Source organism: Neofelis nebulosa, chromosome 10 (genome assembly GCF_028018385.1).
Source record: "Neofelis nebulosa isolate mNeoNeb1 chromosome 10, mNeoNeb1.pri, whole genome shotgun sequence".
NCBI classification, from domain to species: Eukaryota; Metazoa; Chordata; class Mammalia; order Carnivora; family Felidae; genus Neofelis; species Neofelis nebulosa.
The window spans coordinates 100,658,965-100,731,053 of NC_080791.1; the positions used below are offsets into that span (position 1 = coordinate 100,658,965).

Genomic DNA, 72,089 nt, shown 5'->3' on the forward strand with positions numbered 1-72,089 from the left:
GTTGATCCAAGGCAGTTAGCTTCTGAATCAACAGATAGATCTGGGAGAAGCTTGGGCATCTGCATATTTACCAAGAGTCATAGAGGATTGAAGGCAGTCAGAGGTAACATAACATGGAACAAAAGCAAGGCATTCAGAGTTCAGCCCACCGATCTTCCCAAGCTGTCACTTCTTTTCTTCTCTTTGCAGATTCAGCCCTTGTCCTCCACTGCACCTTACTTTCAGCCAGTAGAATTGTGATGAATAGCAGTGTGACTGAATTCATTCTTCTTGGGTTGACACAGGATCCAGGAAAGCAGAAGGCAGTATTCGGGGTCTTCTTGATCTTTTACCTTGCGACACTGTTGGGGAACTTTCTCATTGTAGTGACTATTAAAACAAGCAGGACCCTTGGGACTCCCATGTACTTCTTCCTGTTCTATCTGTCTTTTGCTGACACTTGCTTCTCTACAACCACAGCCCCCAGATTGATTGTGGATGCCCTTTCTCACAAGAAGACCATTTCCTACAATGAGTGCATGATTCAGGTCTTTACATTCCATTTGTTTGGGTGCATGGAAATCTTGGTGCTCATCCTCATGGCTTTTGATCGCTATGTAGCCATTTGTAAGCCCTTGCGATACACAACCATCATGAGCCGGCACGTGTGCAGCGTTTTGGTGATTTTAGCCTGGGTGGGATCTTGTATCCACTCTTCGGCACAAATTTTCCTGGCTTTGAGATTGCCTTTCTGTGGCCCCAACGTGATTGACCACTATTTCTGTGACTTGCAGCCCTTGTTGAAACTTGCCTGCATGGACACTTATGTGACAAATTTGCTACTTGTTTCTAACAGTGGAACCATATGCACGGTGAGTTTCATAATCCTGCTTATGTCCTATGTTGTCATCTTGTACTCTCTGCGTAACCACAGTGCTGAAGGAAGGCGAAAAGCCCTTTCCACCTGCACCTCCCACTTTATTGTGGTTGTCTTATTTTTTGGTCCATGCATATTCATATACACACGCCCCCCAGCTACATTTCCAATAGACAAAATGGTGGCTGTGTTTTATACAATTGGGACCCCCTTGCTCAACCCTCTGATGTATACACTGAGGAATATGGAAGTGAAAAAAGCCATGAAGAAATTATGGTGTAGCAAAGTATGACTTCTTTGGATACAGGATATTCAGGGTTTCTAATGTATTTTTCCTTAACAGCCTGGTCTTCCTTCATGGACAGGCAAAGTGAATTTTTCTCATTGTGAGAAAAATCCATTGGAAAATTTTAATTTAACTATTATTTCATATATTTAATTGAATTATTATGCATAAGTACGGATAAATACACATCCCTTTTTCACAGAGGATGACATTAGAATAGGATTACTTAAAATCCGTAAACATTGTGAACAACCTGGAGTGGCTCTCAGTGGAAATCTTTTGACAGCTGGCCATATTCACATGATAATTTCTCTTCCTGTACAATTTGTCTTCAGAAAAAAATATACCGGCTATTGGCAGAATGATTGTGTGTGTGTGTGTGTGTGTGTGTGTGCGCACTAATTCTTTACAGATTTCATTCTAGTCCTTAAGAACTTGGATGTAGAGCTAATCTCTATGGAACAAGAACTTAGAAATGAAGCTTGTGGTCTTGACAATCTGGGAGTTGGAGAAGATGTTCTGAGAAAATTCTGTGGTGGAATGTGTGCCTGAGGCTGACTCACTGGGACATGAATGGACCCTCAAACTCCATTAAAAGCTGGAAACCTCAGTGAAAACCTGCACTGTCACTGGAAAACACTGTCAATGTTTGGTGAATGGTGGGAGAAGGAGAGTTTTACACTTGGCAGTGATGGGCGGTATCATCCAGGAACTGCTTTTTGGCAGGGTCCTTCTCTCTCATCTTCACAGATCAGGGTCAGTGAGGGGGTTTGGCAACAGGAATATGCAGAAGGTTAAGGGGTAGAAGCATGGCTAGAAAACAATGTACAGTGTAGAGCAAGCAAAGGTGAAAGGAAAGTGGTAACTGTATCCAGGTGGGATAGAAGAAGCTTTGCCTTTTTATATTGGAGAATCACTTTTTGGATATCTGAACGTTTGCAGGGAAACAAATGCAGTTCCTGGGTATCTGTATAAAATTGACCTAGATTAGCTTGACTTCCTTGGCTCTTACATTCGTTTGCATATCAGGAAAACACTTTATTTATTTATTTATTTATTTATTTATTTATGGTTCCCAATGGTGTCTGAAAATTCAAATTTTCTATTTCTCGGGAGAACCCAGGATTGAAGGTCCACATAGTGCTTTTCAATTCTGGTCTTCTGGTTTTGTAGAAGAAGAATGTTTAAATACATATTTTGATTTTTGAAGTTAACCAATTGAGATGTGTAATAAACACCCTACCACCATAACCACCACCACGTCTGCCATCACCACATCATAATCTCATAATTAAGTACCGTCATGTGATGCTGTTTCAGTATCTGAACGTATAGTTCCCATAAAATTTGCACCAAGAAGAATTACTGTAAGTGATACAGGCTAATGAGAAAAGAATCCAATGACCTACATAAGTATGTGAGATACCAACTGAAGACCAAATGTTATCGTGTCACATCAAAGACGGTGAAAGCTTTTTATTTGCCTTCCTTTGGGGGCTTTTTGTAGGCTCTCTAATTTTAGCATCATTGATGTGGAAAGATTTCTATTTCTTGTCATCACTGATGACCCCTTGTTAGCCCTTAGAAAGCCAGTGGTTAACTTCCAAATTCTGTACTCTTCCCAGTGAACTCTCTTGGGCTGGTCCCTAAAGGATCTCTTTATGGCTTCTGTGTGGTAGTTTCTGGGAAACGTCCAGGCATTTCTGCTCCCAAAATGTTCTATTAATGAAGAAACATTTCTAACATAGGCTGATGTCAAACAGTCACCCTCATCTGATACCAACCTGTCTCTCTTCCTTCCTTGACTTTACTTACCTCAGTCTGCTCAGTGCACCCATATGGAGGGTCCCATGCTAGGTTCTCAGAGTAGGGCTCCATCACACACGCACATGCACACACACACACACAGCACACACACCCCTGGGGTGAGGGACAGGCATACCTCTACAGTGAATTCTCTAAAGCTGTTTTCACAAATTACTCAGCCACTTTATAACCCGACCACGTTTATATCCTTTATCTAGTTGTAGGATACTTCTGTTGATCTTTTCCTTGGTTTGGAAGTAGGCATAAGATGATTTAGGCACAAGTTCACATCCATTGTGTCTATTCAACATTTCAGTTTTAACACCTTGCTACATAAGAAAGGTTACATTATAAACAATTTGTATGACCACTGGACCTGAAGAGAATTTATTTTCATTTGGAAAGTGATGGTAGACAGCACTGGAGGGGCCAAGATGGTGGAGCAGCCGGGTAGTTTTTCTTTTCTCTGTCTCTTCCCTGAAATACAGTTAGATCATCACCAAACCATCTTGCGCAACTAGAAAACAGATTTGAGGATTAACACAACAATCTGCAACTTGAGGCACAGAACTCAGCAGGTCCATGGTGCAGAAGGTGAACTGGGGGAGAGAGAAGCTGTGGATAGTGGGGAGCTGTTTTTGCTTGTGGACAGAGGACAGACACAGGGCGAGAGTACAGGAAATGCACTCCCTCTAACAGCAGCTGATGAGGAAGAGAGGGAGTAGAAAACCCACAAGGACTGAACAAGAAAGAGAGAAACAAAACTTAGAAAGAAAGTTTACGTTTACAAACTGGGGTTTTATCAAGAAAGGAGGCTGAATTTTGTCAAATGGTTTCTCCATATCTATTGACAGGTTCACGTCGTTCTTCTCCTTTCTCTTACTAATGTGTTGTATCACATTGATGATTTGTGGAAATTGAGTCATCCTTGCATCCCAGGTATAAACCCCACTTGATCGTGGTGAATAGTTCTTTTAGTGTATTGTTGGATCAGATTGGGTAGGATCTTGTTGAGAGATTTGCATCCATGTTCATCAGGGAAATTGGCTGTATTCTCCTTTTTAGTGGGGTGTTTGTCTGGTTTGGAATCAAGGTAAATGCTGGCCTCATAGAATGAGTTTGGAACTTTTCCGTCTATTTCTACTTTTTGGAACACCTTCAAAAGGATAGGCGTTAACTCTACTTTCAGTGTTTGGTAGAATTCCCCAGGAAAGCCATCCAGCCCTGGACTCTGGTTTTGGGGACATTTTTGATTACAGATTCATTTTCTTTACTGGTTATGGGGCTGCTCAAATTTTCTATTTCTTCCTATTTCAGGTTTTGTAGTTTATATGTCTCTAGGAATTTGTCCATTTCTTCGAGATTGCCCAATTTATTGGCATATAACTGCTCATAATACTGTTTAATATTGTTTGTGTTTCTGCAGTGTTGGTTGTGATCTCTCCTCTTTCTTTCTCAATTTGATTTATTCGGGTCCTTTCCTTTTCTTCTTTTTTTTTATTTTATTTTTTTATTTTTATTTTATTTTATTTTTTTTATTTTAAAAAAAAAATTTTTTTTTCAACGTTTTTTTTTTTTATTTATTTTTGGGACAGAGAGAGACAGAGCATGAACGGGGGAGGGGCAGAGAGAGAGGGAGACACAGAATCGGAAACAGGCTCCAGGCTCCGAGCCATCAGCCCAGAGCCTGACGCGGGGCTCGAACTCACGGACTGCGAGATCGTGACCTGGCTGAAGTCGGATGCTTAACCGACTGCGCCACCCAGGCGCCCCCCTTTTCTTCTTGATCTAACTTGTTATAGGTTTACCAATTTTGTTAATACTTTCAAAGAACCAACTCCTGGTTTCATTGATCTGTTCTACTTTTTTCTTTTCAATTTTGATACAATTGATTTCCACTCTAATGTTTATTATTTCCTGTCTAATGCTGATTTGGGGTTTTATTTGCTGTTCTTTTTCCGACTCTTTTAAGTATAATGCTAGGTTGTGTATCTGAGACCTTTCTTCCTTCTTTAAGAAGGCGTGCATGGCTACATACCTCCCTCTTATGAATGCCTTGGTTGTGCGCAGATTTTGTGCTATGGTGTTATCATTTTCTTTGGCCCGTATACTTTTTATGTACCTCTTTAACTTCTTGGTTAACTTATTCATTCTTTGGTAGGATGCTCCTTAGTATCCAAGTATTTGTTGACTTTCCAAATATTTTCTTGTGGTTGATTTTGTGTTTCAGTGTTGTGCTCTGAAAATATACAAGGTATGATCTCAATCTTTTTGTACTTATTCAAGGCTGATCTGTGTCCCAGTATGCGATATTTTCTGGAGAATGTTCCACGTGCACTGGAGAAGAATATGTATTGTGCTGCTTTAGAATGGATTGTTCTGAATATATCTGTTAAGTACATCCAGTCCAGTATATCATTAAAAGCCTTTGTTTCTTTGTTGATGTTCCATTCAGATGATCTGTCCATTGCTGTAATTTGGGTGAAGTCCCCTATTATTATCGTATTATTGTCAATTATTTCCTTTATGTTTGTGATTAATTGATTTGTAAATTTGTTGTATCAAAACTTGGGGGCATAAATGATTACAATTGTTAAATCTCCTTAGTAGATAGACACCTTAATTATGATCTAATGCCCTTCTTCATCTCTTGTTACACTCTTTATTTTAAAATCTAGATTTTCTGATATAAGACTGGCTACCCCAGCTTTCCTTTGGTAACCATTAGCATGATAGATGGCTCTCTATCTCCTTACTTTCAATCTGAATGTGTCTTAAGTCTGAAATGAGTCTCTTGTGAACAGCTTATAGATGGATCTTGTTTTTTTTTTTATCTATTCTGTTACTCTATGTCTTTGATTGCAGCATTTAGTCCGTTGACATTTAGAGTGAGTACTGAACGATATGTACTTATTGCCATTGTGTTGTGTGGAGTTGGAGTTTCTGGTGGTATTGTCTGGTCCTTTGTAGTCTTTGTTGCTTTTGATCTTTTTTGTTTTGTTTTGCCTTTTCTCCTCTCAGAGAGTTCCCCTTAAAATTTCTTACAGGGCTTGTTTAGTGTTCACCAACTCCATCAGTTTTGTTTGTCTGGGAAACTTTTTATCTCTCCTTCTGTTTTCAATGACAACCTTGCTGGGTAACAAATTCTTGGCTGCATATTTTTCTGATTCAGCACGTTGAACATATCTTACCACTACTTTCTGGCCTGTCAAGTTTCTGCGGATAGGTCTGCTGCGAACCTGATCTGTCTTCCCTTGTAGGTTAAGGACTTTTTTTTTCCCCTTACTGCTTTCATGATTCTTTCCTTGCGTGAGTATTTTGTGAACTTGACTATGATATGCTTTTTTGATGCCCGGTTTTTGTTGAATCTAATGGGAGTTTTCTGGGCTTCGTGGATTTTGAGGTCTACTTTTCCACTATTATTTGTTCCCATGACCCTTCTACCCCTTTTCCCTCTCTTTGTCTTCTGGGACCCATATGATTTGGATGTTACTCCTTTTTAATGAGTCACTGAGTTCTCTCATTCTTATATCGTGCTCTTTTGCCTTAGTTTTCCTCTTTTTTTTCTGCTTCATTATTCTCTATAATTTTGTCCTCTGTATCATGAATTTGCTGCTCTGCTTCATCCATCCTTGCCACCCTAGCACCATTCGAGATTGAAAGTCAGTAATAGCATTTTTAATTTCACCTTGACTGGAGCTTACTTATTTTATTGCCACAGAAAGGGATTCTTTGTGTTTTTTGTTTTTTTATGTTACTTTGGGTATTATTCTTATTATTGTGATTCTAAATTCGTGTTCTGTCATCTTGCTTGTAACTGTGTTAAGTCCCTGGTTGTCATTTCTTCCTTTTCTTTCTTTTGAGCTGAATTCCTTCATTTCATCATTTTGAAGGAAGAAAAAGAATTAACAAAATAAAGTAAATAAATAAAAATTAAAAAATTAAAATCAACACAACAAAATCAAATGAAGGATGCTGGTCATAGGTGTGTTTGGTCTGGTTGTGGAAAGAAGTTTGATTGAATAGAGAAAAAAAGGAAAGAAAAGAAGTGAAAAAAGGCAAACAGTTGAAAATTTAAAATAATGAATACAATAACATAGAATAAAAAGAATTGATGAAAGTGAAATCGATTTAAAAGTTCACAAAAATGGAAAAATACAGTAGTAAAAACTGAAGAAAAATCTTGTCATAAAAATGGGAACAAGTATCAATTTTTTCTCCTTATGTCTTCATGAACAAGAAAAGGAAATAAAATTACATATAGAAAACAAAAGGATGGGTGCTGGATTGGTTGTGAGTTGGTGGATGAATAAATGGGCAAAGGACATTGAGGGAGACACTTATTGTGATGAGCACTGGGTGTGAGATGTACGGGATGAATCACTGGGTTCTCCTCCTGAAATTATTAGTGAACTATATGCTCAATACCTTGGATGTAAATTAACAAATATAATTTGGTATGTACAATGCAGTCATAGCATTAAAATGAATGAAATCTTACCATTTACAAAAACATGGATGGACTTAGAGTGTCCATAAGCTAAATAAACAGTCAGAGGACATCAAATTGCACATGATTTCATTCATATGTGGAATTTAAGAAATAAGGCAAATGAACAAAGAAAGGAAAAAGAAAAAAAAAAAAACACCCAGGCTATAAAATACAGAGCAGAAAATGCTGGTTGCTGAAGGGAGGTGGGTGGCTGTGTGAAATAGTAAAGGAGATCAAGAGGAGTGAAGATACTCCACAGGTAGCCAGTCTGTGACACTTGTGATTAGCACTGAGTAATGTGTAGAATTGCTCAATAACAAAAATGCATTTCATTGTTAAGTATAACTTGAATTGATTTAAAAATAAAAACTACTTGAAAACATTTTCATTTCCATATTTTTTCTCTTCTCTTTTTACCTACTGACTTACTGACTTCAAAATATTTAGAAATTGTAGAAATTTTAATGAGTAGTTTTCACTGTAATTTTATATTTTATGAGTATTATTAAGATTTATAATATTATATCTAAGAGTGACATTTTCTAGAATAAGAAACAGGGAGAAGTTTAGAAACTAACTTAAAGTAAGAGACACAAATAGCAAGGCATGAATTCAATTACATCACATGTGGTTCAACCTGTACATGGGCTCAGAGTTTTGTGTGGTTTTGGAAAAGATTTGCCTTAAATATCAGAGCATTTGGTAGCTTTCAGGAATCTATACCTGCTTGCTTTTTCGATAGGGCAGGGACAGGAGTGGAGCACTTGGTAACTGAAATGAAAGGTGTCCCTTAGGACAGACTGGTAGGGGAGAAGGGCTCTGAGGACAGAATCTGCCCATTGACAGCCTTGTTCAGGAATCCTTGGCACTGTGGTTTGCTGTGGCCAAGGATTGACTGAGTTTATCCCTTTGGGTTGGGTGAGAAGGGGAAAGTCCTTGTCCCTCCAAAGGCTCAGCATTTGTGAACATTTATGAAATCTCTATAAATATCAGATGGAGGAGGAAGAAATGTTTAATTCGTGTGCTCTTCCAAGGAGTTGTTTTGGGGTTACAGAGTTGCTTTAAGAGACGTTTCTATAGCAGAATAGTGGGGATATTTCCTCTTTATTCTAGAAAATTATAAGAATAGAAGTGAGAAATTTTCTGCTGATATTACAGCTCTAACTCAGTCCTTTTAATAAAGACTGGCTGTCTGTGGAGTATCTCCTCTCCCCACAGACCCTGCACTGGAAAGCTGAGTAAATCTATTGGATGTACGGTTCACATGTTGCACACTTACTGCACATGATTCATCTTCAAAGTAAATCCAAATTGCGAGAGCAAATCTAGGAGCTCTCTATTGGATCTCATCTCCTTTACGAACAATAAGGTAACTATTCAAACCCAAGTAAACTATGTTCTTTTCCTTGCCTCCCACGAAGGACTGGGTTTTAGGGCAGTTGCCATGATTTAATTCTGTCTCCTGAGACACTTGAAACTCCAGGAACATATTTGTCTTAGTGATGAGAGGATCTGAATGTGTCAGGGCTCCCAGCTTTCACTGGCCTCTGCTTGAGGCAGGACATTCTCAGGACCAATGCTTATTGGAAAGGTGGGGGGTATATTTGAGGGGGCAGAGGTATAGTATCCTATACATATGGGTTTCTTTTTTTAATTGATTAAATAAGCAGCTGACCCTCAATTTATTTATTTTATTTAAATGTTTTTTATTTATTTTGAGAGAGAGAGAGGAGAGAGAGAGAAAGAGAGAATGAGTAAGGGAGAGTCAGGGAGACAGAGAGAATCCCAAGCAGGCTGTCAGCACAGAACCCTATGTGGGGCTTGATCCCACGAACCGTGAGATCATGACCTGAGCTGAAATGAAGAGTCTGACACATAACTGACTGACCCACCCAAGCACCCCTATTCATGTGGATTTCTTATTTACAAGGCTTAAGTTCTGGAAAAGGAACAGGTTGTATACTGACCACATGCAGTCTGTATGCATTAATACTGTTGATACCTCGATCTATGATATATTGATTGTTCTGCCAGTAATGATACTAAAGTTGGCTGTCCATACCTCCTGAAAAACCTGCTTACAGCTAAGAATTATATTCTCTTTCTGCTGTTGGGGTAAGGGGCATATATGGAGTGGAGGAATGAGAAGCAAACTCTCTATTGAAATCCGAGAGAAGTATTCTTTATCCCTAACAAGATTCTTTGCTCAACCTTACACTGTGGGTTTAAGTTATAAATATGAATATGAATATATATATATAAATAAATATAAATATAAATATAAATATAAATATAAATATAAATATAAATAAATTCTGATCTTATTTTGATCCCTCTTCAAGTTTGCATCCATTTGAGAGTCAGGGTATACATACTAGGCATGGAAGTGCTTTTCTTCTTTACTGATTCATGGTTTCTGGCTTTACGCTGACTGCACCCAAATGAATGGAGTCTGCTGCTTTGCATGGCACTGGTGGGTAAGGTGTGGAGTGTTAGAGTGGGAGAGATTACCATGGAGCACAAAAATTTGAGTTCTGGTACTGGTTTCTTTTAGACTGCTCTCTGCTAAGCTACTTCCCAGCCTAGTCGGAAGTGCACAAATTAGAACAATGTGAATTTGCCTAATGAGATGTGAATTCCAATGAGAAAAGATTTTAAAGAGAAAAGGAAAGAAGACTATAATCAAGGGTTGCATGATTCAAACACACACACACACACACACACACACACACACACACACACACATTTTAGCAGTGGAAGGCAAGTAGCAAGAAAGTTGTTTGGGAAAACCTGGAAGGCTGTGCTCAGGAGATGGACAGGGTACTCTGGACACAGGAAGTAAATGCGGAAGGTGGAGGTTATCAGACGAAGGTCATTTAGCCACTGAGAAATACTGAAAGTGTAGGGAATGAGATGGTCGGGACATATTGATGAGGGACAGCAAGTGTCAGGCATGGCTGGAACACACACGAGCGGAAGCCCTGGGAGGAAAGGTGGTAAGCAAGACTATGGCACAGCGTTTGAGGACTTTGAAAGTCATGGTGAGTATTTCAGCCTTTGCACTTGAAAACCGCAGTAACCCTTTAATCATAAGTTATGATTCATCATATTTTTAGAATGCCCACTTTTCCTTTTCAAGTTGTAGTTAGGAGGTAAAAAGAGGGAGAGGATGGAGCGAGAAGACGGAATTTCTGAAATTGTGTCCTTTCTTTCTGTATAGAAACATAGAGTGTCCATCTGAAGAATTGTAGGATTGACCATTTGTAAGACTGCTGTTTATGAGTAACTGATTTTGTACTATGTATGAGCTAATAATGCTCACAGTGAAAACTCACGTAGTTATCTCCCTCGACGTGTTATTTTCTCCAACAAGATGGCATGAGACATTTTATTTAGATTTTAATGAGTATTAGACACTGTGTGAAAGGAGTTTTTATGCCCCATGTTTTGAGAATCTAAAGTGATCCTGTTTTTAGATCAGTGAAAATACTTTGTATGATATTACGATGATGGATGTATGTTACTAATATTTACCAAAACCATAGAATGTACCACACCCAAGAGTGACCCTTGGGGTAAACTTTGGACTCTGGGTGATGAGGATGTGTCACGGTAGGCTCATCAGTTCTGGGAAATGTACCGTTTTGGCGGGCGATGTTGGTAATGGCAGGGGTGATATTTGGGTGGCTGCTAGGGACCATATGGGGAATCTCTGTACCTGTGTGTTGGCGTTGCTCTGAATGTAGCATTGCTCTAAAAAAATTAAGTCTTAGCAACGAGAACAAACTAAGAAGCAACAACGACCAAAAGATCTTATTAAAGCTGAGAAGAGGTGTGTGATTTTGCTGCCTCCTCCCCGCCCCCCACAGAGACAGCTGAGAGGGAGCCCATCTGCTCCTCCTCTGACAGGGGAAGGGACACGTCTGGAGTCACCACTGAACCATACTCGGGATGCCTGCTGGGTCAATCTTCATTCTGTTGGGGCCACAGTGAATTCCCCTGTATGCTCTCCATTGAGTTTCTAAGTGCAGGATGTACAAAGACTGATATCTTCAGGGCAACCCTGACATCATGAAGGGAGCAGGCACCTCAGTCCAGATAAGCTCAAATCCAACTGGACTATGTTTAGAAAACTAGATGACTAAATTTTGATAAACAGCTGAATGAGTTTGTCCTTCTGCGCTGAATATATCTTAATAAAATCAGCTGTCATATCTTGTATATCTCCAAATCTCATACTTGACTGCAAAAATATGTTCAAATTTCATAACCAGGCTTCCATGGCTTTTGGCAGAGACAAAACCTTGCTTTTCCAAGTTTTTCTGCTGACACTAGAGTCCGTCTAAACCAGCGGTTTCATATTGATCTTCTCTATTTGTCCCATCACCCCCATTAAAACGTTGGTTGGTTTCTTTCATGTCAAATGCTCTCACCCCTCTGATTTTCATATCTTTGCATCACAAACTCTTTACAAACCAGGGTATATTTTATTTCTACTTTCATGTCATCATGGGTCACATATAGGGAAGCTGTTTGCACTTTGTATTTGTTTTTTAGTATGTATTAACGATATTTGGAGTTGCCATTACCAGCTTCTGATCACCATGAGCAAATTAGTGCCAAGATGATTTCAGTCACTTGGGGGAAGGAAATTAGTGTGCAAAAGCGTTGTGCAGATGTAGTATGGGTAAATGAACAGGTAGATTAATATCTTGGTCATATTAATAATCATAGTGGAATATTGATACTAGTAATCATAATGAAAGAACCATTCCAATCACAGTTACTAAATACCTGCATCTCTTCTGCGTCGTACATACTGAATTATTTAGCCTTCATAGAAACACTAAAAAGTAGATTCTTTTACAGGTGAAGAAAATGAAGCACAGAGGTATGTAAGGACTTCTGCAACATGGCGCCATACTGTGCAGTGGGTGGGGTATGAATCCAGCTGTTCCGCTTCAGCCTCGATGCTTTCACTGTGCTAACTTACCTCTCCAGTGTGCTTTAGGATGTTTGCATCTCAGGGGACCTGGTTCAGATTCTGACTTTCTTCAGTCAAACTATAGTTCATCTCTTAACAGAATCTGGAGTTTTTCACTGACCATCTGTCTGTTAGGAATTTTTACTCTTCTCTCTGCAGATGGATTCTATTCTTCTAATACCAACCACATAGTCCCTTACATAATTAATGATTTCATCTACATGTATCTTAAAACTCAAAAATCATTAACAAGAAGTGAATATTTTGCCCATGTTTGCCATAAGTCCAGGTAATTGTGATTTGATATTGAAAATCAAAGATGATTATGGAAGTATGAGAGAAGGGAATGGCAGTACCATTATAAAATGTTTTGCAAAAAGACTAAATTAGAATGGGAAAATGGACAGCTTGTAATATAAGAAAAGGAAAAAAGGTCACAGAAAAAGGGAAAAAGTAAAATCATAATAGGGAAAGTAGCAGAGGCGGGGACTTACATAGCTCTCGCTTATTATAAGCTGGATCTTTTTCTCATTTTGTCTGCGGTATAACCATGTTATGTGTAAAGTAGCTTTCCCCAGCTAGTAAAGAGTGGAGCTGGGATTTGAACCCAAGACATCTGACTGCAGCAACTGTGCTCTTGACCAAGAAATGTAGTTATTTTCTTGATGAATAGCCATCCCAGGTAAAATATCAAGATTGCAAAATATGAACTGAACAAATACAAAAAATTCTCAAGAGAACAACATTTTCATTAAAAATGCAGTAACAATGTAAAATGTGGTTGCTGATAAAAATGTGTATGTATATAACAAAATTCAATTGTTTTCTACTAACCAAATGAGAGAATAAGATCGTCATAAAATAACCTTTTTTGTTTGTTTGCATGTTCATCAGCTTTTCTGCAAAATCATCAACCTTGAAATATTGACCATATGTGTATATAGTAAAAGGATGTAGAGATACATTCATATGTAAATATACTTAGAGAATGCTTCTTAAAAGATATTTCTAAAAGAAAACCAAAAATAGTTATTTCTGAGAGTGCGTTTATAAATTCAATAATTTGGAGACAGCTTTAAATTTTCTTTCATTTTTCTATGTACTTTGAAATATTAATGATAAACATGAATTATTTCATCATAAATATAGTTAATAAATGGACATACCATATTGAAAAACATTTTTACTAATTATCCACAGCAATGATAATCTCTAGCATTTGGGACAGCAGCATATTACTTGGGAAACTACTCTAAGTTGCTATTTATGTGAGTCAAAATTGGAAGCAATATAAATATCTCAAAGGACAAACAGTCAAAGAGATTCCATTTAAGACACTTACTACAATATCACATAATTAAATTAACAGTGAAACTAACGATAAGTATGATAAAATGGGAAGAAGGGCTATAATAATTCCAAGTCAAAATCAGGACACAAAATGATATTATATTAAGATTTCAATGACAAACTCAATATATTATGAACAAAAACTTGATGTAGAATAGTCATAACATAGTATGTTAGAATTATGGGATATGTTTCAGATGAAGTTTTTAGAAGTATGCTGGTGAAATCAGGGTAAAATGAATATCTCTGGGTTACAAAACTATTTAGATTATAGGCATCATTAGGAATTTTATGGCATGTTGAATTCAGAGGCAGAGAGGCTCAATATTCTGAGTTTAGTCCCAGAGTACAGTCAAGAGGGTAAACAGTTTTCCTCGATTATTCCAACCTCAAAGTTGCCTTGACCTTTGTTATATAATGACATCAGGGAAGCGGACATTGAACAGGAAAGGCGTAAGTAAAAGATGGTCAAAATAGATTTACGTAAAGCATATTGCATCCAAGAAACTGATGGGTTCAGAGACGAAGGGGTCAGAGACCAAAAAATAAGCGAACTGAACGGAGAGTATTTTCTTCCAGAGGGATTGTCCGACAATATGAGTGCTTAATCTTAGTGGAATAGTCTTTTTTAGATGTCAAAGCATATAGATAAAACGCAAAACACATGAGATATATGTGTGTATCTGTGTGCATAAACAATCTTTTAATTCTTAAGAAAACTCAGGATCAGGTAAGGCAAATATTTGCACTCCGTTTTTCATATGAAAGCTAAATTTTGAGATAGTTAAGGCACTTGCCAAAGGAGAAGTGAAGTTCTGCAGTTTTCAATCTTGGTAGAAATCATAATTTTTAAAGGATATTTAATTTTATCTCCCCAGATGCGAAGGCTTTGTTGATCCAATTCAGTTAGCTTCTGAATCAGCAGATAGATCTGGGAGAGGCTTGGGCATCTGCAGATTTACCAAGAGTCATAGGGGATTGAAGACAGTCAGAGGTAACATAACATGGAGCAAAAGCAAGGCATTCAGAGTTCAGCCCACCGATCTTCCCAAGCTGTCACTTCTTTTCTTCTCTTTGCAGATTCAGCCCTTGTCCTCCACTGCACCTTACTTTCAGCCAGTAGAATTGCAATGAATAGCAGTGTGACTGAATTCATTCTCCTTGGGCTGACACAGGATCCAGGAAAGCAGAGGGCAGTATTTGGGGTCTTCCTGATCTTTTACCTTGCAACACTGTTGGGGAACTTTCTCATTGTAGTGACTATTAAAACAAGCAGGAGCCTTGCGAGTCCTATGTACTTCTTCCTGTTCTATCTGTCTTTTGCTGACACTTGCTTCTCTACAACCACAGCCCCCAGATTGATTGTGGATGCCCTTGCTCAGAAGAAGACCATTTCCTACAATGAGTGCATGATTCAGGTCTTTACACTCCATTTCTTTGGGTGCATGGAAATCTTGGTGCTCATCCTCATGGCTTTTGATCGCTATGTAGCCATTTGTAAGCCCTTGCGATACACAACCATCATGAGCCGGCACGTGTGCAGCGTTTTGGTGATTTTAGCCTGGGTGGGATCTTGTATCCACTCTTCGGCACAAATTTTCCTGGCTTTGAGATTGCCTTTCTGTGGCCCCAACGTGATTGACCACTATTTCTGTGACTTGCAGCCCTTGTTGAAACTTGCCTGCATGGACACTTATGTGATAAATTTGCTAGTTGTTTCCAACAGTGGGGCCATATGCACGGTGAGTTTCATAATCCTGCTTATGTCCTATATTGTCATCTTGTACTCTCTGCGTAACCACAGTGCTGAAGGAAGGCGAAAAGCCCTTTCCACCTGCACCTCCCACTTTATTGTGGTTGTCTTATTTTTTGGTCCATGCATATTCATATACACACGTCCCCCAGCTACATTTCCAATTGACAAAATAATGGCTGTGTTTTATACAATTGGGACACCCCTGCTGAACCCTTTGATCTATACACTGAGGAATATGGAAGTGAAAAAAGCCATGAAGAAATTATGGTGTAGCAAAGTATGACTTCTTTGGATACACGATATTCAGGGATTTCAATGTATTTTTCCTTAACAGCTTGGTTTTCCTTCATGGACAGGCAAGGTGAATTATTCTCATTGTGGGAAAAATCCATTGGGAAATTTTAATTTCACTATTATTTTATATATTTAATTCAATTATTATGAATAAGTACTAATATATACACAACCCTTATTCAGAGAGAATGGCATTAGAATAGGATTACTTAATATCCATAAACATTGTGAACAACCTGGGCTGGCTCTCAGCTGAATTCTTTTGATACCTGGCTATATTTACATGATAATTTCTCTTCCTGTACGATTTGTCTTCAGAAAATAATGTATTGATTATTGACAGAATGATTGTGTGTGTGTGTGTGTGTGCGCGCGCACACTAATTCTCTACAGATTTTATTCTAGTCTTTAAGAACTTGGACATAGAGCTAATCCCTATGGAACCAGAACTTAGAAATGAAGGTTGTGGTCTTGACAACCTGGGAGTTGGAGAAGATGTTCTGAGAAAATTCTGTGGTGGAATCCTTGCCTGAGCCTGACTCACTGGGACATGGATGGACCCTCAAACTCCACGAAGAGCTGGAAACCTCAGTGAAAACCTGGACTGTCACTGGATAACACTCTCAGTGTTCAGTGAATGGTGGGAGAAGGAGAGTTTTACACTTGGCAGTGATGGGCGGCATCAGCCAGTGAACTGCTTTTTGGCAGGGTCCTTCTCTTTCATCGTCACAGATCAGGGTCAGTGAGGGGGTTTGGCAGCAGGAATATGCAGAAGGTTAAGGGGTAGAAGCATGGCTAGAAAACAATGTACAGTGTAGAGAAAGCAAAGGTGAAAGGAAAGTGGTAACTGTATCCAGGTGGGATAGAAGAAGCTTTGCCTTTTTATATTGGAGAATCACTCATTGGGTATCTGAACGTTTGCAGGGAAACAAATGCAGTTTCTTGGTATCTCTATAAAATTGACCTAGATTAGCTTGACTTCCTTGGCTCTTACATTCATTTGCATATCAGGAAAACACTTTATTTATTTATTTATTTATTTATTTATTTATGGTTCCCAATGGTGTCTGAAAATTCAAATTTCCTATTCCTTGAGAGAACCCAGGATTGAAGGTCCACATTACTGCTTTTTGATTATGGTCTTCTGGTTTTGAGAGGAATGTTTAAATACTCATTTTAATTTTTGAAGTTAAACTAATTGATATCTGTAATAAACACCCTACCACCATAACCACCAACATGTCCGCCTCCAATACATCATAATCCCATAATTAAGTACTGTCATGTGATGCTGTTTCAGTATCTGAACGTATAGTTCCCATCAAATTTGCACCAAGAATTACTTTATGTGATATAGGCTAATGAGAAAAGAATCCAATGACCTTCCTAAGTATGAGATCATTTCTAGCAACTGAAGACCAAATGTTATCATGTCTCATCTAAGATACCCAAGACTCCTACATAGAAAGAGGTGGCAGAATAAATAGTTAAATCCCAAAGAGAACATTTGTCAGAGCTCTCAGTGCCATATTTACAAGAGGCAATTATGTTTTATGTTCTAAGTGAAGACTCCTGATCTTCCTAGTTTTGTGTCTTGCAGTTTCATTTCTGAAGCATGAATCTGGTCATGTGAAGTTTATATTTAGAATAATCGATTCTTAAGTGACCAAGACATAATAAAAATAAACATTTAATTCTTATCATTTGTTGGTTTTTAAAATTTAATATAGTGGGAGAAAGAAAATATTCATTAGTATTCAGAAAGCTGTGGGAATTTTCTTCTCATGTTTAGATCATTTAAGTCCAGCTTCCCTTAGATTTTAGATAAAGTCAGTTCATAGGGGTGGAAGAAGTGGTCAGGGGACTAAAAAGTCTTACTTGACCTGGTACCTTAACAAACTCACTCACCCAGTCTGCTTCTGGCAAATGGTGAAAGATTTTTCTTTGCCTTCCTTTTGGGGGATTTTTGTAGGCTCTCTAATTTTAGTATCCTTGGTGTGGGAAGAAGATTTCTGTTTCTTAATATCACTGATGACCCCTTGTTAGCCCTCAGAAAGCCAGTGGTTTCCTTCCAAATTCTGTACCCTTCTCAGTGATCTCTTTTTAGCTAGTCCCTAGAAGTTCTCCTTATGGCTTCTCTGTGGGAGTGTGTGGGGAAACATCCAGGCATATCTGCTCCCAAAGAGTTATATTTATATGGAAAACTTCTAACATAGGCTAATGTCAACCAGTCACCCTCACCTGATACCAACCAGTCTCTCTTCCTTCCTTGACTTTTCTTATCTCTTTCTGCTGTGAGTACCCATATGGAGGGCCCCCATGCTAGGTTCTCCAAGCAGTGCTCCAGCACGCAAACACACACACGCACACACACACACACACACACACACACACACACACACACAGACACATGTGAATTCTGGGGTGAGGGACTGACATATGTCTACAGTGATTTACTTAAGGATTTTTTTCATAATTCTCTTGGCCACTTTATAACCTGACCACGTCTATATCCTTTTTCTAGTAGGATACTTTCCTTCATCTTTTCCTTTTGTTTGGAAATCGGCATAAGGTGATTTAGACACACAGTTCACATCCATTGTGTCTATACAACATTTCAGTTTTAACACCTTGCTACATAAGAAAAGTTACATTATAATTTGTATGAACACTGGGCTTCAACAGGATTTATTTTAATTTAGAAAGTGATGGGAGACAGCACTGGAGGGGCCAAGATGGTGGAGCAGCAGGGAAGTCTTTTTTTCCCATTCTCGTCCCTGAAACACAGCTAGATCAACACAAAACCACCTGCACACCTAGAGAAGAGATTTGAGGATTAACACAACAATCTGCCACTTGAGGCACAGAACTCAGCAGGTACATGGTGCAGAGAGGTAAACTGGGGGAGAGAGAAGCTGTGGATAGTAGGGAGCTGTTTTTGCTTGTGGACAGAGGACAGAGACAGGGCGAGAGTACAGGAAATGCACTCCCCCTAAAAGAGGCTAGTGAACAAGAAAAAAAGCGGAAACACCCACAAGAAAGGGAGGAAGAGAACTCAGAAAAGAGAGGGTTTAATTATGTCTCCATAAACAGGGGTGGGAAGAAGCTGAAACTCCACAGCTCAGTACCCAGTGAAGCTCTGTTTGGAAGGGTGAATTCCTCAGCAGCAGTGAGGTCCGAGGGGGTGCTAGGGCCACACGGGGAGAGGAAGTTTCCCTTCCAGGATAACATTTGGTAAACGCTGGGTGGCCTCCCCACAGGCATAGGTCCCAGCAGACCCTGGGTAACAGCCACGTTCACTGGAGTTGCCACCAGGATGTTAAGGGTGAAGCCTGGTGCCATATCTGTGTTGTGATTTACCATAATTCATAATCCCTGAATCACTGCTGCTACACGACTGCATGAACTTTTTCTAGCACAGGCTGGAGCCAGGCTTCACTCTCTGGGTATCTGCAACATCGCAGTCATGTGAACCTTCCTGGGGGCAGGCAGGCACCAGCCATTGCTCTTGAGACCTTCCCCCAGAGCATCTCGGTGGGTCATAGCTGTGAGGCCCTCAGAAATGAGGGGTTTGGATACACGGCCCCATCTGAGATAAAACATGGGGGGAAGGTGCTGCCTGGTGCACTGATGTCTTGGTCACAGGCAGTGTAGTTGTGAGGAATGGACAGAAGCCTGAGACAAAGGAAGAGTGCTTGATTGCTGGTGGGGGAGTTCACAGAGTTCTGATACTAGAGACTGGGTAGCTTGGTGTTTCCATTTTCAGCCCTCCTGAGCATATGATTACACACCCATGCTCGCCACAACCTTCCACTCTAACAAACTAAGCAGCGCCATCTCGTGGAGGATTGAGCCATTACACCAAGACCCTTCCAAGTGGGCCAATGGTGCTCTAGAGGAATGCCACAAGTGTCTGCCTGCTTAGTTTACAACCATAAAGTGCTTGATAGTTTGACTCCTGGGGGAAACTGGATTTCTTTCAACCATATCTCATTCTGTTCACTGGTCTGTCTATTCCATTTTTTTTCTTTTTCTTTTCTTTTTGTTTCTCATTCTTGAAAAGACAAAGAGAAAAGCATATTTATTTTCCAGTTTTATAAAAAGATTTCTCTTTAGGTTTTCTACTTTACTTTTTACTTTTTTGTAAATTTTTAAATCCTATTTCACTTTAATCATTTCATTTTATTCTATCTTATTGTATTTGTTATTTTAAATTTTCAAATGATTTTCTTTTTGTCCCCCTTTTTTCACTTGTTTTATTTCCTTTGTTCTCTATTCTATCAAGCTTCTTTCAACAACCAGACCAAAACACACCTACAATCCAGCATTCTTTATTTGATATTTTTTGTGTTGTTTTAAATTTTTATTTTTTTCTATTACTTTATTAATTCTTTTTCATCCCTCAAAATGATGAGACAGAAGAATTCACCCGAAAAGAAAGAAGAGGAAGTGACAACCAGAGACTTAATCAACTCAGTTACAAGCAAGATGTCACAACCAGAATTTAGAATCACAATATTAAGAATACTACTCAGCTTAAAACATACACACACACACACACACACACACACACAAAATCGTTTTCCGTGGCAATAAAAGAAGTAAACTCTTGTCAGAGTGAAATTAAAAAAGTTATAACTGACATTCAATCTCAAATGGTGCCATAGTGGCAAGGATGGATGAAGCAGAGCAGCAAGTCAATGATATAGAGGACAAAATTATGGAGAATAATAAAGTTGATAAAAACAGGAAAACTAAGGCAAAAGATCATGATATAAGAATGAGAGAACTCAGCGACTCATTAAAAGGGAATAATATCCAAATCATAGGGGTCCCAGAAGATGAAGAGAGAGAAAAAGGGGTAGAAGTGTCATGTGAGCAAATAAGAGTGGAAAAGTAGACCTCAGAATCCAGGAAGCCCAGAAAACTGCCATTAGAGCCAACAAAAACAGAGCATCAAAGAAGCATATCATATTCCAATTCACAAAATACTCAGGCAAGGAAAGAGTCATGAAAGCAGCAAGGGGAAAAAAAAAAAACCTTAACCTACAAGGGAAGACAGATCATGTTCACAGCAGACCTATCTGCAGAAACTTGGCAGGCCAGAAAGGAGTGGCAAGATATGTTCAATGTGTTGGATCAGAAAAGTATGCAGCCAAGATTCATTATCCAGCAAAGTTGTCATTGAAAATAGAAGGAGAGATAAAAAGTTTCCCAAACAAACCAGATGGAGTTGGTGAACCCTAACCCAGCCCTGCAAGAAATTTTAAGGGGAACTCCCTGGGAGGAAAAAAGACGAAACAAAACAAAAAAGATCTAAAGCAACAAAAACTAGAAAGGACCAGAGAATACCACCGGAAACTTCAACTCCATAACAATACAATGGCAATAAGTTCATATCTTTTAGGACTCATTCTAAATGTCAAAGGACTAAATGCTGCAATCAAAGACATTAGGTAACAGAATGGAAAAGAAAACAAGATCCATCTATATGCTGTTTACAAGGGACTCATTTTAGACATCAAGACACCTTCAGTGTTTATTTATTTTTGAGAGACAGAGAGAGATAGCATGAGCAGGAGAGGGCAGAGAGAGAGAGGGAGACACAGAATATGAAGCAGGCTCCAGGTTCCCAGCTGTCAGCCCAGAGCCCGATGCAGGGCTTGAACTCACAGACCGCGAGATCATGACCTGAGCTGAAGTCTGACGCTCAACCGACTGAGCCACCCAGGCACCCCGACATCAAGAATCCTTCAGATTGAAAGTAGAGATGGAGAACCACCTAACAGGCTCCCAGTTGCCAAAAGAGAGCTGGAGTAGCCAGTCTTATAACAGACAATGTAGATTTTAAAATAAAGTCTGTCACAAGAGATTAAGAAGGGCATTAGATCATTATTAAGGGGTTTATATACCTAGGATATCTAACAGTTGTAAACATTTATGCTGCAATGTGAAATAACCCAAATTTATAAATCAATTAATGACAAATATAAAGGAAATCATTGACAATAATACGATAATAGTAAGGGACTTCAACACCCAAATTAAAGCAAAGGACAGATCATGTGAGTGGAAAATCAACATAGAAGCAAAGGCTTTGAATGACACACTGGACTGGATGTACTTAACAGATATATTCAGAACATTTCATTCTAAAGCAGCACAATACATATTCTTCTCCAGTGCATGTGGAACATTCTCCAGAATAGATCACATACTGGGACACAAATCAGCCCTTAATAAGTACAAAAGGACTGAGATCATACCTTGCATATTTTCAGACCACAACACAGTGAAACGTGAAATCTCAAGAAAAAATTTGGACAGGCAACAAATACTTGGAGACTAAAGAATATCCTCCTAACAAATGAATAGGTTAACCAAGAAGTTAAAGTGGTACATAAAAGTATATGGGCCAATGAAAATGATAATACCACAGATAAAAACCTCTGGGACACAGCCAAGGCAGTCATAAGAGGGAAGTATGTTGCAATGCACACCTTCCTAAAGAAGGAAGAAAGGTCATAGATACACAACCTAACTTTACACTTAAAAGAGCTGGGAAAAGAAGAGCGAATCAGCAGAAGACAGGAAATAATAAAGATTAGAGCAGAAATCAATTCTGTCGAAATTGGAAAAAAAAAAGAAACAGTAGAAAAGATCAATGAAACCAGGAGTTGGTTCTTTGAAAGAATTAATAAAATTGATAAACCTTTAACAAGTTTGATCAAAAAAGCAAAAAGATAGGGCCCAAATAAATCAAATCAAGAATGAAAGAGGGGAAATCATAGCCAACACTGCAGAAATGCAAACAATATTAAGACAATATTATGAACAATTATATGCCAATAAATTGGGCGATCTGGAAGAAACGGACAAATTCCTAGAGACATATAAACTACAAAAACTGAAATAGGAAGAAATAGAAGATTTGAACAGCCCCATAACCAGTAAAGAAATTGAATCAAAAATCTCCCCAGAACCAGAGTCCAGGACTGGATGGCTTTCCAGGGGAATTCTACCAAACACTGAAACAAGAGTTAACACTTATTCTGTTCGAAAAAATAGAAAAGGAAGGAAAAGTTCCAAACACATTCTATGAGGCCAGCATTACCTTGATTCCAAAACCATATAAACACCCCACTGAAAACAACTACAGACCAATTTCCCTGATGAACATGGACGTAAAAGCTCTCAACAAGACCCTAGCCAACACTAAAAGAATTATTCACCATGATCAAGTGGGATTTATACCTGGGATGCAAGACTGACTCAATTTCCATAAACCAGTCAATGTCATACATCTTGCTTAGAAAAGAAAGGAGAAGAACCACATGAACCTGTCAATAGATGTGGACAAAGCATTTGACAAAATTCAGCATCCTTTCTTGATAAAACGCCTCAAAGAGTAGTGATAAAAGGATTATACCTCAAGATCATAAAAGCTATATATGAGAGATCCACCACTAATATCATCCTTGGTGGGGAAAAAACTGAGAGCTTTCCCACAAGGTCACAAAAACGACGAGGATGTCCACTCTCTCCACTGTTATTCAACATAGTATTGAAAGTCCTAGCCTCAGTAATCACACAACACAAAGGAATAAAATGCATCCAGTTGGCAAGGAGGAAGTCAAACTTTCACTCTTTGCAGATGACATGATACACCATATAGAAAACCCAAAGGTTCCGCCAAAAAGCTGCCAGAACTGATCTGTGAATTCAGCAAGGTCGCAGGATATAAATTCAATGCACAAAATCGGATGCATTTCTATATACCAATTATGAAGCAACAGAAAGATACATCGAGGAATCGATCCCATTGGCAAGTGCACCAAGAACCATAAGACACCTAGGAATAAACCTAAACAAAGGGGTGAGAAATCTATACACTGAAAACAATAGGAAGCTACTGAAAGAAATGGAAGAAGACACACAACAAGATGGAAAAATATTCCCTGGTCATGGATTAGAAGAACAAATATTGCTAAAATGTCAATACTACCCAAGGAAATCTATGTATGTAATGCAATCTGTATGAAAATAAGACCAACATGCTTCACAGAGCTAGAACAAACAATCCTAAAGTTTGTGTTGAACCAGAAAATACCCTGAAGAGCCAAAGCAATCCTGAAAAAGAAAACCGAAGCTCGAGCATCACATTCTGGACTTCAAGGTGGATTCCAAGGCTGTAATCATCAGGACAGTATGGTACTGCCACAAAAACAGACACGTAGATCAAGGGAACAGAATATAGAGCCCAGAAATGGATCCACAAACATATGGGAAACTAATCTTTCACAAAGAAAGAAAGAAAATAGAATGGAATAAAGACACTCTTCAGCAAATGGTATTGGGAAAACTGGACAGCAACATGCCGAAGAATGAACCTGGAACACTTTCTTACACTGTACACAAAAACAAACTCAAAATGGATGAAAGACTTAAGTGTAAGGCAAGAAGCTCTCAAAATCCTAGAAGAGAAAACAGGCAAAAACCTCTTTGACCTCGGCTGCAGCAACTTCTTGCTCAACATGTCTCTGGATGCAAGGGAAGAAAGCAAAAATGAACTATTGGGACCTCATCAAGATAAAAAGCTTTTGCGTGGTGAAAGAAACAATCAGCAAAAACAAAAGGCAAATGATGGAATGGGAGAAGATGTGTTCAAATTACGTATCAGATAAAGGGTTCGTATCCAAAACCTATAAAGAATTTGTCAAACTCAACACCTGAGAAAGAAATAATCCAGTGAGGAAATGGACAGAAGACCTGAACAGACACTTTTCAAAAGAAGACATCCAGATGGGTGACAGACACATGGAAACATGCTCAACATCACTCATCACCAGGGAAATACAAATCTAAACCACACGGAGATACCACCTCACAGCTGTCAGAATGGCACACATTAGCAACTCAGGCAACCATAGATGTTGGCGAGGATGCGGAGGAAGGGGAACCCTTTTGCACTCCTGGTGGCAATGCAAGCTGGTGCAGCCACTCTGGAAGACAGTATGGAGGTTCCTCAAAAAATTAACAATAGAACTACCCTATGAGCCAGCAGTTGCACAACTACATATTTATCCAAAGGATACAGGTATGCTGTTTTGAAGGGACACGTGCACTCCATTGTTTATAGCAGCGCTATTGACAAAAGCCAAAGTATGGAAAGAGACCAAACGTCCATTGACAGATGAATGGATAAAGAGGATGTGGTACACACACACACACACACACACACACACACACACACTGGAGTATTCCTTGGCAATCAAAAAGAATGAAATCTTGCCATTTGCTTCAATGTGGATGGAACTAGAGTATTCTGCCGAGGGAAATTAGTCAGTCAGAGAAGACAAATATCATATGACTTCACTCATATGTGGAATTTAAGATACAAAACAGATGACCATAGGGCAAAGGAAGCGAAAATAGTGTAAAAACAGGGAAGGGGACAATGCATGAAACTCTTAAATGTAGAGAACAAACTGATGGGTTCCGGAGGGGTTGTGAGTGGGTGGGTGGATAAACGGGCAACGGACATTGAGGAAGACACTTGTTGGGATGAGCCCTGGATGTCAGATGTAGGGGATGAGTCATTGGATTCTACTCCTGAAATCATTACTGAACTATATGCTCACTAATTTGCATGTAAATTAAAAAAATGATGTGGTACGTACATGCAGAAGCACTTAGCCTTATTATGAATGAAATCTTGCCTTTTGCAACAACGCGGATGGACTTAGAGTGCCCATAAGCTAAATATATCAGACAGAGGAAGTCAAATAGCGAATGATTTCACTCATATGTGGAATTTAAGAAATAAGGCAAATGAGCAAAGAAAGGAGGAAGAGAAAAAAAAACCCAGACTCTAAAATACAGAGAATAAAATGCTGGTTGCCGAAGGGAGGTGGGCGGCTGGGTGAAATAGTAAAGGAGATCAAGAGGCGCGAAGATACTCCAGAGGTAGCCAGTCTGTGACACTTGTGATGAGCGCTGAGTAATGTGTAGAATTGCTCAATAACAAAAGTGCATTTCATTGTTAAGTATAACTTGAGTTGATTTAAAAATAAAAACTACTTAAAAACATCTTCATTTCCATATTTTTTCTCTTCTCTCTTACCTGCCTACTTACTACTTCAAAATATATAGAAATTGTAGGAATTTTAATGAGTAGTTTCACTGTAATTTTATATTTTATGAGTATCATTAAAATTTATAATATTATATCTAAGAGTGACATTTTCTAGAATGAGAAAGGGGGAGAAGTTTAAAACCTTGCTTAAAGTGACAAAGACAAAAATACTGAAGCTAGAATTCAATTATATCACATGTGTTTCAAACTCTACATGGCCTCTGAGTTTCGTATGGGGTTACAAAAGATTTGGCTTAAAGAGCAGAGCATTTGGGAACTTTCAGTGATCTATACCTGCTTGCTTTTTCCATAGGGGAGGGACAGGAGTGGAGCACTTGGTAACTGAAATGAGAGGTGTCCCTTAGGACAGACTGGTAGGGGAGAAGGGCTCTGAGGACAGAATCTGCCCATTGATGGCCTTGTTCAGGAATCCATGGCACTGAGGTTGCTGTGGTCAAGGATTGACTGAGTTTATCCCTTGGGGTTGGGTGGGAAGGGCAGAGTCCTTGTCCCTTCAAAGGCTCAGCATTTGTGAACGTCTATGACATCTCTATAAATATATGATGGAGGAGGAAGAAATGTTGATTCATGTGTTTTTCCAGGGTGTTTTTGGGCGGGTGTTTACAGAGCTGCTTTTAGAGATGTTCCTATCATAGAATAGTGGGGATGTTTCCTTTTAATTCTTGAAAGTTCTAAGACTGGAAGTGAGAAATTTTCTGCTGATATTACAGCTCTAACTCAGGCCTTCTAGGAAAGACTGGCGATCTGTGGAGTATCTCCTCTCCCCACAGACCCTGCACTGGAAAGCTGAGTAAATCTATTGGATGTACGTTTACATGTTGCACACTTACTGCACATGATTCATCTTCAAAGTAAATCCGAATTGCGAGAGCAAATCTAGGAGCTCTCTATTGGATCTCATCTCCTTTACGAGCAATAAGGTAAGTTTTCAAACTCAAGTAAACTATGTTCTTTTCCTTGCCTCCCATTCAGGACTGGGTTTTAGGGAAGTTGCCATGGTTTAGTTCTGTCTCCTGAGAAGCTTGAAGCTCTGGGAACATATTTGTCTTAGTGATGACAGGATCTGAATGTGTCAGGGCTTCCAGCTTTCACTGGCCTCTGCTTGAGGCAGCACAGTCTCAGGAAAAATTCTTATCGAAAGGGTGGGAGGTATATTTGAGGGGGCAGAGGTTTAGTATCCTATACATATGGGTTTCTTTTTCTTTTAATGGATTAAATAAGCAGCTGATCCTCAGGAAGCAATGGAAGGTGGACGTTTATCGGACGAAGGTCATTTAGCCACTAGGAAATACTGAAAATGTAGTGAATGATATGGTTGGGACATATTCATGAGGGACAGCAAGTGTCAAGCATGGCTGGAACACACATGAGCAGAAGCCCTGGGAAGAAAGGTGGTAAGCAAGACTGGCACAGCGTTTGAGGACTTTGAAAGTCATGGTGAGTATTTCAGCCTTTGCACTTGAAAACCACAGCAACCCTTTAATCATAAGTTATGATTCATCATATTTTTAGAACGCCCACTTTTCCTTTCAAGTTGTAGCTAGGAGGTAAAAAGAGGGAGAGGATAGAGTGAGGAGAAGAGGGAATTTCTGAAATTGTGTCCTTTCTTTCTGTTTAGAAACATAGAGGGTCCACTTAAAGAACTGTAGGATTGACCATTTGTAATACTGACGTTCATGAGATACCAGCCCGATTTTGTACTATGTATGAGCTAATAATGCTCACAGTGAAAACTCACGTAGTTATCTCCTTTGACATGTTATTTCTCTTCAACAATTGGTGTTAGACATTTTATTTAGAATTTGATGAGTATTAGACACTGTGTGAAAGGAGTTTTTATGTCCCATGTTTTGAGAATCTAAACTGATCCTGTTTTTAGATCAGTGAAAATACGCTCTATGATGGATGATGTTATTAACGTTTATCCAAACCATTGAATGTACTACACCAGCAGTGAACCCTGGGAAAAACTGTGTACTCTGGGTGATGAGGATGTATCACAGTGGGCTCATCGGTTCTGACAAATGTGCCATTCTGGCAGGGGATGTTGATAATGGCAGGGGTGATATCTGTGTGGGGGCTAGGGACCTTATGGGGAATCTCTGTACCTGTGTTGGTGTTGCTGTGAATGTAGCACTGCTCTAAAAAAATTAAGTCTTAGCAACAAGAACAAACTAAGAAGCAACAACGACCAAAAGATCTTATTAAAGCTGAGAGGAGGTGTGTGATTTTGCTACCTCCTCCCCGCTCCCCACAGAGACAGCTGAGAGGGAGCCCATCTGCTCCTCCTCTGACAGGGGAAGGGACACGTCTGGAGTCACCACTGAATCATACTCGGGATGCCTGCTGGGCCAATCTTCATTCTGTTGGGGCCACAGTGGATCCACCTGTATGCTATCCATTGAGTTTCTAATGCAGGGGATTCAAAGATGGATGTCTTCAGTGCAACCCTGACATCTTGAAGGGAGCAGGCACTCATTCCAGGTAAGCCCAAATCCAACTAGACTAAATTTAGAAAAAAACAGATGATTAAATTTTGATAAACAGCTGAATGATTTTGTTCTTCTGTGCTGAATAAATCTCAATAAAATCAGCTCTCATATCCTGTATATCTTCAAATTTCATACCTGACTGCAAAAATATGTTCAGATTTCATAACCTGGCTTCCATGGCCTTTGGCAGAGACGAAACCTTACTTTTCCAAGTTTTTCTACTGTGACACTAGAATCGTCTAAACCAGTGATTTCATATTGATCTTCTCTATTTGTCCCATCATCCCCATTAAAACGTTGGTTGGTTTCTTTCATGTCAATGCTCTCACCCTTCTGATTTTCATAGCTTTGCATCACAAACTCTTTACAACCAAGGGCCTATTATATTTCTACTTTCCTCTCCTCATATACAGAACCTGTTATGTACTTTGTATTTTATTATTTATTTATTTATTCATTTATTTATTTAATATTTATTCATTATTGAAAGACGGAGACAGAGTGCTAATGGGAAGGGGCAGAGAGAGAGGGAGACACAGAATTTGAAGCAGGTTCTAGGCTCTAGGCTGTCAGACCAAAGCCCCATGCAGGGCTCTAACTCACGGACCGCAAGATCATGATCTGAGCCAAGCCATCTGCTCAACCGACTGAGCCACCCTGGCGCCCCTGTTTTTTAGTATTTATGAACGGTATTTGGAGTTGCCATTCCCAGCTCCTGATCACCATGAGCAAATTAGCAGGAACCACAGCGCCGAGATGATTTCAGCTACTCGGGGAAGGAAATATGTGTCAAAAACAGTTGTGCAGATGTATTAAAGGTAAATGAACAGGTAGATTAATATCCTGTTAATTTTAATAATCATAATGGAATGTTGATACTAGTAATCATAATGAAAGAGCCATTCCAATCGCAGTTACTAAATACTTGCATATCTTCTGCATCATACATACTGTATTTAGCCTTCACAGAAACCCTAAAAAGTAGATTATTTTAATCTTAATGTTTACAGAGGAAGTATAAGTAGCACAGTTATGTAGGAACTTGTGAAATATGGCACCATACTGCGCAGTGCGTGGGGTATGAATCCTGGCGGTGTGGCTTCAGCCTGGATGCTCTGTCATTGTGCTAACCTACCTCTCTGCTCTGCTTTAGGGGATTTGCATCTTAGGGAACCTGGTTTAGAACTTGAATTTCTTCAGTCAAATCTATAGTTCATCTCTTAACATAACCCTGAGTTTTTCACTGACCCATCTATCCTTTAGGAATTTTTACTCTTCTCTTTGCAGATGGTTTCTATTCTTCTAATACCAATCACATAGTCCCTTACATAATTAATGCTTTCATCTATGCATATCTTAAAACTCAAAAATCATTAAGAACAGGTGAGTATTTTGCCCAGTCTTTGCAATAAGTCCAGATAATTGTGATTTGGTATTTAAAATCAAAGATAATTATGGAATTCTGAGAGAAGGGAACAGGCAGTACAATTTTAAAATGTTTTGAAACAAACACTAAATTAGAATGGGGAAATGGACAGCTTGTAATAAAATAAAAGGAAAAAAAGTCATAGAAAAAGAGAAAAAGTAAAATCATAATACGGAAAGTAGCAGAGGCGGGGACTTACATAGCTCTCGCTTATCATAAGCTGGATCTTTTTCTCATTTTATCTGTAGTGTAACCATGTTATGTGTAAAGTAGCTTTCCCCAGCTAGTAAAGAGTGGAGCTGGGATTTGAACCCAAGACATCTGACTACAGCAACTGTGTTCTTGACCAAGAAATGTAGTTAGTTATTTTCTTGATGAATAGCCGTCCCAGATAAAATATCAAGATTGCAAAATATGAACTGAGCAAAGATAAAAAATTTCATAAAAGCAATATTTTCATTAAAAATGTAGTAACAATGTAAAATGTGGTTGGTGATAAAAATGTATGTGCATATAACAAAATACAATTGTTTTCTACTAACCAAATGAGAGAATAAGATCGTGTCATAAAATAACCTTTCTTGTTTGTTTGCATGTTCATCAGCTTTTTTGTAAAATCATCAACCTTGAAATATTGATCATATGTGTATATAGTAAAAGGATGTAGAGATACACACATTTGTAAATATACTTAGAGAATGTTTCCTAAAAGACATTTCTAAAAGAAAACCAAAAGTAGTTATTTCTGGAGAGTAGGAGTGTAAATCCAATAGTTTGGAGACAGCTTTAAATTTTCTTTTATTCTTCTGTGTCTTTTGAATAACTAGTGATAAACATGAATTATTTCATCATAAAATATAGTTAATAAATGGATGCAAAATGTTGAGAAACATTTTTAATAATTATGAACAGCAATGATAATCTCTAGCATTTGGGACAACAACATCATACTTTGGAAATTAAGTTGTTATCTTGACTCAAAATTGGAAACTATATAAATAACTCAAAGGACAAATGGTCAAAGAGATGCCACTTATGAAACTTTATACAATGTCACATAATTAAATTAACAGTTAAACTAATGTTAAGTATAACATGGGGAAAACTGTTATAATAATTCAAGTCAAAATCAGGACACAAAATGATATTATATGGTGATTTCAGTGACAAACTCAACAAGTTATGAACAAAAACTTGAACTAGAACAATCATAACATAGTATGTTGGAATTATGGGATATGTTTCAAGATGAAATTTTTGGAAGTATCCTGGTGACTTCAGGGTAAAATGAACATATCTGAGTAACAATACTATTTAGATTATAGGCATCATTAGGAATTTTATAGCATGTTCAGTTCATAGGCAGAGATGCCCAATATTCTGAGTTTAGTCCCACAGTACAGTCAAGAGGGTAAACAGTTTCCCTCAATTATGTCAACTTCAAAGGTGTCTTGATATTTGTTATATAATAGCGTCAGTAAAACTGACATTGGACAACGGAGGTTAAGTAAAAGATTGTCAAAACATATTTTGTAAAGTATATTTCATCCAACATACTGATGGAGTCAGAGATAAAGGGGTCAGGGACCCAAAAATGAATAAACTGAACTGCGAATACTTTCTTCCAGAGGGATTCTCCAACAAGTTAATTATAGTGGAATAGTGTTTTCCAGATGTCAAAGCACATAGATAAAATGCATAACACATGTGATATATGTGTGTATCTGTGTGCCTAAACAATCTTTTAATTCTTAGGGAAAATCAGGATCAGGTAAGGCAAATATTTGTACTCCATTTTTCATATGAAAGCTAAATTTTGAGACAGTTAAGTCACTTGCTGAAGGAGAATTGAAGTTCTGATGCTTTCAATCTTAGTAGGAATCATAATTTTTAAAGGACATTTCATTTTACCTCCCCAAATGCAAAGGCTTTGATCCAAGGCAGTTAGTTTCTAAATCAACAGATAGATCTGGGAGAGGGTTGGGCATCTGCAGATTAACCAAGAGTCATAGAAGTTTCAAGGCAGTCAGAGGTAACATAACATGGAGCAAAAGCAAGGCATTCAGAGTTCAGCCCACCGATCTTCTCAAGCTGTCACTTCTTTTCTTCTCTTTGCAGATTCAGCCCTTGTCCTCCACTGCACCTTACTTTCAGCCAGTAGTATTGCAATGAATAGCAGTGTGACTGAATTCATTCTCCTTGGGTTGACACGGGATGCAGGAAAGCAGAAGGCAGTATTCGGGGTCTTCTTGATTCTTTACCTTGCAACACTGTTGGGGAACTTTCTTATTGTATTGACTATTAAAATAAGCAGGACCCTTGGGAGTCCTATGTACTTCTTCCTGTTCTATCTGTCTTTTGCTGACGCCTGCTTCTCTACAACCACAGCCCCCAGATTGATTGTGGATGCCCTTGCTCAGAAGAAGGCCATTTCCTACAAAGAGTGCATGACTCAGGTCTTTGCAGCCCATTTCTTTGGGTGCATGGAAATCTTGGTGCTCATCCTCATGGCTTTTGATCGCTATGTAGCCATTTGTAAGCCCTTGCGATACACAACCATCATGAGCCGGCACGTGTGCAGCGTTTTGGTGATTTTAGCCTGGGTGGGATCTTGTATCCACTCTTCGGCACAAATTTTCCTGGCTTTGAGATTGCCTTTCTGTGGCCCCAACGTGATTGACCACTATTTCTGTGACTTGCAGCCCTTGTTGAAACTTGCCTGCATGGACACTTATGTGATAAATTTGCTAGTTGTTTCCAACAGTGGGGCCATATGCACGGTGAGTTTCATAATCCTGCTTATGTCCTATGTTGTCATCTTGTACTCTCTGCGTAACCACAGTGCTGAAGGAAGGCGAAAAGCCCTTTCCACCTGCACCTCCCACTTTATTGTGGTTGTTTTATTTTTTGGTCCATGCATATTCATGTATACACGCCCCCCAACCACATTTCCAATAGACAAGACAGTGGCTGTGTTTTATACAATTGGGACGCCCTTGCTCAACCCTCTGATATATACACTGAGGAATGTTGAAGTGAAAAATGCCATGAAAAAGTTATGGTGTAGCAAAAATTGACTTCTTTTGATACAGGGTATTCAGGGATTCTAATGTATTTTTCCTTAACAGCTGGTTTCTTTCATGTGCAGGAAAGATGAAATATTCTCATTGTGGGAAAAATCCATTAAAATTTTTAATTTCACTAATATTTTATATATATAATTGACTTATTATGTATAAGTATGAATAAATGCACATCCCTTTTTCATAGAAGATGGCATTAGAATAGGATTACTTGAAATCCATAAACATTGTGAACCACCTGTGCTGGCTCTCAGTTGAATTCTTTTGACAGCTGGCCATATTCATATGATAATTTATCTTCCTGTACAATTTGTCTTCGGAAAATAATATACTCACTATTGACAGAATGATTGTGTGTTTGTGTGTATGTGTGTGCACACACTAATCCTTTACAGATTTTATTCTAGTCCTTAAACTTGGATGTAGAGGTAATCCCTATGGAACCAGAGCTTAGAAATGAAGGTTGTGGTCTCGAGTTGGAGAAGATGTTCTGAGAAAATTCTGTGGTGGAATCTGTGCCTCAGCTTGACTCACTGGGACATGAATGGACCCTCAAACTCCATGAAAAGCTGGAAACCTCAGTGAAAACCTGGACTGTCTCTGGAAAACACTCTCAGTGTTCAGTGAATGGTGGGAGAAGGAGAGTTTTACACTTGGCAGTGATGGGCAGTATCAGCCAGTGAACTGCTTTTTGGCAGGGTCCTTCTCTTTCATCGTCACAGATCAGGGTCAGTGAGGGGGTTTGGCAGCAGGAATATGCAGAAGGTTAAGGGGTAGAAGCATGGCTAGAAAACAATGTACAGTGTAGAGAAAGCAAAGGTGAAAGGAAAGTGGTAACTGTCTCCAGGTGGGATAGAAGAAGCTTTGCCTTTTTATATTGGAGAATACTCATTGGGTATCTGAATGTTTGCAGAAAAAAAAATGCAGTTCCTGGGTATCTGTATGAAATTGACCTAGATTAGCTTGACTTCCTTGGCTGTTACATTTATTTGCATATCGGTACAACCCTTTATTTATTTATTTATTTATTTATTTAGGTTCCTAATACTATCTGAAAATTCAAATTTCCTATTCCTTGGGAGAACCCAGGATTGAAGGTGCTTTTCAATTTTGGGCTTCTGGTTTTGTATGAGAATGTTTAAATACATATTTTGATTTTTGAAGTTAACCTAATTGATATGTGTAATAAACAGCCTACCACCATAACCACCACCATGCCCACTACCACCACATCATAATCTCATAATTAAGTACTGTCATGTTATGCTGTTTCAGTGTCTGAACTTATAATTCCCACCAAATTGGCACCAAGAAATTACTTTAAGTGATATAGGCTAATGAGAAAAGAATCCAATGACCTTCCCAATTATGAGAACATTTCTACCAACTGAAGACCAAATGTTATCATGTCCCATCTAAGATGCCCAAGACTCCTACATACAAAGAGGTGGCAGAATAAATAGTTAAGTCCTAAGGAAGACATTTGTCCAAGCTCTCAGTGCCTTATTTACAGAGGCAATTATCTTTTATATTCTAAGTGAAGACTCCCGATCTTCCTAGTTTTGTGCCTTGCAGTTTCATTTCTGAAGCATTTGAATCCGGTCATGTGAAGGTTATATTTAGAATAATTGCAGAAATTTTCTTGTCATGCTTAGTTCATTTGGATGCCATATTCCCTTAGATGTTAAATAAAGTCTCAGTTGGAAGGGGTGGGAGAACTTGCAGGGAACTGAAAGATCTTACTTGACCTGGTACCTTAACAAACTGCCTCACTGTCTCTGCTTCTGGAAAATGGTGAAAGCTTTTTATTTGCCTTCCTTCTGGGGGCTTCTATGTAGGCTCTCTAATTTTAGCATCCTTGATGTGGAAAGATTTCTATTTCTTATCATCACTGATGACCCCTTGTTAGCCCTTAGAAAGCCAGTGGTTACCTTCCAAATTCTGTATGCTTCCTGGTGAACTCTTTTGGGTTGGTCCCTAAAAGATCTTTATGGCTTCTCTGTGGCAGTTTGTGGGGAAACATCCAGGCATCTCTGCTCCCAAAGTGTTCTATTAATGAAGAAACATTTCTAACATAGACTGACTTCAACCAGTCACCCTCATCTGATACCAACCAGTCTCTCTTCCTTCCTTGACTTTTCTTATCTAAGTCTGCTGAGTGCACCCATATGGAGGGTCCCATGCTAGGTTCTCAGAGTAGTGCTCCTGCATGCAAACACACACACACACACACACACACCCCTGGGGTGAGGGACAGATACCTCTACAGTGAATTCTCTAAAGCTGTTTTCACAAATTACTCAGCCACTTTATAACCTGACCACGTTTATATCCTTTATCTAGTTGTAGGATACTTCTGTTGATCTTTTCCTTGGTTTGGAAGTAGGCATAAGATGATTTAGGCACAAGTTCACATCCATTGTGTCTATTCAACATGTCAGTTTTAACACCTTGCTACATAAGAAAGGTTACATTATAAACAATTTGTATGACCACTGGACCTGAAGAGAATTTATTTTCATTTGGAAAGTGATGGTAGACAGCACTGGAGGGGCCAAGATGGTGGAGCAGCCGGGTAGTTTTTCTTTTCTCTGTCTCTTCCCTGAAATACAGTTAGATCATCACCAAACCATCTTGCGCAACTAGAAAACAGATTTGAGGATTAACACAACAATCTGCAACTTGAGGCACAGAACTCAGCAGGTCCATGGTGCAGAAGGTGAACTGGGGGAGAGAGAAGCTGTGGATAGTGGGGAGCTGTTTTTGCTTGTGGACAGAGGACAGACACAGGGCGAGAGTACAGGAAATGCACTCCCTCTAACAGCAGCTGATGAGGAAGAGAGGGAGTAGAAAACCCACAAGGACTGAACAAGAAAGAGAGAAACAAAACTTAGAAAGAAAGTTTACGTTTACAAACTGGGGTTTTATCAAGAAAGGAGGCTGAATTTTGTCAAATGGTTTCTCCATATCTATTGACAGGTTCACGTGGTTCTTCTCCTTTCTCTTACTAATGTGATGTATCACATTGATGATTTGTGGAAATTGGGTCATCCTTGCATCCCAGGTATAAATCCCACTAGATCGTGGTGAATAGTTCTTTTAGTGTATTGTTGGATCAGGTTGGGTAGGATCTTGTTGAGACGTTTTGCATCCATGGCATCAGGGAAATTGGTCTGTAGTTCTCCTTTTTAGTTCTCTATTTCAGTTCTCCATTTAGTTCTCCATTTCAAGGTAAATGCTGGCCTCATAGAATGCGTTTGGAACTTTTCCATCTATTTCTACTTTTTGGAACAGCTTCAAAAGAATAGGCATTAACTGTACTTTCAGTGTTTGGTAGAATTCCCCAGAAAAGTCATCCAGTCCTGGACTCTGGTTTTGGGGAGATTTTTGATTACAGATTCAGTTTCTTTACGGGTTATGGGCTGCTCAAATTTTCTATTTCTTCCTATTTCAGTTTTTGTAGTTTATATGTCTCTAGGAATTTGTCGATTATTTCCAGATTGCCCAATTTATTGGCATATAATTGCTCATAATACTGTCTTAATATTGTTTGTATTTCTGCAGTGTTGGTTGTGATTGCTCCTCTTTCATTCTCCATTTGATTTATTTAGGTCCTTTCCTTTTCTTCTTGATCAAACTTGTTAGAGGTTTATCAATTTTATTAATTCTTTCAAAGAACCAACTCCTGGTTTCATTGATCTGTTCTTTTTTTTTTCATTTTGATACAACTGATTTCCACTCTAATATATATTATTTCCTGTCTAATCCTGATTTGGGGTTTTATTTGCTGTTCTTTTCCCGACTCTTTTAAATATAATGTTAGGTTGTTTTTCTGGGACCTTTCTTCCTTCTTTAGGAAGGCATGCATTGCTACACAGTACCCTCCCTCTTATGACTGCCTTGGCTCTGAGCAGATTTTTTGCTGTGGCGTTATCATTTTCTTTGGCCCATATACTTTTTATGTACCTCTTTAACTTCTTGGTTCACCTATTCATTCTCTAGTAGGATGCTCTTTAGTATCCAAGTATTTGTTGTCTTTCCAAATTTTTTCTTGTGGTTGATTTTGTGTTTCACAGTGTTGTGGTCTGAAAATATACAAGGTATATCTCAGTCTTTTTGTACTTATTCAGGGCTCATCTGTGTCCCAGTATGCGATATTTTCTGCAGAATGTTCCACGTGCACTGGAGAAGAATATGCATTGTGTTGCCTTAGAATAGATTGTTCTGAATATATCTGTTAAATACATCCAGTCCAGTATGTCATTCAAAGGCTTTGTTTCTTTGTTGATTTTCCACTCAAATGATCTGTCGTTTGTTGTAATTTGGGTGTTGAAGTCCCCTACTGTTATCGTATTATTGTCAATGAGTTTCTTTATATTTGTGATTAATTGATTTGTAAATTTGTGGTGTCAAACCTTGGGGACATAAATGTTTACAATTGTTAAATCTACTTGGTAGATAGACACCTTAATTATGATCTAATGCCCTTCTTCATCTCTTGTTACATTCTTTATTTTGAAATCTAGATTTTCTGATATAAGACTGGCTACTCCAGCTTTCCTTTGGCAACCACTAGCATGATAGATGGTTCTCTATCTCCTAACTTTCAATCTGAAGGTGTCTTAAGTCTAAAATGAATATCTTGTAATCAGCATATAGATGGATCTTGTTTTTTTTTTATCCATTCTTTTACCCTATGTCTTTGATTGCAGCATTTAGACCATTGACATTTAGAGCGAGTCCTGAACGATATGAACTTATTGCCATTGTGTTGTCTGTGGAGTTGGAGTTTCTGGTGGTATTGTCTGGTCCTTTCTAGTCTTTGTTGCTTTTGATCTTTTTTGTTTTGTTTCATCTTTTCTCCTCTCAGAGAGTTCCCCTTAAAACTTCTTGCAGGGCTGGTTTAGTGTTCACTGACTCCATCAGTTTTGTTTGTCTGGGAAACTTTTTCTCTCTCCTTCTGTTTTCAATGACAACCTTGCTGGGTAACGAATTCTTGGCTGCATATTTTCTGATTCAACATGTTGAACATATTTTGCCACTCCTTTCTTGCCTTCCAAGTTTCTGCGGATAGGTCTGCTGCAAACCTGATCTGTCTTCCCTTGTAGGTTAAGGACTTTTTTTTTTCCCTTACTGCTTTCATGATTCTTTCCTTGTGTGAGTATTTTGTGAACTTGACTATGATATGCCTTTTTGATGCCCGGTTTTTGTTGAATCTAATGGGAGTTTTCTGGGCTTCGTGGATTTTGAGGTCTACTTTTCCACTATTATTTGCTCCCATGACCCTTCTACCCCTTTTCCCTCTCTTTGTCTTCTGAGACCCATATGATTTGGATGTTACTCCTTTTTAATGAGTCACTGAGTTCTCTCATTCTTATATCGTGCTCTTTGCCTTAGTTTTCCTCTTTTTTTTCTGCTTCATTATTCTCTATAATTTTGTCCTCTGTATCATGAATTTGCTGCTCTGCTTCATCCATCCTTGCCACCCTAGCGCCATTCGAGATTGAATGTCAGTAATAGCATTTTTAATTTCACCTTGACTGGAGCTTACTTCTGTTATTGCCACAAACGGGATTCTTCATGTTTTTTGTTTTTTATTTTACCCTGGGTAGTATTCTTACAATTGTGATTCTAAATTCGTGTTCTGTCATCTTGCTTGTAACTGTGCTGATTAAGTCCCTGGTTGCCATTTCTTCTTTTTCTTTCTTTTGGGGTGAATTCCTTCATTTCATCATTTTGAAGGAAGAAAAAGAATTAACAAAATAAAGTAAATAAATAAAAATAAAAAATTAAAATCAACACAAAAAAAATCAAATGAAGGATGCTAGTCACAGGTGTGTTCTGGATGTTTGTTGAAAGAAGTTTGATAGAATAGAGAAAAAAAGGAAAGAATAGTAGTGAAAAAAGGCAAACAGTTGAAAATTTAAAATAATGAATACAATAACAGAATAAAAATAAATGAGGAAAGTGAAATAGATTTAAAAATTTACAAAAACGTGAAAAATACAGTAGAAAAAAACTGAAGAAAAATCTTTTCATAAAAATGGGAATAAGTATCATATTTTTCTCTTTCTGTCTTCATGAACAAGAAAAGAAAATAAAATTAATATAGAGGACAAACATATGGGAGCTGGAGGGGTTGTGAGTTGGTGGATGAATAAATGGGCAAAGGACATTGAGGAAGACACTTGTTGGTATGAACACTGGATGTGAGATGTAGGGGATGAATCACTGGATTCTACTCCTGAAATTATTAGTGAACTATATGCTGACTAAATTGCATGTAAATTAAAAAATATAATGTGGTATGTACAATGCAGTCATAGCATTAAAATGAATGACATCTTATCATTTGCAACAACATGGATGCACTTAGAGTGTCCATAAGCTAAATAACTCAGACAGAGGAAGTCAAATAGCACATGATTTCACTCATATGTGGAATTTAAGAAATAAGGCAAATGAACAAAGAAAAAAAAGATAAGAAACACCCCAGACTCTAAAATACAGAGTGGAAAATGCTGGTTGCCAAAGGGAGGTGGGTAGCTGGGTGAAATAGTAAAGGAGATCAAGAGGAGAGAAGATACTCCAGAGGTAGCCAGTCTATGACACTTGTGATGAGCACTGAGTAATGTGTAGAATTGCTCAATAACAAAAGTGCGTTTCATTGTTAGTATAACTTGAATTGATTTAAAAATAAAAAAATATTTTAAAAATGTCTTAATTTCCATATTCTTTCTCTTCTCTCTTTACCTACTGACTCAACTGATTTCAAAATATTTAGAAATTTTAATGAGTAGGTTTCATTGTAATTTTATATTTTATGAGTCTCATTAAGATTTATTGTATTATATCTAAGAGTGACATTATCTAGAATGAGAAAGAAGGGTAAGTTTAGAACCTTGCTTAAAGTGACAGAGACAAAAATAGTGAAGCTAGAATTCAATTATATCACATGTGGTTTAACCTGTACATGGGCTCTGAGTTTTGTGGGGTTAGAAAAGATTTGGCCTAAAGAGCAGAGCATTTGGGAACTTTCAGTGATCTTTACCTGCTTGCTTTTTCTGTAGGGCAGGGACAGGAGTGGAGCACTCGGTAACTGAAGTGAGATGTGTCCCTTAGGGCAGACTGGAGAGGGAGAAGGGCTCTGGGGACAGAATCTGCCCACTGACAGTCTTGTTCAAAATCCTTGGCACTGTGGTTTGCTGTGGTCAAGGATTGACTGAGTTTATCCCTTGGGGTTGGGTGGGAAAGACAGAGTCCTTGTGCCTTCAAAGGCTCAGCATTTGTGAACATCTATGAAATCTCCATAAATATCTGATGGAGGAGGAAGAAATGTTAATTCATGTGCTCTTCCAGGGTTTTTTTGGGGGAGGTTACAGAGCTGCTTTAGAAATGTTCCTATCATAGAATAGTGGGGATGTTTCCTTTTTATTCTTGTAAGTTTTAAGAATAGAAGTGAGAAATTTTCTGCTGATATTACAGCTCTAACTCAGGCCTTCTAGGAAAGACTGGCGATCTGTGGAGTATCTCCTCTCCCCACAGACCCTGCACTGGAAAGCTGAGTAAATCTATTGGATGTACGGTTCACATGTTGCACACTTACTGCACATGATTCATCTTCAAAGTAAATCCGAATTGCGAGAGCAAATCTAGGAGCTCTCTATTGGATCTCATCTCCTTTACGAGCAATAAGGTAAGTTTTCAAACCCAAGTAAACTTTTCCTTGCCTCCCATGCAGGACTGGGTTTTAGGGCAGTTGCCATGATATAATTCTGTCTCTTGAGAAGCTTGAAGCTCCGGGAACATATTTGTCTTAGTGATGAGAGGATCTGAATGTGTCAGGGCTCCCAGCTTTCGCTGGTCTCTGCTTGATGTGTCACGGTCTCAGGAGCAAATTTTTAAAAATATAATTTGTTTTCAAATAAAAATATGGAATGCTTTACGAGTTTGCATATGATCCTTGCGCAGAGGCATGCTATCTTTGTGCGTTCCAATTTTAGGAATTGTGCTCCGAAAGTGAGCACACTTGGGACCAATTCCTTGGAAAGGGGTGGTTATATTCGAGGGGGTAGAGGTATAGTACTCTATATATGTGGGTTTCTTTTTCTTTTAATTGATTAAATAAGTATCTGACCCTCAATTTATTTATTTACCTATTTATGTATTAAAATTAAATATTTGTTTATTTTTTTTTTTGACAGAGAGAGAGAGGAGAGAGAGAGAAAGGGATAATGAGTGAGGGAGAGAGGGAGAGAGAGAGAATCCTAAGCAGGCTCTCAGTGCAGAGCCCAATGCTGGGCTTGATCCCGTAAACCCCGAGATCATGACTTGAGCTGAAACCAAGAGTCTGACACATAACTCACTGACCCACCTAGGCACCCCCTATAGTTTTGAATTTCTTATGTATAAGGCTTAATGTTAGGAAAAAGGATTGGATTGTATACTGACCGTACACCGTCATTATGCATTGGCACTGTTGATAACATGATTCTATTATATACTGATTTTTCTGCCAGTCGTGATACTAAAGTTGTCTGTCCAGACCCACTGTCATCCCTGCTTACAGCTAAGAATTATATTCTCTTTCTGCTGTTGGGGTAAGGGGTATATATGGAGTGGAGGAATGAGAAGCAAACTCTCTCATGAAATCCAAGACAAGTACTCTTTATCCCTAACAAGATTCTTTGCTCAACCTTACACCGTGGGCTTAAATGATAAATGTGAACATAAATAAATATAAATATAAATAAACAGAAACATAAATATAAATATAAATTCTGCTCTCTTTTTTAATCCCTTTTCAATATGAATCCATTTGAGAGTCAGGATACATACTGGGCACGGCAGTGCTTTTCTTCTCTACTGGTTCATGGTTTCTGGCTTTATGCCGGCTCCACCCAAATGAAAGGAGTCTGATGCTTTGCTTGGCAGGGCTGGTGAGGTGTGGACTGTTTGAGAAGGAGAGATTTCCATGGAGCACAAAGGTTTGAGTTCTGGTACTTGTTTCTTTTTGACTGCTCTCTGCTAAGCTGCTTCCCAGCCTAGTCTGAAGTGCACCGAATAGAACAACGTGAAATTCCGTTATGAGGTTTAAAAATCAAATGAACAAAGAAATTAGAGAAAGAAAAAAGAAAGAAGGCTATAGCCAAGGGTTGCATGATCCCTTATATCCCATATTATATTTATTGATCCCAATAAATACACACACACACACACACACACACACACACACACACACACATTTTAACAGTTGAAGGCCATTAGCGAGAAAGTTGTTTGGGAAAACCTGGAAGGCTCTGGTGAGGAGATGATCAGGGTACTCTGGACACAAGAAGCAATGGAAGGGGGAAGTTTATCAGATGAAGGTCATTTAGCCACTAAGAAATGTTGAAAATATAGGGACTGAGATAGTAAGGACATATTCATGAGGGACAGCAAGTGTCAGGCATGGCTGGAACACACATGAGCAGAAGCCCTGGGAGGAAAGGTGGTAAGCAAGACTATGGCACAGCGTTTGAGGACTTTGAAAGTCATGGTGAGTATTTCAGCCTTTGCACTTGAAAACCACAGCAACCCTTTAATCATAAGTTATGATTCATCATATTTTTAGAACGCCCACTTTTCCTTTTCAAGTTGTAGCTAGGAGGTAAAGAAAGGGAGAGGATAGAGAGTGAGGAGAAGAGGGAATTTCTGAAATTGTGTCCTTTCTTTCTGTTTAGAAACATAGAGGGTCCACTTAAAGAACTGTAGGATTGACCATTTATAATACTGACGTTCATGAGATACCAGCCCGATTTTGTACTATGTTTGAGCTAATAATGCTCACAGTGAAAACTCATGTAGTTATCTCTCTTGACATGTTATTTTTCTTCAACAAAATGGTGTGAGACATTTTATTTAGAATTTGATGAGTATTAGACACTGTGTGAAAGGAGTTTTTATGTCCCATGTTTTGAGAATCTAAACTGATCCTGTTTTTAGATCAGTGAAAATACTCTGCATGATATTACGATGATGGATGTCTGTTACTAATATGTACCGAAACCATAGAATGTACCACACACAAGAGTGACCCTTGGGGTAAACTTTGGACTCTGGGTGATGAGGATGTGTCACGGTGGGCTCATCAGTTCTGGGAAATGTACCGTTCTGGCGGGCAATGTTGGTAATGGCAGGGGTGATATTTGGGTGGTGGCTAGGGACCATATGGGGAATCTCTGTACCTGTGTGTTGGTGTTGCTGTGAATGTAGCACTGCTCTAAAAAATTAAGTCTTAGCAACAAGAACGAACTAAAAAGCAACAACGACCAAAAGATCTTATTAAAGTTGAGAGGAGGCGTGTGATTTTGCTGCCTCCTCCCCACCCCCCACAGAGACAGCTGAGAGGGAGCCCATCTGCTCCTCCTCTGACAGGGGAAGGGACAGGTCTGGAGTCATCATTGAATTATACTCGGGATGCCTGCTGGGTCGATCTTCATTCTGTTGGGGCCACAGTGGATCCACCTGTATGTTCTCCATTGAGTTTCCAAGTACAGGGGATTCAAAGATGGATGTCTTCATTGCAACCCTGACATCTTGAAGGGAGCAGGCACCTCATTCCAGATAAGCCCAAATCCAACTGGACTATGTTTAGAAAACTAGATGACTAAATTTTGATAAACAGCTGAATGAGTTTGTCCTTCTGTGCTGAATAAATCTTAATAAAATCAGCTGTCATATCTTGTATATCTCCAAATCTCATACTTGACTGCAAAAATATGTTCAGATTTCATAACGTGGCTTCCATGGCCTTTGGCAGAGACAAAACCTTGTTTTTCCAAGTTATTCTACTATGACACCAGAATCAGTCTAAACCAGCGGTTTCATATTGATCTTCTCTATTTGTCCCATCACCCCCATTAAAACTTTGGTTGGTTTCTTTCATGTCAAATGCTCTCACCCCTCTGATTTTTGTATCTTTGGATCACAAACTCTTTACAACCAAGGTTATATTTTATTTTCACTCTCATGTCATCATGGTTCACATATAGGGAAGCTGTTTGCATTTTGTATTTGTTTTTTACTATTTTTATTTATTTATTCTTAACATTTATTCATTTTTGACAGACAAAGAGAGACAGAGTGTGAATGGGGAAGAGGCAGAGATAGAAGGAGACACAGAATTTGAAGCAGGCTCTATCTAGCCTCCAAGCTGTCAGCACAGAGCCAGATGCGGGGCTGGAACTCACGGACTGCAAGATCATGACCTGAGCCAAAGTCAGCTGTTCAACCGACTGAGCCACCCAGGCACCCCTGTTTTTTAGTATTTGTTAAGGATATTTGGAGTTGCCATTCCCAGCTTCTGATCACCATGAGCAAATTAGCAGGAACCACAGTGACAAGATGATTTCAGCTACTCGGGGAAGGAAATATGTGTGAAAAACAGTTGTGCAGATGGTATGGGTACATGAACAGGTAGATTAATATCCTGTTAATTTTAATAATCATAATGGAATGTTGATACTAGTAATCATAATGAAAGAGCCATTCTAATCGCAGTTACTAAATATCTGCATCTCTTCTGCGTCATACATACTGAATTATTTAGCCTTCATAGAAACACTAAAAAGTAGATTATTTTAATCTTCATGTCTACAGAGGAAGAAAAAGTAGCACAGAGTTATGTAGGGACTTGTGAAATATGGCATCATACTGCGCAGTGGGTGGGGTATGAATCCTGGCAGTGTGGCTTCAGCCTAGATGCTCTGTCATTGTGCTAACCTACCTCTCTGCTCTGCTTTAGGGGATTTGCATCTTAGGGAACCTGGTTTAGAACTTGAATTTCTTCAATCAAATCTATAGTTCATCTCTTAACATAACCCTGAGTTTTTCACTGACCCATCTATCCTTTAGGAATTTTTACTCTTCTCTTTGCAGATGGTTTCTATTCTTCTAATACCAATCATATAGTCCCTTACATAATTGATGCTTTCATCTATGCATATCTTAAAACTCAAAAATCATTAAGAACAGGTGAGTATTTTGCCCAATCTTTGCAATAAGTCCAGATAATTGTGATTTGATATTTAAAATCAAAGATAATTATGGAATTCTGAGAGAAGGGAACAGGCAGTAGAATTTTAAAATGTTTTGAAACAAACACTAAATTAGAATGGGGAAATGGACAGCTTGTAATAAAAGAAAAGGAAAAAAAGTCATAGAAAAATAGAAAAAGTAAAATCATAATAGGGAAAGCAGCAGAGGCGGGGACTTACATAGCTCTTGCTTATTATAGGCTGGATCTTTTTCTCATTTTATCTGCAGTGCAGTGTAACCATGTTATGTGTAAAGTAGCTTTCCCCAGCTAGTAAAGAGTGGAGCTAGGATTTGAACCCAAGACATCTGACTACAGCAACTGTGTTCTTGACCAAGAAATGTAGTTATTTTCTTGATGAATAGCCATCCCAGATAGAATATCAACATTGCAAAATATGAACTGAGCAAAGATAAAAAATTCTCATAAAAGCAATATTTTCATTAAAAATGTAGTAACAATGTAAAATGTGGTTGGTGATAAAAATGTATGTGCATATAACAAAATACAATTGTTTTCTACTAACCAAATGAGAGAATAAGATCGTGTCATAAAATAACCTTTCTTGTTTGTTTGCATGTTCATCAGCTTTTTGCAAAATCATCAACCTTGAAATATTGACCATATATCATATAGTAAAAGGATGTAGAGATACACACATTTGTAAATATACTTAGAGAATGTTTCCTAAAAGACATTTCTAAAAGAAAACCAAAAGTAGTTATTTCTGGAGAGTAGGAGTATAAATTCAACAGTTTGGAGACAGTTTTAAATATTCTTTTATTCTTCTGTGTCTTTTGAATAACGGATGATAGACATGAATTATTTCATCATAAAATATAGTTAATAAATGGACACAAAATGTTGAGAAACATTTTTAATAATTATCAACAGCATGATGATCTCTAGCATTTGGGACAACAACATCATACTTGGGAAATTACTTTAAGTTGTTATCTATGTGACTCAAAATTGGAAACTATATAAATAACTCAAAGGACAAATGGTCAAAGAGATGCCACTTACAAAACTTTATACAATGTCGTGTAATTAAATTAACAGTTAAACTAATGATAAGTATAATGACATGGGAGGAAGTGTTATAATAATTCAAGTCAAAATCAGGACACAAAATGATATTATATGGTGATTTCAGTGACAAACTCAACATGTTATGAACAAATACTTGAAATAGAACAATCATAACATAGTATGTTGGAATTATGGGATACTTTTCAGATGAAATTTTTAGAAGTATCCTGGTGACTTCAGGGTAAAATGAACATGTTTGAGTAACAACAGGCATCATTTAGATTATAGGCATCATTAGGAATTTTATAGCTTGTTGAATTCACAGGCAGAGATGCTCAATATTCTGAGTTTAGTCCCACAGTACAGTCAAGAGGGTAAACCGTTTTCCTCAATTATGTCAACTTCAAAGATGTCCCGACATTTGTTATATAATGGCGTCAGTAAAACTGACATTGAACAAGGGAGGTTAAGTAAAAGATTGTCAAAAAAGATTTTTATAAAGCATATTTCATCCAACACACTGATGGAGTCAGAGATAAAGGGGTTAGGGACCCAAAAATGAGTGAACTGAACAGAGAATACTTTCTTCCAGAGGGATTCTCCAACAAGTTAATTATAGTGGAATAGTGTTTTCCATATTTCAAAGCACATAGATAAAAAAATGCATAACACATGAGATATATGTGTGTATCTGTGTGCATATACAATCTTTTAATTCTTAAGGAAACTCAGGATCAGCTAAGGCAAATATTTGCACTCCCTTTTTCATATGAAAGCTGAATTATGAGACAGTTAAGTCACTTGCCCAAGGAAAGTTCAAGTGCTGCAGTTTTCAGTCTTGGTAGGAATCAGAATTTTTTAAGGACATTTAATTTTTACTCCCCAAATACAAAGGCTTTGGTGACCCAAGGCGGTTGGCTTCTGAATCAACAGATAGCTCTGGGAGAGCCTTGGGCATCTGCGGATTTACCAAGAATCATAGAGGATTGAAGGCAGTCAGACGTAACATAACATGGAGCAAAAGCAAGGCATTCAGAGTTCAGCCCACCGATCTTCCCAAGCTGTCACTTCTTTTCTTCTCTTTGCAGATTCAGCCCTTGTCCTCCACTGCACCTTACTTTCAGCCAGTAGAATTGCGATGAATAGCAGTGTGACTGAATTCATTCTCCTTGGGTTGACACGGGATGCAGGAAAGCAGAAGGCAGTATTTGGGGTCTTCTTGATTATTTACCTTGCGACACTGTTGGGGAACTTTCTCATTGTAGTGACTATTAAAATAAGCAGGACCCTTGGGAGTCCCATGTACTTCTTCCTGTTCTATCTGTCTTTTGCTGACACCTGCTTCTCTACAACCACAGCCCCCAGATTGATTGTGGATGCCCTTGCTCAGAAGAAGACCATTTCCTACAATAAGTGCATGATTCAGGTCTTTACATTCCATTTGTTTGGGTGCATGGAAATCTTGGTGCTCATCCTCATGGCTTTTGATCGCTATGTAGCCATTTGTAAGCCCTTGCGATACACAACCATCATGAGCCGGCACGTGTGCAGTGTTTTGGTGATTTTAGCCTGGGTGGGATCTTGTATCCACTCTTCGGCACAAATTTTCGTGACTTTGAGATTGCCTTTCTGTGGCCCCAACGTGATTGACCACTATTTCTGTGACTTGCAGCCCTTGTTGAAACTTGCCTGCATGGACACTTATGTGATAAATTTGCTAGTTGTTTCTAACAGTGGGGCCATATGCACGGTGAGTTTCATAATCCTGCTTATGTCCTATGTTGTCATCTTGTACTCTCTGCGTAACCACAGTGCTGAAGGAAGGCGAAAAGCCCTTTCCACCTGCACCTCCCACTTTATTGTGGTTGTCCTGTTTTTTGGTCCATGTATATTCATATACACACGCCCACCAACCACATTTCCAATAGACAAGATGGTGGCTGTGTTTTATACAATTGGGACGCCCTTGCTCAACCCTCTGATCTATACCCTGAGGAATGTTGAAGTGAAAAATGCCATGAAAAAGTTATGGTGTAGCAAAGTATGACTTCTGTTGATATAGGATATTCAGGGATTCTAATGTATATTTCCTTAAGAGCTTGATTTTCCTTCATGGACAGGAAAAGTAAAATTTTCTCATTGGGGGAAAAACAATTGAGAAATTTTAATTGTACTCATATTGCATATATTTATTTGTATTAATAGTGATAAATACAAATAAGTACATATCCCTTATTCTGAAAGGAATGCATTAGAATAGGATTACTTGAAGTTCGTAACCATTTTGAACAACTTAAGCTGGTTCTTAGTTGACATCTGGCCATGTTTTCATGATAATCTCACTTCCTGTACAAATTTGTATTTGTCTTTAGAAAGAAATGTACTGACTAGTGGCAGCATGATTGTGTAGTGTGTGTATGTGTGTGCACACACCAATTCTTTTTCTAGATTTTATTCTGGTCCTCAAGAACTTGGACATGGAGCTAATCCATATGGAACCGGAACCTAGAAATGGAGGTAGCGGTCTTGACAACCTGGGACTTGCAGAAGATGTTCTGAGAAAATTCTATGGTGGAATCTGTTCCTGAGCCTGACTCACTGGGGCACCTATATGGATGGACCCTCAAACTCCACGAAAAGCTGGAAACCTCACTGAAAACCTGGACTGTCCCTGGAAAACACTCTCAAAGTTCTGTGAATGGTGGGAGAAGGAGAGTTTTACACTTGGCAGTGATGGGCGGTATCTGCTTTTTGTCAGGCTGTGTGTCCCCATGATCTTCACAGAGAAGAGGCAGTGAGGTGGTTGGCAGCAGGAATATGTGGAGGGATATAGGATAGAAGAGGGGTTAGAGAACAATGAACAATGAAGAGAAAGAAAAGGTGAGGAGAGAAGAAGCTTTGCTCTTTTTATATTTGGAGAACCACTTTTTGGGTATCTGAACGTTTGAAGGAAAAAAAAATGCAATTTCAGGGTATCTCTATAACATTGACTTAGCTTGGCTTAGCTTTCCTGGCTGTCATGTGTATTTGGGCATCATGAAAACAGTTTCTTTTTTGGCTCTGAATAGTGTCTGAAATATCCAGTTTCAGATTCCCTGGAAGAATCCAAGATGGGAAAGGCTGCCTCAGTGCTTTTCAATTTTGGTCTTTTGGTTTTGTAGGAGGATGTTTTAAAATACGTATTTGCATTTTTGAAGATGACGTAATTGAGGCGTGTGGTGCACACAGCACCACACTGCGTCACGATATCATAGTTAAGTACCATGATGTGATACTATTTCAGTATCTGAGTTTATAATTCCCATCAAGTTGGCACCAAGAAGTATTACTTTAAGTGATATAGGCTAATGAGAAAAGAATCCAATGAATGTCATGAGTATGTGCAACATTTCTACCAACTGAAGACCAACTGTTATCATGTCCCATCAAAGATGCCCAGGATTCTTACACAGAAAAAGGTGGAAGAATAAATAGTTAAGTCCCAAAGAGGACCTTTGTCAGAGCTCTCAGGGCCATATTTACAAGAGGCAATTATGTTTCATATTCTAAGTGAACACTCCTGATTTCCCTAATTTTGTGTCTTGCAGTTTCGTTTTTGAAACCTTTGAATCTGGTCATTTGATTCTTATATTTAGTATTATTGTTTCTTAAGTAACCAAGACATAATAAAACTTTTTTTAAAATTCTTATCTCTTGTTGCTCCTTAAAATTTTATATCGTGAGAGAAAAGATATGTTTATGTGTGCTCGGAAAGCTTCATGAATTTTCTTCTCATTCTTAGATCATATAGAGTCTAGATTCCCCCAGATTTTAGATAAGGACTCAGTTGGGAGGGGTGGGAGAAGTGGTCAGGGGACAGAAAGGTCTTACTTGACCTGGTAACTTAACAAATTGGCTGACTGCTTCTGGCAAATGTTGAAAGCTTTTTATTTGCCTTCCCTTTGGGAGATTTTTGTAAGCGTTCTACTTTTAGTATCCTTGATGTGGGAAGAATATTTCTCTTTCTTATGATCACTGATGACCCCTTGTTAGCACTTAGAAAGCCAGTAGTAACCTTCAAAATTCTCCCTCTTTTCCTCCCTCCCTTCTGTCTTTCCTTCCCCCCAATGCTCCCTCCTCCTCTCTTCCTCCCTCCTTCTCACCCATTCTTCCTTCCTTCTTTCTCTTCTTTCAACACATTGTGTACTAAATGCATACTAGGTTCCATGACTGATGGATACAAAGTTGAATGAGAGAGTCACAACCCCAATCCTCATGGAACCTAAGTCTAAAGACATTCCTTAAAATGTTTCAAACATTTAGGTGTTTTTTCCTTAGGTCCAGCCATAAGTTTTGTTATTTTAAATTGTTCTTATAGTTTAAAATTGTAAAGGAAGGCATGGGATTTAAAGATTTTTTTTTTCTCATCTTTTCCCAGAAAAATCCCACTTTCTTTCCGTGGTAATTCTATTCCTTGACTTCCATCATGTCATGGTATCATGATTATTTTGGTACTTCTCTGATCTTAACTTCCTGGTCCATTTTCTGCTGCTATAATTTTCTGTTTTCTAAAAGCCCTTGTAAACCTAGGTTCTACCCTTGGCGCATTCTTCTCATCACATGCATTACTTGGGTACTGTTATCTACTATCTTAGTTTCAACTAACACTGATACATCAATGTTCACCATATTCGATCTCCAACCTGACTTTCTTCTGATTTGAATTTTGTTTCTCTGTCTTATTTGATATCTTTCGTTACATCTTCTGGGGGTTTCAACAGATTGCTTATGGTATTCATTCTGAGCTCCTTAACTTAACACACCGTAGTTGCCAGTATGTACCTCTCCAACACTATTTTCTGTATCTTTCTGACTAAAAATATATGTCCTGTACATCCTGAATTTCTCCAGACCAAAAATAATGATAGCTATTATTATTCAATCCCATATCTGTTAGCTCTTGCTGTGAAACAACCATGCAATCTCAGTAACATAAAACTATATATATATGTGTGTGTGTGTGTGTGTGTGTGTGTGTGTGTTTTAATTGTTAGTTTATGGATCAGCTGGGGTGTACTTCTACTTTTAGTTGAGCTCATTTAAACATCTGCAGTCAGCTTCAGGTGGATGGGTGGCTCTATGATCTTCTCTGGGACCTCTCAGGTGTTTGGGTTTGATTAGATATAGTCTGATCCGATATGATCTTGAATGGGACGGTGGTGCTCTTTCCCTGGTGGCCTGTCGTCCAGCATGTTAATCCAGGGTTGTTCCCATGGCAGAAGTGTCTCAGAGAGCAAATGAAAGTGCACAAACCTCTTGAGGCAGAGGCTCAGAACTGGTGTTCTGTTGGGGTGTCTACCACGTTCTATCGGCCAAAGTGAGTCACAAGTACTTCCCAGACTCAGAAAGGGAGGGTCTGCAAAGTTACAAGGAAACCAGTGTAGATACAGGGAGGCTAATAACTGTGGGCACAGTGTAATAAATCTGGCCCAAATGCTTACCACGTGCCAGGGAATTTTCAACGTGTTTTGTAGAATTTAATTGATTTCATCTTTAGCAGTGCCTATACTATACTCTACGTCTTTGTTCATGCTGGTCCCATTACCTGGAATGTCCTTTCCTTTGGCTAACTTGGAAACATCTTACTCATGTTTTCAGACTCAACTTCAATGTCATCTCTTCTAGGAAGCTTTTCGTTGGCCCAAATGGCTCAGCCAAAAGCTCTTTATTTACACTCCCTTAGTATTTGTAAACTACATCTCAACATATTCATCACATTTTGTTGAATTTAATTAATTTGTGTACCTTTCCATGGCTTTTACATTTCCTATCTCCAGGGAATTGGCATAGAGGAGTTTAGAAGCGTGGGGTTAAACTGGGCTTTAAACTAGGCTTAGAAATTTATCTGGAACAATTCACTTAATCTCTTTGTATCTCAGGTAGCTCATCTGCCAAATGGGAGCACAACGGTAGTGAATGTATAGATTTGTGGCAAAGATGAGATGAGTTAACATTGATAAAGTGCTCAGGGAAGTGCCTGTGATATGATAAATGCACAATAGATACCCTTCATTATTATTGCTTATATTTGCACGATCACAATACACATAATCAATAATGTTTAAATAAACTGAAATATTTTTAAAATTCTTTGAAGAACTTAAAAAGCAAGTGTCATCTCTCTGAAACAACCAAGATGATGTTTTGAAAAACAATGCTTAATTAGTTGAAAGGGTTCAAACATGGGACTGAGCAGGATATATATTTAGTGCTTCACTGACAAGTTACACCAGGGAGAGTTAAGTCACTCACAGGAAATGTTTCCTTTTTCCTCTCATTTCCCAGCTGCTTTTCAGTTACGTGCAAGTGTCTTAGAATTTATCTACCTGGCCCCTGTGGATGTTGAAGGTATAGCTTACATTTTGAGGCCATAGGAATGTGAGTGGAGGTTTTGTGCACCGCTCTGAGGCTAAAGCGTTAAGAAAACCAGCTCACATCGCCAGTGTCTGGGGTCTTCTGCGGAGCATGGCCACTGAAGGGACCACCCTTTCAGTTACAAGCTGATGGAATTAGTCTGCCTGTTCTCGACCTACTATGTGAAACAGAGACCCCAGTTGCAAGGAATGGGTAGGGTGACTGAGACAATGTCTTTTTCTGTTCATTACTCTGTCTTGTGTGGTTTCATCCCACATACATAATTTAATATTCTCAGTATTGAGCAAAACTTCGATGGCAAAGGACCTTTCAGAAACTTCTGGAACCTCCCCCCCGATGCAGCCTCTTCGGGTGCCTTGAGCCCTGTGCTCTGAATCCTTGTCTCAGGGACAACTTTAGCATCAGACTGCCTTCCTGCACTGTGGTCTGATGTGTTCCTGCAAATCCTGGGTCTGACCCAGTGCTCGCCTGATCTGTTTCCTTCCTCTAAAGGATCCCTTCCCTGTGTTGCCAGTTGTCCAATAATGAAAACAGTGTTTCATATATTTTGTCCAGTTCCACAACATAAGTGGAAGGCAGAACTTTGCTTCCATAAAAGAATTCCTAACCCATCAAGGTTCTCTACTCTGAGATAGACAAACTGACTTACATTATCTCCTAGGATCCTATTTTTTTTCCTGATTTGCTGTTGCCAATTTTTAATTTTTGTGTCTCATTCATAATTATTTTAGCACCTGCACAATTGATCTCTTGGTGACTCCCATTCATTACTTAAATATTGTATCCTGGATTAAATGGTATTTCTTTAGTGTTTTTCCAGTGCTGACCCTCAACTTGTCCTTGTTTGCATTCCAGCCTCCCAGGAATGATACGACGATCAGAAGACAGAAACAAGCCAAGAATGTTTTATTCTCTCTCTCTCTCTTTTTTTTTTAAGTAAGCTTTATGACCAGTGCAGAACCCAATGGAGGGCTTGAACTCATGACACTGCAATCAAGCCCTGAACTGAGTTCAAGAATTGCATGCTTAATTGACTGAGGAACCCAGGTGCCCCAGGAAACTTTTATTATTTTTGTTAAAGTTTATTTTATTTGATAGAGGGTTAGAGAGTGATAGAGAGAGTGTGTGCAAGCTCAGGAGGGGCAGAAAGAAGGAGGAGGAGGAGGAGAAGGAGGAGAAGGAGGAGGAGGAGGAGGAGAGAATCCTAAGCAAACTCCACGCTGTCAGCTTGTTGCAAGGCTGACATAAATAAAGAATCAGACGCTCAACCAACTGAGTCATTCAGGTACCCTTAAAGCTGCTAACAAGAAAAAAAAAAAGACTCCTATAGGAAGATCTTTAAAGTCTTTATAACGTAGGAAAGGAAAGAAGAAGCAGAATGGGAATTCCTTGGTAACTGGAATAATGTCCATCCAGGAATAAACTGATCATTTTGTCTGATATCAGTTTTCAAAATTTATTAAGCAGCTAATATGTTAATATGTTTTTAAATATGCATATAGTAGTAGTAATTTATACATGATGAGATGTTTTGAAGAGACGTTTGAAGTTCTGTGTTTTGGTGACACATTGACACCTTGTAGGTCAGATTAAGTGACGGGTGGTTTTTTATGTTTATTTATTTATTTTGAGGAGGTGGGAGACACAGAGAGAGAAGAAGTGAGAGAATCCCAAGCAGGTTCCACACTGGCACTGTCAGCAAGGCATCCGATGCGGGGCTTGATCCCATGAACCATGAGATCATGACCTGAGCAGAAATCAATGCAGAAAGTAGCTGGCAAGGAATGAGGTTGAGATAAGGGCCTTTTTCAGATAGAGGAAACAACTGGATGGTTCCACGATGATGGGAGTGATCCTGAAGGGATGAAAAGGTGCTGAGGAAAGAGGGATGATTATCAGACCACTGGCCTCACATCGACAGAAGGAAATAGGATCCAGTACATAGTGGAACATTGGCTTTAGATGGTAGAACAGACGGTTTCTAAGGAGCAAAATTCCATGATAACAGGCAGGGGGCTGCTTATGTGGGTACAGATGCTGAGGTGGGGCAGATGGGGTGATGTGTTTATACGAATTCTTTTCAGATTGCTTCAAGTTTCTCAACGAATTAGAAAGAAAAATCATTGGTTGAGACTGAGAAAAGAGAATTATCTGGGGTTTAAAGACAGAAGGGAATCGGAGTGCCTGGATGGCTCAGTTGGTTAAGTGACCGACTCCTGATTTCGGCTCGGGTCAAGGTCTCAGGGTCTTGGGATCAAGCCCTGTGTCGAACTCTGTGCTGAGAAAGGAACCTGCTTAAGATCCTCTCACTCCCTCTGCTCCTCTTCTCTGCTTGGTCTCTCTCTCTCTCTCTAAAATAATTTTTAAAAATTTAACGATACAGGAGAAGATAAATAACTCTTTAGGATACACTGTTGTCACCAATAGTGCTGACGCTAACAAGTGCTACCAGTGAAATGACAGTCCCTTTAGGACAACAGAGAGTAAATGGACTGTGGACAGTATAATACCCCAGCAGCATCCATGGCTCACTTGAGATCCAAGTGGTGATTGTAGGGTGAAATTGGCTAGCGTGGTCCCTCCATACCACTCACAAGATGAAGTACAACGTGGTTAAAACTTCACACAATCCACGAACATTTTCTGGACCCGCAAAGATACAAAATCCTCTAGTCCTAGGTGAAACCTGGAGCTGGAACTTGCACTACCACCTCACTCGATCGCCACCTTGTGGCAAGATTGCAGAAGAGCCAAATCAACCCAAGGGTTGTAGAAGCTGTTAGAGAAATCACCATTGACCAGGTTGCCCTCATCGGAACAGGAGGAGGATGGGCGGCTTTGTCCTTTACCTGTCTAGGAAATCATCCTGGAAATTGGTTTTTAACCAAGCTATATCATAACTTTGGCTTAGCTCGTCTGTCCACAGCTGTGACAAATCCCCCAATTAAAAATGTATCGTTAATTCTTTTCAGTGTAAGCGTTTCCTTCTTCCTCGAGGTTTAGAATCTTGTCTCTTTATTTTTCTGGAAAGGTCTGAAAGGTTCTGTGCTTTAGTTAAGAGTTCTGTAAATGGTCTATTTGGCACCTGAAGTCTGGCAGCAAGGCAGACTTAACCCTGTTGTTCCCACCCAGCAGCAGCCTGGACAGCATCATCTATTGTTGATTGGAACCTAAATAGGTGTTGCTAACTCTTCCTGTAATTAGCAAGATCCTTCCACTTCGTCATACCTATCAGTGTAAATGTTTTTCAAATCAGTTTTCATGGGATCGATGGTTAAAATCACTTTACTTACATGGTCTCATTTCCCACCTAGAGCATGTCACAATGCCAGGACCCTAGGGCTGGCCCATGTAGCTTCTGCTCTTCGGTTGACTGTTTCCAATCTCAGGGGGCAGGAGGTTATCTCAGTTGAGAGATATCTGTCAAAGCAGAATTATTATAGAGTCAATCCTTAAAATCTACTGATTCTTTCTTTAAGATGAGAACATTTTTCATACATTTTTGGTATTTCTAACATAAATCAACAAGGCTTTAAAAATTACAACACATTTTGGGGATGTGTTAAGACAGCAGAGATGTAGGGGGACCCTGGGCTTTCTTGTCTCTTGAGCACATTTGCATCGAGGGCAGATCACTTGGAACACCCAGGAAATTGATCTGCAGGGTAGCAGAAGGACCACCACAGTTGGAGGGGGACAGCCTGGTAGGTGTGAGGGTTACTTCAACAAACAAATTGAACCACACCCACTTAAAGGTACAAACACTCCCCACTGCAAGCAAGGAGTAGCTCTGCAGGGGACTGACGGGTGGGAAAGAGCAGCCAAAAAACTCAACAACTGAGCGTACACAGCATACACGAGAAACACTTTCTGAAGTGCCAGGCCCTGGACAGTGTATGACCCCTTTGAAATATGGCAGTACTCTCAGGTGCAGGAAACATATCAAGATTTAAAAGTACCCCAAAGACAGAAACTGAGCCAAAAATGAGAAGATGGTGGGATTCTCCCCAATAGAAAGGTCAAGAAGAAATCACAGCCAAAGGCTTGCTCAAAACAGATGTAAGTAATATATCCAAATAAGAATTTAGGGCAACAGTCATAAGACTACAAGCTGGGCTTGAAAAAAAGCATAGAAGACACCAGAGAAATCCTTGCTGCAGAGATCAAAGACCTAAGAACTAGTCAGGATGAATGAAAAAAGGCTATAGCTGAGATGCAAAACAAACTGGATACAGTGAGAGTGAAGATTGAAGTAACAGGAGAGAATAGAGGAGATCAAAGGTGAAATTATGGAAAATAATGAACCTGGATATAAGAGGGAAAGGAAATTACTAAGTCATGAGGGGAGACTTAGAGAACTAAGTGATTCCATGAAATGAAACAACAGCCATATTGTAGGATTTCCAAAAGAAGAAGAGTGGGAAAAAGAAGCAGAAGGTTTATTCAAACAAAGTATAGCTGAGAACGTCCCTAATCCAGGGAAGGAAATTAGCAATCAGTTCCAAGAGGCAGAGAGAACTCCCCTCAAAATTAACAAAACAGGTCAACACCAAGACATATTATAGTGAAACTTGCAAAATACAAAGATAAAGAGAGAATTCTGAAAGCAGCCAGAGACAAAAGGTCCTTGACCTAAGAGAGTAGACACATAAGGTTAGTAACAGACTTGTCCATTGAAGCTTGGCTGGCCAGAAGGGAGTTGCAGAAAATGTTCAATGTACTAAATGGGAAAATAAATAGAAGGAGAAATAAGGAGTTTACCAGATGAGCAAAAATTAAAGGAGGTCATGACCACTAAACCAGCCTTGTAAGAAATGTTATTTATTTTTATTTTCTTTTAAAAGTTTTTATTCATTTATTTTGAGAGAGAGAGAGAGAGAGAGAGAGAAGGAAGAGAGACAGAAAGAGACATACACAGAGAGAGAGACACACACACAGAGGCAGAGAGAGAGAGAGAATTCCAAGCAGGCTCTGCACTGTCAGTGTGGAGCCCAACGTGGGGCTTGAAAACATGAATCTTGAGATCATGACCTGAGCTGAAATCAAGTCGGTTGCTTAACCAACTGAGCAACCCAGATGCCTCGCCCTGTAAGAAATTTTAAGGGGGGCTCTCTGAGTGGAGATAAAAGAAAAGCAAAGCAATAAAAACTACAAGGGACAAGAGAACATCCCCAGAAACACCAACTCTATAGGTAACACAATGGCACTAAATTCATGTCTTTCAGTAATCACTCTGAATGTAAATGGACTAAATGCTCCAACCAAAAGACATAGGGTATCAGAATGGATGAGAAAAAAAGATCCATCTATATGCTGCCTAAAAGAGGCTCATTTTAGACCTAAAGACACCTGCGGATTGAAAGTGAGGGTATAGAGGTCAAAAGAAAACCAGAGTGGCCATACTTATATCAGACAAACTAGATTTAAATTTTTTTAATGTTTATTTATTTTTGGTAGGGATACAGAGACTGAGACAAAGACAGAATGCGAGCAGGGGAGGAGCAGAGAAAGAGAGAGAGACACACACACACAGAATCCAAAGCAGGCTCCAGGCTCCAAGTTGCCAGCACAGACCCTGACCCGGTGCTCAAACCCACCTACCACGAAATCATGACCTGAGCTGAAGTCGGATGCTTAACTGACTGAGCCACCCAGGAACCCCATCAGACAGACTAGATTTAAAAACAAAGGCTGTAACAAGAGATGAAGAAGTGCATTACATCATAACTAAGGGACATATCCACCAAGAAGATCTAACAATTATAAATATTTATGTGCACAACTTGGAAGCAGATATGTAAATCAGTTAATCACAAACATAAAGAAACTCATTGATAATAATGACATAATAGTAGGAGACTTTAATACCCCACTTAGGGCAATGAACAGAATCTAAACAGAAAATCAAAAAAGAAACAATGGCTTTGAATGGCACACTGGCCCATATGGACTTATTAGATGAATTCAGGACATTTCATCTTAAAGCAGCAGAATACACATTTTTCTCAAAGACACATGGGACATTCCCCAGAATAGATCACATACTGGGTCACAAATCAGCCCTGAACAGATACAAAAAGACTGAGATCATACCATGCATATTTTCAGATCATAGCACTATGAAACTTGAAATCAAACAAGAAAAAAATTTGAAAAGCCCTCAAATAGGTGGAGGTTAAAGAACATCCTACTAAACAATGAATGGGTTAACCAGGAAATTAAAGAAGAAATTAAAAAATACATGGGAGAAAATGAAAATGAAAACATGACAAACCAAACCCTTTGGGATGCAGCAGAGGCAGTCCTAAGAGGCAAGTATATTGCAATTCAGGCCTACTTCAAGAAGCAAGAAAGTTCCCAAGTACACAACCTAAACTTCCTCCTAAAGGTGCCAGAAAAGGGGCAACCAATAAAGTCTAAGCCAGCAGAAGAAGGAAAATAACAAAGATTAGAACAGAAATGAACAATATAGAAACAAAAAAAATCCAGTAGAACAGATCAATAAAACTAAAAGCTGGTGTTTTGAAAGAATAAGAAAAAATTGATAAATTGCTAGCCAGACTTATCAAAAAGAAAAGAGAAAGGACCCAAATTGATAAAATTTAGAACTGAAAGAGGAAGGATCACAACTAACGCCACAGAAACACAAACAATTAGAAGAGAATAATATGAAAAATTATATGCCAAAAAACTGGACAATCTGGAAGAAATTGACAGATTCCCAGAAAACCACACACTACTAAATTTAAGCAGGAATAAATAAAAAATATGAACAGGCCCATAACCAGTAAAGAGATGAAATCTTGTGGCACCTTGGTGGCTCAGTCGGTGAAACATTTGACTCTTGGCTTCTACTCAGGTCATGATCTCACAGTTTGTGAGATCAAGCACCGTGTCTGGCCCTGCACTGACAGTGAAGAGCCTGCTTGGGATTCTCTGTGTCCCTGTCTCTCTGTCTCTCCTCCATGCCTGCTGTCTCTCTTAAAATAAATAAGCATTTTTTTAAAAGAATGAAATCTTGCCATTTGCAAGATGTGGATGGAACTCGAGTATATTATGCTAAGTGAAATAAGTCAGGGAAAGACAAGTATCATATAATTTCAATCATATGTGAAATTTAAGAAACACCACAGATGAACATAAGGGAAGGGAAGGAAAAATAAGATAAAAATGGAGAGGGAGGCAATCCATGAGAGACTCTTAAAAACAGAGAACAAACTGGAGTGTTCCTGGATGGGAGGTGTGTGGGAGAACGGGCTAAATGGGTGAGGGGCATTAAGGAGGACACTTGTTGGGATGAGCAGTGGGTGTTATATGGAAGTGATGCATCACTGGGTTCGACTCCTGAAATCGATACTACGCTGTGTGTTAACTAACTTGAATTTAAATAAATAAATTAGAAAAAATACAACACATTCAGCTTTTAGCCTGGTTCGTGGCTGTAGTTTGGGGCCAGCACACAACTCTCAGGGGATTTAGGAGGCAGGTGGCAGCTGTATCAAGAGGACATTTAAGTTTAGGTGTTTAATATTTGGTACCTGGATGGGAAAGTATTAAAATAAAATTCTCGTATTTATGACAAAGTCCACCATCTACAGTAAAAATGAACAAACAAAAACAAAACAAAACAAAACAGAAAAAAGTTAATGTGGGTTTTTGCTGCTATAAAAATCATATTATTTGTTTTGCACATATATTTACCCCTTATTTATTTATTTATTTATTTGAGAGAGAGAATGAGTAGGGGAGGTGCAGAAAGAGAGGTAGAGAGAGAATCTTAAGCAGGCTGTGTGACATCAGCTTGGAGCCTCTCACAAGGATGAGATCAGAAGTCAAGAGCAGAATCAAGAGTTGGAATCTTAACCAACTGAGCCACCCAGGTGATCCTATATTTACCTCTTCTGTTCATCTTCATTTCTTTCAGATCCAGATTCCCAGGTGGTATGATTTATTTATCTGTTCACTAAAGACTTTCCTTAACTCTTCTTGTAGAGATGGCTAGTCATGATGAATTTCTTTAATTTCGTATGTCTGAAAGTATTTACTTCACTTTCGTTTTTAAGAGGTCTTTGTTGAGTATTGAATTTAGGTGAACAAGTTTTGTTTGTGGTTTTTTTTTTTTTTAAGATGTTGCTCCCCTATCTCCTGCTCCACTGGCTTACAGTGTTTCTGGTGAGAAGTTTGCTATAATTTTTATCTTTATTCCACTGTACATAAAATGTCTTTTCTCTTTGGCCATTTTCAACATTTTCTCTTTATCACTGGTTTTGACCAATGTATGATGATGTATCTCTTAGGGGAGTGTACTTCATGGTTTTGTGTCTGGCTTAATTCTTGGATCTGTGGATTTAGAGTTTTCTTTAAATTTGGGAAAAGTTGGCATTATTTCTTCTTTCTGTCCTTTCTCCCATTTTATTCTTGGAAGATTCCAAGTTCGTATATTAGGCTATTTGAAGTTTCTTCTTAGCTCATTGATGCTCTGTATGTGTTTTTCAATCTCTTTCTTTTCTTTGTTTTTCATTTTAGATGGTTTCCATTGTCATGTCTTCAAGTTTACTAATCTTTTCGCTGCAGTGCACAATCTTCTGTTAATCTGCTATTTTCATCTCAGTTATTGCATTTTTAATCACTAGAATTTTAACGTGGCTCTTTCTTATGTTTTCTATGTCTCTCCTTACCATATTCAATCTATTCTCTTCTTTCTTGAAAATTAAAGCAGTGATAATAATTTTAATGTATTCATTTACTAATTCTATAATCATTGTCATTTTGTGTGTGTGTGTTGGGGGGGTTGAATCAATTGTTTTCACCCCATATCATGGATGATATATTCCTGCCTCTTTGCATGCTTGGTAATTTTTGATTGGATGTTAAACATCATGACTTTTCCCTTGATTGCTGGATATTTTGCACGTCGATAATTGTTCTTGAGTTCTTAAATGAGACTAGAACACTGTTTAGTTTACGGTTGACTTTTCCTCACTACTGAGGGAATGCACTTTTGAATACTCTCCCTGGTGCCCTGTGACTTAAGAGCTTTTTTTATTCTGGTGGGTGGGAAGCCCAAGGTATTTCAGGTTCTGTGAGAATTTTTTTCTGTGAGAAAAATCTGCCAGGGATTTTTTCCTCTAATATCACTAATTCTGCTGGACATCCTAAAGATACACAATATCTTAAAGATCTCCACTTTCACAAGTTAACCTATACATCAAAAAGTTCCCCAGTAAAATCACTAATAATATACATTTTTAACTAGACAAACTGGTTCACATTGAAAAATACATATGCAGGAGCACCTGGTGGCTAGTTGGTTAAGCATATGACTTCAGCTCAGGTCAGGATCCTGTGGTTTATGGGTTTGAGCCTCACGTGGAGCTCTGTGCTGACAGCTCATAGCCTGGATTCTGTTTCAGATTCTGTGTCTCCCTCTCTCTCTCTGCTCCTCCCCTACTCATGCTCTGTCTCTATCAAAAATAAACGTTAAAAAATTATAAAATAAGAAAAATAAATATGCAAAACCTGGGCAGGTAAATTTGGACAAAAAATGGGGGGAAATGTCTATAGATAAAATATAGCACCCACCTACAAATAATTCCCAAAATGTGGTATTAGCAATAGAAAACACACATGAGTGAAGCTGAGCACAAATCTTGAAATAGAACATAATAGGTATAAGGTTTTGAAATAAAGTTAATGTGATATTTAAATTACTGAGAAAAATAAATTATTCAAAAAAGTTGCTAAGAGAGTGTGCGTGTAGCTGTCTGGAAAAATATTCTTTATACCATGGGAAATAAAAATAGATAAAAATTTAAATAGAAAATACCTGTCCATGTAGTAAGGGAACTATGGCAAGAGTGTTTTACCACTTTGCAGTACAGAAGGCTTTTCTAATAAGGATTGAAGAAAAGTTGGAAGTGAAAAGCTTTCATAACAAGATTAAGCAGATGGGAAAGTTAAGGATTGAGGAGAAGTGAGAAGGAAAAAAAGGACAGTAAAAGTGTTAATTTTCTTGAAATTACAGGAAGTAGAAAGTTTTGTGGTTTATATTTTGGGAACTTCTTCTAGTCTTATGAGTATTTGTGGAAAAACTTGAATGATTAAGAAAGGCCAGCCTCATGTTCTCAGAAGGGATCAGCTTACCATCATCCAAGGTGTTTGAGATTTATCTGTTCATTATACCTTGTATGCTTCAAGTTTATCAAAACATGCAAGAATAGAACTCATGGCAATTGTTAATTACTTAGTCTTATGTTAGTAGTTGGGAACCACAGGTCCATTTTTGTTGTAGCATGCCCTTCTGGGAAGCAATCTAGACAGAAATCGTTGTGGGTACCAGAAGTGGTACATAGAACATTTAGAATCCCCATGTGGTTTTGTATTTTCCTTCCCTTCAAAGACAGTGTTTCTAACTTGATCCAGTATCTTGCATTTTAACTTTTCTTTCTTCTCTTTCTCCTCTCTACCCTACCTTGGAAATTTTCTTCTTTGTCCCATTGGAGGAATTCATCAAGACTCTTCATTGTTCATCATTCTCTACAAATGTCCAAACCAAACAAAAAGAAAAAATGATTTTAAAAGACAAATTTTATACTTTAATAGATTTAAACATTTCAGAATTAAATATTAAAATTCAAATATTACAGGACTGTGCTCATCCCATTAGATAATTTTACTAATGAGTTTGAGGCAAGAAGAAAAAAATGGAATTCCTTTCTCTATCCATGACGGATTAAGTCAAGAAAACAGAACAAAAATAGTGCAATTTTGTTTGCATTGTGATCACAGGAAGATGTTCTGTGTAAAGGCAGGGAGTTGGCATCAGCTCATGGGTGGGAAGAAAGGAAGGAGGCCTCAGCTGCAGTTCATGACTGGGCAGGGCACTGGAGACAGAGATACCATTCAAGGTGGCTGATGTAATGTCTTCAGAGAATCTCTTATTATGTTGGGGGAATTGGCGCCTGCTAGAAGGAGCCCTTTCCAGTAGCTCCATAGTAGTATTCAGCTCCAAAGCTTCTTGCCAAGAATCCATTGGCTGCTAGAAGAAGTTGTCACTGGGGAGCTGATAAACAAAAGTGCGTGCCTGTTAGTGTGGAAGTGGTTTTGGCACCAAGAATTCTGAATAATTAAAGCATTGCATCAGCCTTGGAGACCAAGAGACCACGTTGGAAGGAGATATTGACCACAGTTGGCTGCGTGCCTCAGGGAATGCCCTGTTTCCTTCCCTGGGTCATAAGACAAAGGCAGGGCTAGCCACGGCATCTGTAAGTAAGGCTGACCTAAAGAATACATTGTTGCCATAGCCTTAGTATAGCACTTGACCCTCCAGATTATACCTTGGTTAAAATTGTGGCATATATGTATCTATATATCAGCTAGTAAAGCATTTTAGTAAAGAATTTATTTTTTTAGAGTAATTTTAAGTTCGTGGCAAAACTTAAAGGAAGGACAGAAATTTCCCCTATATTGGCTGCCCGCCCCCCTTGCATAGCGTCCTCATTATCAACATCCCCTACAAGAGTTGTATGTTTGTTGCACTTGAACTGACGCTGACACATCATAATCACCCCAAATTTCTAGTTTGCCTTAAGGTTCACTCTTAGTGTTGCACATTCTGTGGGTTTGGACAGATGTATAATGACATACATCCATCATTAGAGTGTCATACAGACTTTTTTTTAATGCCCTAAGGATCCTCTGTGCTTTACCTATTCGTCTATCCCCATTACCTGTTCAGATTGGGTTTTTAAATTATGAAATAGGATGAAGATAAATCTATTTTCATTAGGCTGTCTGAGTTTTTCACTTTTACAAAATTTTGTGTATAGTCTAAAGTATCCACAGGCAGTCTAGTAGAAGGTATCAGTTCCACGTAGGACTCAATGTTCTGGAAGTTCATCTATTTAAAGAGCTCTGTAACCTATCAATAAGAGAGTAAAGATGATGCATCTCATTTTAATTTTCCAAACAGAAGATCTTATTCTACTCGACTAGACTTTAGAACCCAGGCTGTATTCTAGGGAACAAAGAACTTTATGGTATCATGTAGTTCCCAAATTCATTACCATGCTTCTCCTAACCCCTGCAAGTTATCTTTAATTAATATAGCTACGTAGGAGTAGATGGAAATATTTTTATACTTATGTTTCTTGTTAATGAAGTGCAATCATATACCTCAAATCTAACTTTCTAGATCACATCTTTTAATAGAGTTTAATGAATAAACATTCTGCCTCATAGAAAGTCTCTTCTCTTCACAGGACATCAGTCTATTTTAGTGCTCACAAATTTTATCCTAAATATGATATGGATAATGTGTCTAATAATTGACATTTTTTTATTTGAGCATAGTTGACACACAATGTTGCATTAATATCAGTTGTACAACTTTTATTTGAGAAGTTTATACTTTTTACTACTTTCACCATAAGTATAGCTACCATCTGTCTCATTATATTGCTAACAATTGACATTTAAAACTTTTTTTAGTGTTTATTTATTTTTGAGACAGAGAGACAGAGCACAAGTGGGGGAGGGGAAGAGAGAGAGGGAAACACAGAATCCGAAGAAGACTCCAGGCTCTGAGTTGTCAGCACAGAGCCGGACGTGGGGCTCGAACTCACGAACCGTGAGATCATGACCTGAGCCGAAGTCGGATGCTCAACTGAATGAGCCACCCAGGCACTCCCACCAGCTGACATTTCAAAACTGACAGTGAAAAATATAGACCCAGATTTTTACGGATGACAAATGTATCCATGTTTTTAATTAAAACAAAAACAGCAAAATATAACTTTTTTTTCTTAATTCTTCGCTCATCAGGTGGAGGTATTAGATCTGTTCACAAATATTCCAATCTCTCTCTCTCTCTCTCTCTCTCTCTCTCTCTCTCTCTCTCTCTCTCTTTGGTGCATAGTTCGATTGCATTTCCTGGACCCCTTATGGAAATGTATGACATTATCTTGTAAAGCTAAATATTGCCATATCTTACAAGCTACCAATTACACTCATAAGACACATGTTTGTAAATGTTCGTAGTTATTGTTCATAGTAGTCAAATATTCATTGACAGGTTAATGGGTAAGTACATTGGAAATAAACACAGAATAGAGTATGTTTTGACAATAAAAATGAATCGACAACTGCATTCAAAAGCCAACACAAAACTTGGTAGCACACATCATGTTGAATAAAAAATAAAACAATTTCTAGAAGTCTGCATATAGTCTAAAATTCAAAACCAGGAAAAACTGACAAACATATATATATACATATGATAAAGATATTTTCTTTTTAAGAAGCAAGATCATTTATATTAAGTAAAGCAGACTACTGGTTAACTTAGGGTGAAGCAGGGGACAAGATAAGGAATGAGCCAAAAATGGATTTAATTATTGGTAATAGTTTTGATCTTGGGGTAGATTTACATTTATAAATATTCATTATATCATTTAAATAAATGTAAATAGGCAATAATATAAAATGAATAAAATAAAAGATGGTAAAATAGTTTGGAAATGGGTAAATTCTAGTTGAAATTTTATGATAGGGATGGGTTTCTTCTGCTTATCTGTTGACTTTGCTTGCTTATGTGTTGGCTCTATTTTCCATCAGGCTCTTTCCACTTATGACAAGATCATAGGCAAGAACTCTGGGTCTCTACTCCAGAAACTATTAGGAAAAAAAATGACTTTTCTCAATAGTCTGAACAAAATTTTTGAGTCCTCTCATTTGCTAATAGATCCCTGTCCCAGTTATTACAACAGGGGGAAATGCTTTCTCATTGACCACGTAGGAGTCATATTCCTTACCTTGGGGAATAACACTACTTGTAACTCTTATACTGTGGGTCCTCAGAGGAAAATCAAGGTTCATTCAAAGAAGGAAAATGGAGTCTTGTCAGGAAGAATCCATCAGGGCCCACTAAGACAGTTTTTATAGCACATCTTTATGAGGCAGGCAAGGTGTATCTGCAGAAGTGTTACATATATTTCAGCAAAACAGCAATGTCCACCAAAGGTCTATCTTATTGATGCTACATTCCATATCCCATCATGAAAAGTATCACACTCCATTATGAGGACAACCTGATGCTTTCAAAGTCCCATTTCATGGTTAGTGGGGTTCAATGTCTCAGTGCTCTTGATTCTAAGTGCTACTGAGGCACATCAGTGGAGGGACTCCTAGGGAAGTATTTGTTGTGTCTCAAGACCTGACCTCACTTCTATCTGCTGTCCTTCCAAATTAGTAGTTTTATGGTAGTTCAGAAAGAATCTCTTCAACTTATTTCACCTACCACCATGTAGGTAATTTTTCAGAAGAAGTAATTATAACATTCATTTATTTTTGAGAGGCAGAGAGAGACAGAGCATGAGCAGGGGAGAGGCAGAGAGAGAGGGAGACACAGAATCTGAGGCAGGCTCCAGGCTCTGGGCTGTCAGCACAGACCCTGATGTGGGGCTAGAACTCACGGACCATGAGATCATGACCTGAACCGAAGTCGGATGCTTAACCAAGTAAGCCATCCAGGAACCCCCAGAAGAAGTAATTATAAATTATCACCCAAATTCTTTTTTCAGTTTGGTTTATTTGTTTTATTCATTCTTTCATTCATTCATTCACTCATTCATTTATTAGTATTTAAAGCCTACTATGAACTTCTCTTTATAAATGTTTATTAGTAGATTTGGTGGAGAACAAGATAGTTGTAATCCCCACCCTCAATGAGTATATACTTTATGGAATTTGGGTGCTTGGCTGGCGCAGTTGGTAGAACATCCAACTCATGATCTCAGGGTCATGAGTTCAAGCCCCATGTTGGATGTAGAGCCTACTTTAAGAAAACAATTAAAAAAATAAAGTTTATGGAACTTGTGAAGCATTTGAGGAATAAAATAGGAATTCTTTCTTGGTTTCTAGTTCTCATGCAAAAACTTCCTATTTTTAATTTCTCAGTAACTGATCATTTCAATCAGAATATTCAGGTATTCTTTTAAGTGTTGATATAACCCTTCATTTTGTAGCTGGCTCACTTCTCCAAAGCATCTACCTGGTTTTTTTGTTTGTTTGTTTTTGTTTTTGCGGGGTGGGGTGGGGGGAGGGTGTGACCTCACCCAATCTCTTGATTTAAATTATCATTTAATGGTAATAACACCAAAATCTACTTCTACAGTCCTAACTTGAAATTCATACTTAAAAAAAAAAATATCCAAGTGCCTACTGAGCATTTTCATTTGTATATCGTATGGCCATCTGTATATCAAGCTATTCTCGTTATTTTATTATTAATTCTAAATTTCTCAACCTGAGATATCATTGTTAGCCACTAGAAATTTCCCTTATCACCACTTTCTAATACTTCCTGGTTTTCAATTTGGCTGGTGTCAGGAAAATGTGTGGAATGAGGAAAACTATGAAAAAAGAGAGTCATTAAAAGAGATCTCTACCTTCAATTACTAAATTTGTAAACTGACAAACTGCTTAACTTCCATGAGTTTTAGTTTTGTTTTGTTTTTCCATACAAAATGTCATTGTTAATACCTACTTAGTTGGGTAAATGAAAAGATACAACTTATGTAAAGTCACAAAAAGATAGTGTATAAAAGACATTCAATATATATTTGGTGAAGTAAAATTATTCGAATAAAGTGAACTAACTTTATAAGTGTCTTTTTACTAACAATTGGTTAGCAAAACCAATGGAAATGAATTTGAAAAACATGAGATATCTATTCAGTATACATACTAATCTTCAGATCATTTGCTACAAATCTGTGGTTCTTTGTTGGGGAATGGCTATAACACACAGAACAGAACCTCTGGTTTCAGGACACCATACTTCCTTCCCTGGATTGTACTTGCAAATAAATTGCAAGGGCTAGAAAAGCTTGTCTCCTAAAGCACAGAAAGGTAAGTAAGGGCACTGAGTGGGATTAGAGTAGTTTCTTGGAGACCCACATTCTCTTTTGCTAAGGACACTGTTTTCTCTTCTTCCTATTGTTTATCACCATTAATTTGTATTTTCCTATTTTTTCTCTATATCTTTGGTTAGCCTGAGGCATCTAATGCCACCAAATCCTTGTCTGTATTTGGTTCCTGAGTCTGGGGAGGGTTAACTTATTCTTCTGTGGACTAAATGGATGAACCAAAAGTTGAATGTATTACAACATCCGGGATGTTTCTGATTAACAAAGAAAGGAAAACTTTAGGGAATAGTATTCTCTAGGGTGCTAATATTTTATATCTTTATGTCTTAAAATATTCCTTCTGGGATGCGGAAAGGGCATCTTTTTTCAATGTTCTATGGGAAGCCTGTTTTCAAATAGGGATGGAAATATTTGACACTAATAATTTTCAGTGTTCTGACAGATAAGGGACAGATTACTTATATATTTATACTCAAAGAAGCATAGTTATAGAATAACCCAACATATTTAAAAAATATATTTCCATACATCTTATGGCTATTGCTCCCACTTCCTCCAAAAAAAGAACATGAAAAAAAAAAGAATTTTTTTTCAAAATTTGCTCTTAATATAGCAAATAAATAAAAATAAATGGAAGCTTTGGAATAAAACCATCTTTGACACTCAACAAATATTTTATGAGTACCAGGTATGTGAAAACCTATGTGTGGCTTTTCATTTCTGTGTAGGGATAGAAGGATTAATTTCATGTCTTAAGAGTTTCTTGAGATGGCAGAATGTAGAAAAGTTCACAAGTGCTTTTCACGTAAGGAAGCTGAGTAGGATAAGTCCTCGGGATGGATTTTATTTTATTTTTTTAATTTTTTTCAACGTTTTTTATTTATTTTTGGGACAGAGAGAGACAGAGCATGAACGGGGGAGGGGCAGAGAGAGAGGGAGACACAGAATCGGAAGCAGGCTCCAGGCTCTGAGCCATCAGCCCAGAGCCTGACGCGGGGCTCGAACTCACGGACCGCGAGATCGTGACCTGGCTGAAGTCAGACGCTTAACCGACTGCGCCACCCAGGCGCCCCATGGGATGGATTTTAAAGTGTGAAGAGCTTATGTACGCCTGGTGAGAAATTAGAGAAAAGGTCAGTAGCGACAGTGACCCTGACAGCTTCTGGAGAATGCTGCTTTCCCATCTCCAGGTGACGGTTTTAAATAGACACTCGTACATCACAGTATAGAATGATTACAATGTGTGTTTCCAAAATAAGATGGTAAGAGTTTAACTTGCTACACGCAAAATGGTATGATGAAAGGTGCACCATATATGTGGGAGGGTTTCACTTTATCCTTCTTCAGTTTGGGAACTTAAAGGATAAAGAATATGGGGACAACCTGTTAACCTTCCCACAGAAAATGGTGGATTTTGCATAGAAAGGAGTGTAAAGATTCTCCCAAAGATAGAAGTCTAGTGTAATCCAATCAGGGAGGGTTGGGTAGTTGAAGAAAGATCTCAAGGAAAGCAATGGTTCTCACCATGGATGCTGCAGTAAAACAGATTTTTAGTGTAGCATGATCCACCTCACAGTCCATATTCCACTCTCATCTCTTCTCCATTTTTTTTTTCTGTGTGCCTTTCAGCTCTTCTCTGTCATCTCCAAATCCAAGATGTAGTTTGTTCGTTACTGTTCTGGCAAATGTAGCCATTCTAAAGTTGGCTAAACTTGTTTGAAAAATTGAGGTAAGTACAGTAGGTATTAGAAGATGTGCTATTTTACTAGTGCCATTTTGTCTCCACATCACTGCAACCCCGTTTTTGTGTCAGATTCCTTGGAGAAATGGATGAAGGGTGTTAATATGGCTCGGGAAAAAAATGGAGATATGGTCGTCCACAAAAACATGGACAAAAACATGCATCAATTGCAGGAAGATATGAAAAATGTACGGCTCTCCTTGAATGCTTCGTGGGATAAGGGTTCATGTGAAAAGGTGAATGTTTAAGATCCATAATCATTTTTATGGATGTCAGGGTCTCGAAATCTTATGTGGGTGTGTGGTGCTCTTCAGAGTATATCTCCTAATCCACACTTACTAATTTTTTTAAAAAATTGATCTCAGCTTTCTTCATGGATGTATAAATTGAGAGCGTATCTGTCTGTCTACCACACATAACAGATACAAGGCCACAGCAGATTAATGGTGTGAATATGTTTTGTGATCAGAATAGTGCAAAATAATCAGATAAATATTGTAATTTAAGAGTTAATTGAGAAATTTTAATTTAAAAATACTAAGTATGGACACGGTACAAGTCACTGGGTTTGGAACTGTGCAGAATAAAATCCTGCACAGTTTTTCAGAGATTTCAGAGATTCTTATTCCAAGAAAGAAGCTAAAGAGAGCACTCATGTAACAGAATTTAAGCATGGTATGTAACATTATAAGAAAAGCTGTAAAGGATGTCCTTAGAGAAAAAGAGTAATAATTTCTCTTATCACAAAATAATTACTAAAGGCCTTCAGAGGATATTACTTAGCATTTGGGTCCTGAAGTTTTGAGACAATTGAAGTAGCTGGAAATGAAATGACATTCCAGGAAGGAAGGAGATTATTGATTAAACTCTTGATTAAATATTTGATTAGAACTCACAGTTATTAACAAGTTAATGAAACCATATGCATTTATAATTCTTTTTAATTTTTTTTATTGAGAGAGAGAGAGAGAGAGAGAACGAGAGCATGCAAGTGGAGGAGGGGCAGAGGAGAGAGAGAGAATCTTCATACTCATTGAGGAGTTTGTCACAGGGATCGATCCCTGGACTCTAGGATCATGACTTGAGCAGAAATCAAGAGTCAGATGCTTAACCAACTGAGCCATCCAGGTGCCCCTCTGATTCTTAATTTATCTTAAAAATACATGTCCATGTGTGTATATAAAGGAAATTTTCTATTTAGCCCATCTGTGCTTTGGAAGCTCACAACTTTCAAGACAGAGTATTGAAGGTATGGATGAGTTTGAGGAGGAACACAATGGGATAAATAGGTCTTCCAAATTATATTTAAATACATCACATTTAAGTTTATATTTTTACTTGCATGTAGTGTCCCTTTCAAAAGTATCTTGACAGGAAAGAGCTAAAGAAAAGATTTTGTTCTTGGAAGTGAAGCCAATGGTAATCTTTTTTTTTTTTTCCAGATTTGAAAAAAGAAATCTTCATTTCAACAGAATGAAATTTCAAAGCTGAATGATCATTGACTTTTCCAGGACAGAAAACAAATTGAATGAAGTCAGTTATTATTTATTTACTATTTCTCTTGTCTATATCTCTCTCCTCTTCAGAGTCTGCACTCTGTTAAAAAGACATCAGATTTTCAGTACCTGGATAGTACAGACTCTACTGGGGTTTACAGTCATGATATGGTCCTACATGAACTGCCTGGTGACATCTTTCCAAAAGATCTCAGAATCCAAAGTGCTTAAGCTAAATTTGGATTATTGTAAACATGAACTATTGAGGAATAATACCCCCTTTCATTTATATGTAACCTCGGGGACTTGGGGTCCTCTAACAGATGCTTTTCAGAAGTGGGAGGGAGGGGAGGAAATAGAAATGCAGATATTTAAGTGATTATTTACTATCAAAGACCATTTTATCACTTGTCTGCATTAGTG

At 38.4% G+C, this 72,089-nt stretch overlaps 4 protein-coding genes and 1 pseudogene across 4 annotated transcripts; 4 read left to right on the forward strand and 1 right to left on the reverse strand.

The window, feature by feature from the left end:
- The first annotated feature begins 239 nt into the window (after positions 1-239).
- Positions 240-1,148, forward strand: LOC131488784 (olfactory receptor 4C11-like). The gene has a single exon (XM_058690619.1). The coding sequence runs from the start codon at positions 240-242 to the stop codon at positions 1,146-1,148; it is 909 nt and encodes a 302-aa protein (XP_058546602.1).
- Positions 1,149-14,904: 13,756 nt separating this feature from the next.
- LOC131488785 (olfactory receptor 4C11-like) lies at positions 14,905-15,813 on the forward strand. The gene has a single exon (XM_058690620.1). The coding sequence runs from the start codon at positions 14,905-14,907 to the stop codon at positions 15,811-15,813; it is 909 nt and encodes a 302-aa protein (XP_058546603.1).
- Positions 15,814-24,255: 8,442 nt separating this feature from the next.
- On the forward strand, positions 24,256-33,664 carry LOC131486653 (olfactory receptor 4C11-like). Its single transcript, XM_058686547.1, has 3 exons — positions 24,256-24,272; positions 32,078-32,964; positions 33,528-33,664. The coding sequence occupies exons 1-3, from the start codon at positions 24,256-24,258 to the stop codon at positions 33,662-33,664; spliced, it is 1,041 nt and encodes a 346-aa protein (XP_058542530.1).
- A 7,243-nt stretch (positions 33,665-40,907) lies between these two features.
- Positions 40,908-41,008, reverse strand: LOC131488931 (U6 spliceosomal RNA; annotated as a pseudogene).
- Positions 41,009-47,227: 6,219 nt separating this feature from the next.
- On the forward strand, positions 47,228-48,136 carry LOC131488786 (olfactory receptor 4C11-like). Its single transcript, XM_058690621.1, has one exon. It carries the CDS (start codon positions 47,228-47,230, stop codon positions 48,134-48,136), a length of 909 nt encoding a protein of 302 aa, XP_058546604.1.
- The last annotated feature ends 23,953 nt before the right edge of the window (positions 48,137-72,089 follow it).

What these genes read in the sequence shown, in the direction of transcription:
- LOC131488784 (XM_058690619.1), top strand. Translation starts at nt 240, where the DNA reads ATGAATAGCAGTGTGACTGAATTCATTCTTCTTGGGTTGACACAGGAT.
- LOC131488785 (XM_058690620.1), top strand. Translation starts at nt 14,905, where the DNA reads ATGAATAGCAGTGTGACTGAATTCATTCTCCTTGGGCTGACACAGGAT.
- LOC131486653 (XM_058686547.1), top strand. An exon ending in CATGAAAAAGTTATGGTGTA is followed by an intron (nt 32,965 to 33,527) that starts GCAAAAATTGAC and finishes TGGGACATGAAT; the next exon opens with GGACCCTCAAACTCCATGAA.
- LOC131488786 (XM_058690621.1), top strand. Translation starts at nt 47,228, where the DNA reads ATGAATAGCAGTGTGACTGAATTCATTCTCCTTGGGTTGACACGGGAT.